A 72,089-nucleotide genomic window follows, 5' to 3' on the forward strand; every position below is an offset into this window, starting at 1 on the left:
TCACTGGGCATTTTGAACGCCCAGCTTTTTCTGTGCAATTCCTCTGCAGTTTGTTCTGAATCTTCAATTCTCTTGTATTATTGACTTGAGAAGACGTAAATTAAAAATATTTTTGGATTTTTAATAATGAAGAATAATCAAAATGCAACTAAAATCAAATAACAATGCATGCAAGACACCAAACTTAGCAGTTTGTATACTACTGACACTAATGAGAATGCATATGAGACACATAAACACTCAAGTCAAGAGAATTCAAAGATCAGAGTAAGAAATCATCAAGAACAACTTGAAGATTAATGAAGACACATGCATGAGTGCAAGAAGAACAAAAACATGCAATTGATACCAAACTTAAAATGAGACTCTAGACTCAAACATGCAATATTTTTTGGTTTTTATAATTTTGTAAATTTTTTTGGATTTTCGAAAATTAAGTGGAAAAAGGTATCAAAATTCTTAATGAGAATTCCAGGAATCATGTAATGTTTAGTCTAAGACTCCGGTCCAGGAATTAGACATGGCTTCACAGCCAGCCAAGCTTTCAAAGAAAGCTTCGGTCCAAAACACTAGACATGGCCAATGGCCAGCCAAGCCTTAGCAGATCACTGCTCTAAAAGCAAGATTGATAGAAATCAACAAGCTTTTGTGATGATAAGTTGAAACCTCGGTCCAATGAAATTAGACATGGCCTCTCAGCCAGCCAGACTTCAACAAATCATCATGAAACTCTAGAATTCATCTTCAAGAATTCCGAAAAAAAAAATACCTAATCTAAGCAACAAGATGAACCGTCAGTTGTCCAAACTCAACAATCCCCGGCAACGGCGCCAAAAACTTGGTGCACGAAATTGTGATCAATACTTTTCACAACTCAAATAATCCCCGGTGATGAAACCAAAAACTTGGTGTTCAATACCATGGCATAAACACAACTTCGCACAACTAACCAGCAAGTGTACTGGGTGTCCAAGTAATAAACCTTACGCGAGTAAGGGTCGATCCCACAGAGATTGTTGGTATGAAGCAAGCTATGGTCACCTTGTAAATCTCAGTCAGGCAAACTCAAATGGATATGGGTGAATAAAACATAAAGATAAAGATAGAGATACTTATGTAATTCATTGGTAGGAATTTCAGATAAGCATATGAAGATGTTGTCCCTTCCGTTTCTCTGCTTTCCTACTGTCTTCATCCAATCCTTCTTACTCCTTTCCATGGCAAGCTTAAGCAAGGGTTTCACCGTTGTCAGTGGCTACCTCCCATCCTCTCAGTGGAAATGTTCAACGCACCCTGTCACGGCACGGCTATCCATCTGTCGGTTCTCGATCAGGCCGGAATAGAATCCAGTGATTCTTTTGCGTCTGTCACTAACGCCCCGCCCTCAGGAGTTTGAAGCACGTCACAGTCATTCAATCATTGAATCCTACTCAGAATACCACAGACAAGGTTAGACCTTCCGGATTCTCTTGAATGCCGCCATCAGTTCTAGCCTATACCACGAAGACTCTGATCTCACGGAATGGCTGGCTCGTTTGTCAGGCGAGCACTCGGTTGTCAGGCGATCAACCATGCATCGTGTATCAGGAATCCAAGAGATATTCACCCAATCGAAGGTAGAACGGAGGTGGTTGTCAGTCACACGTTCATAGGTGAGAATGATGATGAGTATCACGGATCATCACATTCATCAAGTTGAAGAACAAGTGATATCTTAGAACAAGAACAAGCGGAATTGAATAGAAGAACAATAGTAATTGCATTAATACTCGAGGTACAGCAGAGCTCCACACCTTAATCTATGGTGTGTAGAAACTCCACCGTTGAAAATACATAAGAACAAGGTCTAGGCATGGCCGTATGGCCAGCCTCCCAATGATCTAAGATATCATAAGAACAAAGATAGCTACCCCGATCTCTCTGTCAATACAATAGTAAAAGGTCCTACTTATAGAGAACTAGTAACCTAGGGTGTACAGAGATGAGTAAATGACATAAAAATCTACTTCCGGGCCCACTTGGTGTGTGCTTGGGCTGAGCATTGAAGCATTTTCGTGTAGATACTCTCCTTGGAGTTAAACGCCAGCTTTTATGCCAGTTTGGGCGTTTAACTCCCATTTTGGTGCCAGTTCCGGCGTTTAACGCTGGGATTTCTGAGGGTGACTTTGAACGCCGGTTTAGGCCATCAAATCTTGGGCAAAGTATGGACTATCATATATTGCTGGAAAGCCTAGGATGTCTACTTTCCAACGTCATTGAGAGCGCGCCAATTGGGCTTCTGTAGCTCCAGAAAATCCACTTCGAGTGCAGGGAGGTCAGAATCCAACAGCATCTGCAGTCCTTTTCAGTCTCTGAATCAGATTTTTGCTCAGGTCCCTCAATTTCAGCCAGAAAATACCTGAAATCACAGAAAAACACACAAACTCATAGTAAAGTCCAGAAAAGTGAATTTTAACTAAAAACTAATAAAAATATACTAAAAACTAACTAGATCATACTAAAAACATACTAAAAACAATGCCAAAAAGCATACAAATTATCCGCTCATCAAAAAGCAGAAATTCAGAAGACAGAGCATGATGAGCGGATAATTTATATGCTTTTGGCATTGTTTTTAGTATGTTTTAGTTAGTTTTTATTATATTTTTATTAGTTTTTAGTTAAAATTCACTTTTCTGGACTTTACTATGAGTTTGTGTGTTTTTCTGTGATTTCAGGTATTTTCTGGCTGAAATTGAGGGACCTGAGCAAAAATCTAATTCAGAGGCTAAAAAGGACTGCAGATGCTGTTGGATTCTGACCTCCCTGCATTCTAAGTGGATTTTCTGGAGCTACAAAAGCCAATTGGTGCACTCTCAATTGCGTTGGAAAGTAGACATCCTGGGCTTTCCAGCAATATATAATAGTCCACACTTTGCCTGAGATTTGATGGCCGAAACCGGCGTTCCAAATCAGCTCAAGACTGCCCGGCGTTAAACGCCGGAACTGGCACAAGAATGGGAGTTAAACGCCCAAACTGGCACAAAAACTGGCGTTTAACTCCAAGAAAAGTCTCTACACATGAAAGCTTCAATGCTCAGCCCAAGCACACACCAAGTGGGCCCGGAAGTGGATTTTTATGTCATTTACTCATTTTTGTAAACCCTAAGCTACTAGTTATCTACAAATAGGACCTTTTACTATTGTATTTGACATCCTGGAATCTTTTGATCACTTTAGATCTTAGGATCATCTTTGGACGTCTAGTTCTTAGATTATGGGAGGCTGGCCATTCGGCCATGCCTAGACCTTGTTCTTATGTATTTTCAACGGTGGAGTTTCTACACACCATAGATTAAGGTGTGGAGCTCTGCTGTACCTCGAGTGTTAATGCAATTACTATTGTTCTTCTATTCAATTCAGCTCATTCTTGTTCTAAGATATTCATTCGCACCCAAGAACATGATGAATGTGATGATTATGTGACGCTCATCATCATTCTCACTTATGAACGCGTGCCCGACAACCACTTCCGTTCTACAAGCAAACAAGGCTTGAATGTTTATCTCTTGGATTCCTTAATCGGAATCTTCGTGGTATAAGCTAGAATTGATGGTGGAATTCAAGAGAATCTGGAAGGTCTAAACCTTGTCTATGGTATTCTGAGTAGGATTCAAGGATTGAATGACTGTGACGAGCTTCAAACTCACGATTGTGGGGCGTTAGTGACAGACACAAAAGAATCACTGGATTCTATTCCGACATGATTAAGAACCGACAGATGTATAGCCGTGCTGTGACAGAGCGCGTTGAACATTTTCACTGAGAGGATGGGACTGTAGCCATTGACAACCGTGATGCCCAACATACAGCTTGCCATAGAAAGGAGTAAGAAGGATTGGATGAAGACAGTGGGAAAGCAGAGAGACAAAAGGGACAAAGCATCTCCATACACTTATCTGAAATTCTCACCAATGAATTACATAAGTATCTCTATCTTTATTTTATGTTTTATTCATCTTTTAATCATTAATCCTCCATAACCATTTGAATCCGCCTGACTGAGATTTACAAGATGACCATAGCTTGCTTCATACCAACAATCTCCGTGGGATCGACCCTTACTCGCGTAAGGTTTATTACTTGGACGACCCAGTGCACTTGCTGGTTAGTTGTGTGAAGTTGTGATAAAGAGTTGAGATTGAAATTGAGCATACCATGTTGATGGCGCCATTGATGATCACAATTTCGTGCACCAAATTTTTGGCGCCGTTGCCGGGGATTGTTCGAGTTTGGACAACTGCCGGGGATTGTTCGAGTTTGGGTCAATTGCATGTTTCTGTTCTTCTTGCATTTTTCATGTGTCTTCATTGATCTTCAAGTTTTTCTTGATGATTTACTTGCTCTGATCTTGAGATTCTCTTGTTTTGTGTGTTTTGTTGTTTCTCATATGCATTCTCAACTTGTTAGTGTCAGTGGTATACAAACTTCTAAGTTTGGTGTCTTGCATGCATTGTTTATTTGATTTTAGTTGCATTTTGATTATTCCTCATCATTAAAAATCCAAAAAAAATTTTCAAAAGTGTGTCTTTTCTAGTCAATAATACAGAGAATTGAAGATTCAGAACATACAGCAGAGGAATCACACAGAAAAAGCTGGGCGTTCAAAACGCCCAGTGAAGAAGGAAAACTGGCGTTTAAACTCCAGCCAGGGCACCTGGCTGGGTGTTTAACGCCCAAAAAGGTAGCATTTTGGGCGTTAAATGCCAGAATGGATACCATTCTAGGCGTTTAATGCCAGGATGGCACAAGAGGGAAGATTTTGTTTTAATTCAATTTTTTTTCAAGTTTCCATAATTTTTCAAAATCAAATCTTTTTCAAATCATATCTTTTCAATCATATATTTTCAAAATCAATTTCTTTCCATTTTTCAAAAATGCTTGCTAACAATTAATGATTTGATTCAACATTTCAAGTATGTTGCCTTATCTGTTGAGAAAGGTTTAACATTTGAATCATATCTTTTCTTGTTAGCCAAGTCATTAATTTTAAAAATCAAATCTTTTTAAATTATTTTTCAATCATATCTTTTCAATCATATCTTTTTAAAACCATAACTTTTCAATCATATCTTTTTAATCACATCTTTTTCAAAATAGTTTTCAATCATATCTTTTTGATTTCTAATTTCAAAATCTTTTTCAAAAATCACTGAACTTCTTTCCCAATCTTAGTTTTCGAAAATCATCGATCAAATTTTCAAAATTTCTTTTAATTGTTTTAAAATCTTTTACTCTATTTTCAAAAATTCTTCCCCTCTTTTCACATCCTTCTATTTATGGACTAACACTCCTCCTCAATGCACAATTCGAACTCTATCCCACTTGATAAGTTCGAATTCTTCTACCTTCTCCTTCTATTCTTCTTTTCCTCTGACATTTCAAAGAATCTCTATACTGTGACATAGAGGATTCCATATTTTTTTGTTCTCTTCTCTTTCATATGAGCAGGAACAAAGACAAAAGCATTATTATTTTGGCTGACCCTGAACCTGAAAGGACCTTGAAGCAAAAGCTAAGAGAAGCTAAAGCACAATTCTCTGTAGAGGACCTAACAAAAATCTTAAAAGAAGAAGACATGGCAGCCAAAAACAACAACAATGCAAACAATGCAAGGAAGGTGCTGGGTGACTTTACTGCACCTACTCCCGACGTCTATGGGAGAAGCATCTCTATCCCTACCATTGGAACAAACAACTTTGAGCTTAAGCCTCAATTAGTTTCTATAATGCAACAGAATTGCAAGTTCCATGGACTTCCATTGGAAGATCCTCATCAGTTTTTAGCTGAATTCTTGCAATTCTGTGACACTGTCAAGACCAATGGGGTTGACCCTGAGGTCTACAGACTTATGCTATTCCCTTTTGCTGTACGAGACAGAGCTAGGATATGGTTGGACTCACAACCCAAAGAAAGCCTGAACTCTTGGGAAAAGCTAGTCAATGCCTTCTTGGCAAAGTTCTTTCCACCTCAAAAATTGAGTAAGCTTAGAGTGGAAGTCCAAACCTTCAGACATAAGGAAGGTGAATCCCTCTATAAAGCTTGGGAAAGATACAAACAATTGATCAGAAAGTGTCTTTCTGACATGCTTTCTGAATGGAGCATCATAGGTATCTTCTATGATGGTTTGTCTGAACTGTCCAAGATGTCATTGGACAGCTCTGCTGGAGGATCTCTTCATCTGAAGAAGACGCTTGCAGAAGCTCAAGAACGCATTGAAATGGTTGCAAATAACCAATTCATGTACACTTCTGAAGGAATCCTATGAACAATGGGACGAATCAAAAGAAAGGAGTTCTTGAGATTGATACTCTGAATACCATATTGGCTCAAAACAAAATATTGACTCAGTAAGTCAATATGATTTCTCAAAGTCTGTCTGGAATGCAAGCTGCACCAGGCATTACTAATGATGCTTCATCTGAAGAAGAAGCTTATGATCCTGAGAACCCATTAATGGAAGAGGTGAATTACATGGGAGAACCCTATGGAAACACCTATAATCCTTCATGGAGAAATCATCCAAATCTCTCATGGAAGGATCAACAGAGACCTCAACAAGGTTTCAACAACAATAATGGTGGAAGAAACAGGTTTAGCAATAGCAAGCCTTTTCCATCATCTTCTCAGCAACAGACAGAGAATTCTAAGCAGAGCCACTCTGACTTAGCAACCATGGTCTCTTATCTAATCAAAATCACTCAAAGTTTCATGACTGAAACAAGATCCTCCATTAGAAACTTGGAGGCACAAGTGGGTCAGCTGAGTAAGAAAGTTACTGAACTCCCTCCTAGTACCCTTCCAAGCAATACAGAAGAGAATCCAAAAGGAGAGTGCAAGGCCATCAACACGGCCGAATTTGGAGAGGAGAAAGAGGCAGTGAACGCCACTGAGGAAGACCTCAATGGACGTCCACTGGCCTCCAATGAGTTCCCTAATGAGGAACCATGGGAATCTGAGGCTCACACTGAGACCATAGAGATTCCATTGGATTTACTTCTGCCATTCATGAGCTCTGATGAGTATTCTTCCTCTGAAGAGGATGAAGATATCACTGAAGAGTAAGTTGCTAAGTACCTTAGAGCAATCATGAAGCTAAATGACAAGTTATTTGGTAATGAGACTTGGGAGGATGAACCCCCTTTGCTCACCAAAGAATTGGATGACTTGACTAGGCAGAGATTACCTCAAAAGAGACAGGACCTTGGGAAGTTCTTAATACCTTGTACAGTAGGCACCATGACCTTCAAGAAGGCTCTGTGTGACCTAGGGTCAAGCATAAACCTCATGCCTCTCTCTGTAATGGAGAAGCTAGGGATCTTTGAGGTACAAGCTGCAAGAATCTCACTAGAGATGACAGACAATTCAAGAAAACAAGCTTATGGACTTGTAGAGGATGTTCTGGTAAAGATTGAAGACCATTACATCCCTGCTGATTTCATAGTCCTAGAGACTGGGAAGTGCATGGATGAATCCATCATCCTTGGCAAACCCTTCCTAGCCACAGCAAAGGCTGTGATTGATGTTGACAGAGGAGAATTGATCATTCAAGTGAATGAAGAATCCCTTGTGTTTAAGGCTCAAGGATATCCCTCTGTAACCATGGAGAGGAAGCATGAAGAGCTTCTCTCAAAACAGAGTCAAACAGAGCCTTCCACAGTCAAACTCTAAGTTTGGTGTTGGGAGGCCACAACCAAATTCTAAGTTTGGTGTTGAACCGCCACAGTCAAACTCTAAGTTTGGTGTTGGGAGGTTCTAACATTGCTCTGAGTATCTGTGAGGCTCCATGAGGGCCCACTGTCAAGCTACTGACATTAAAGAAGCGCTTGTTGGGAGGCAACCCAATGTTATATTTTATCTATTTTCCTTTTATTATTTTATGTTTCCTGTAGGTTGATGATCATGTGAAGTCACAAAAACAATTGATAAAAGCAAAAACAGAATGAAAAACAAAAAGAAAAACAGCACACCCTGGAGAAAAACTTGCTGGCGTTTAAACGCCAATGAAGACAGCAAATGGGCGTTTAACGCCTAGTCTGGTACCATTCTGGGCGTTTAACGCCAGAAAGGGGCACCAGACTGGCGTTTAACGTCAGGAATGGGCAAGAAGCTGGCGTTAAACGCCAGAAATGGGCACCAACCCGGCGTTTAACGCCAGGATTGGCAGAAGGAGCATTTTTGCTCGCCACTTGGTGCAGGGATGAATTATCCTTGACACCTCAGGATCTGTGGACCCCACAGGATCCCCACCTACCCCACCACTCTCTCTCTTCTTTACCCATTCACCAATCACCTCAACACCTCTTCCCCAAAAACCCCTCACCTATCAAATCCCACCATTCTTTTCACACAACCTAGACACTACTTCTCCCCCTTGGCCAAAAAATAAAGCCACCTCCATCTCCTCTATTTCTTCTTCTTCTACTCTCTTCTTTCTTCTTTTACTTGAGGACGAGCAAACCTTCTAAGTTTGGTGTGGTAAAAGCATTGCTTTTTGTTTTTCCATAACCATTTATGGCATCTAAGGCCGGAGAAACCTCTAGAAAGAGGAAAGGGAAGGCAAAAGCTTCCACCTCCGAGTCATGGAAGATGGAGAGATTCATCTCAAGGGTGCATCAAGACCACTTCTATGAAGTTGTGGCCATGAAGAAGGTGATCCCCGAGGTCCCTTTCAAACTCAAAAAGAGTGAATATCCAGAGATCCGACATGAGATCCGAAGAAGAGGTTGGGAAGTTCTTACTAACCCCATTCAATAAGTCAGAATCTTAATGGTTCAAGAGTTCTATGCCAATGCATGGATCACCAAGAACCATGATCAAAGTGTGAACCCGGACCCAAAGAATTGGCTTACAATGGTTCGGGGGAAATGCTTAGATTTTAGTCCGGAAAATGCAAGGTTGGCATTCAACTTGCCCATGATGCAAGGAGATGAGCACCCTTACACTAGAAGGGTCAACTTTGATCAAAGGTTGGACCAAGTCCTCATAGACATTTGTGAAGAGGGCGCTCAATGGAAGAGAGATTCAAGAGGGAAGCCGGTTCAACTGAGAAGGCATGACCTCAAGCCCGTGGCTAGGGGATGGTTGGAGTTTATCCAACGCTCAATCATTCCCACTAGGAACCGGTCCGAAGTTACTATAGACCGGGCTATCATGATTCATAGCATCATGATTGGAGAGGAAGTAGAAGTTCATGAGGTTATATCCCAAGAACTTTATAAGGTGGCGGACAAGTCCTCTACCTTGGCAAGGTTAGCCTTCCCTCATCTCATTTGTCACCTCTGTAATTCAGTTGGAGTTAACATAGAGGGAGACATCCTCATTGTTGAGGACAAGCCCATCACTAAGAAAAGGATGGAGCAAACAAGAGATCCCATTCATCATGAAATCCCTGAGATGCCTCAAGGGATGCACTTTCCTCCACAAAACTATTGGGATCAAATCAACACCTCCCTAGGAGAATTGAGTTTCAACATGGGACAACTAAGGGTGGAGCACCAAGAACATTCCATCATCCTCCATGAAATTAGAGAAGATCAAAGAATCATGAGAGAGGAGCAACAAAGGCAAGGAAGAGACATTGAGGAGATCAAGCACTCCATAAGATCTTCAAGAGGAAGAACAAGCCGCCATCACTAAGGTGGACCCGTTCTTTAATCTCCTTGTTCTTTATTTTTCTGTTTTTCGAATTTTCATGCTTATGTTTATCTATGTTTGTGTCTTATGATCATTAGTGTCTTAGTGTCTATGCCTTAAAGTTATGAATGTCCTATGAATCCATCACCATTCTTAAATGAAAAAATGTTCTTGAAAAAGAGAAGAATTTCATGAATTTTGAATTTTATAACAGATTAATTATTTTGATGTGGTGACAATACTTTGACTTCTGAATGTATGCTTGAACAGTGTATATGTCTTTTGAATTTGTTGTTCATGAATGTTGGCTCTTGAAAAAATGATGAAAAAAGGAGACATGTTACTGAGGATATAAAAAATCATAAAAATGATTCTTGAAGCAAGAAAAAGCAGTGAATACAATAAAAAAAGAGAGAGAAAGCAAGTTGAAAAAAAAAGCCAAAAGGCAAGGGTAAAAATAAAGTCGTGATCCAAGGCAAAAAGAGTGTGCTTAAGAACCTTGGACACCTCTAATTGGGGACTCTAGCAAAGCTGAGTCACAATCTGAAAAGGTTCACCCAGTTATGTGTCTGTGGCATGTATGTATCCGGTGGTAATACTGGAAGACAGAGTGCTTTGGGCCACGGCCAAGACTCATAAAGTAGCTGTGATCAAGAATCATCATACTTAACTAGGAGAATCAATAACACTATCTAGATTCTGAGTTCCTATAGAAGCCAATCATTCTGAATTTCAAAGGATAGAGTGAGATGCCAAAACTGTTCAGAGGCAAAAAGCTAAAAGCCCCGCTCATCTAATTAATACTGATCTTCATAGATGTTTTTGGAATTCATTGCATATTCTCTTCTTTTTATCTTATTTTATTTTCAGTTGCTTGGGGACAAGCAACAATTTAAGTTTGGTGTTGTGATGAGCGGATAATTTATATGCTTTTTGGCATTGTTTTTAGTATGTTTTAGTTAGTTTTTATTATATTTTTATTAGTTTTTAGTTAAAATTCACTTTTTTGGACTTTACTATGAGTTTGTGTGTTTTTCTGTGATTTTAGGTATTTTCTGGCTGAAATTGAGGGACCTGAGCAAAAATCTGATTCAGAGGCTGAAAAGGATTGCAGATGCTGTTGGATTCTAACCTTCCTGCACTCGAAGTGGATTTTCTGGAGCTACAAAATCTTCATTTCTGCGCACTTAATTGCGTTGGAAAGTAGACATTCTGGGCTTTCCAGCAATATATAATAGTCCACACTTTGCCCGAGATTTGATGGCCCAAACCGGCGTTCCAGATCAGCTCAAGACTGCCTGGCGTTAAACGCCGGAACTGGCACAAGAATGGGAGTTAAACACCCAAACTGGCACAAAAGCTGGCGTTTAACTCCAAGAAAAGTCTCTACACATGAAAGCTTCAATGCTCAGCCCAAGCACACACCAAGTGGGCCCGGAAGTGGATTTTTATGTCATTTACTCATTTTTGTAAACCCTAAGCTACTAGTTATCTACAAATAGGACCTTTTACTATTGTATTTGACATCCTGGAATCTTTTGATCACTTTAGATCTTAGGATCATCTTTGGACGTCTAGTTCTTAGATTATGGGAGGCTGGCCATTCGGCCATGCCTAGACCTTGTTCTTATGTATTTTCAATGGTGGAGTTTCTACACACCATAGATTAAGGTGTGGAGCTCTGTTGTACCTCGAGTGTTAATGCAATTACTATTGTTCTTCTATTCAATTCAGCTCATTCTTGTTCTAAGATATTCATTCGCACCCAAGAACATGATGAATGTGATGATTATGTGACGCTCATCATCATTCTCACTTATGAACGCGTGCCTGACAACCACTTCCGTTCTACAAGCAAACAAGGCTTGAATGTTTATCTCTTGGATTCCTTAATCATAATCTTTGTGGTAAAAGCTAGAATTGATGGCGGCATTCAAGAGAATCCAGAAGGTCTAAACCTTGTCTGTGGTATTCTGAGTAGGATTCAAGGATTGAATGACTGTGACGAGCTTCAAACCCGCGATTGTGGGGCGTTAGTGACAGACGCAAAAGAATTACTAGATTCTATTCCGACATGATCGAGAACCGACAGATAAATAGCCGTGCTATGACAGAGCTCGTTGAACATTTTCACTAAGAGGACGGGACTGTAGCCATTGACAACGGTGATGCCCAACATACAGCTTGCCATGGAAAGGAGTAAGAAGGATTGGATGAAGACAGTGGGAAAGCAGAGAGACGGAAGGGACAAAGCATCTCCATACGCTTATCTGAAATTCTCACCAATGAATTACATAAGTATCTCTATCTTTATTTTATGTTTTATTCATCTTTTAATCATTAATCATCCATAACCATTTGAATCCACCTGACTGAGATTTACAAGATGACCATAGCTTGCTTCATACCAACAATCTCCGTGGGATCGACCCTTACTCGCGTAAGGTTTATTACTTGGACGACCCAGTGCACTTGCTGGTTAGTTGTGCGAAGTTGTGATAAAGAGTTGAGATTGCAATTGAGCGTACCATGTTGATGGCACCATTGATGATCACAATTTCGTGCACCAGAGCATATCTGAACCTCAACCTATTCTCCATTACTGAACAACAAGTATCATTAATTTCATGCTCTTTTACTTTTTAGAAACAAAATCATTTTTATCACTAATATCTTGACTAAGAGTTACAGAATAACCATAGCTTGCTTCAAGCTGGCAATCTCCGTGGGATCGACCCTTACTCACGTAAGGTATCACTTGGACGACCCAGTGCACTTGCTGGTTAATTGTACCAGAGTTGTAAAAAGTGTGAATCACAATTTCATGCACCAAGTTTTTGGCGCCGTTTTCGGGGATTGTTCAAGTTTAGACAGCTGACGGTTCATCTTGTTGCTTAGATTAGGAAAAGATTATCTTTTTTGGTTTAGAGTCACTAAATTTGAGTCTTTTATTTTCTTGTCAAAAATCTTATTTTTCTTTATTAATCTTTAATTTTTCTTTAAGTCTTTTATTATTGTTTTTGTTAAAATTTTAAAATTCTTGTTTTCTTTTTCAAGATTTTTTTTCGAAAATTTTTAATAAATAGATAAAAAACAAATAAACTAATAATTGAGTCTTCTGTTTGAGTTTAGTTTCATGTTTTAAGTTTGGTTTCAATTGCATATTTTTATTTTCATTCAATTTTTCAAATTGCATGTTTTTATTTTTCTTCATATTTTTAATTACATGTTCTTAGTTCTTTCTTGATCTTTAAATTGTTCTTGATAATTTTCTTTATTTGATCTTTAAATTTTCTTGTTTGGTGTCTTTTGTTGTTTATCTTATACATTTTTGAATTATTAGTGTCCTTATTTCCTTAAAAACTTTTAAAATTTGTTCTTGGTGTTCATCTGGACATTCAAAGTTTTCTTGTTTGTTTTCTTTGTTTTGATCTAAAAATTCTAAGTTTGGTGTCATTTTATTGTTTTTCTCTTTCCTCATTAAATTCAAAAAAAATATATATTTTTCTTTATTTACTCATCATTTTCGAATTTCTTAGGTTGACTTAGTCAAAATTTTTAAAATTTGGTAGTTTCTTGTTAGTCAAGTCAAAATTTCAATTTTAAAAATTTATCTTTTTAAATCTTTTTCAAAACAAATTCTTTTTCAATTTTCTTTTTTATATTTTTCGAAAATCTTTTATAAAATTTTTTCAAAATCCTTTTTCTTTTTTTATAATTTTCGAATTACTTGTCCTATTTTATTAGTTTGATTGAAAAATTTTAAGTTTGGTGTTTTCTTGTTAAGAAAGTTTCAATCTTTAAATTTTTAAAATCATATCTTTTTCAAAACTTCCTAACCACTTTCTCTCTCTCCATTTTTTGAAAATCCTCATCCACAATTTTTCAAATCTTTTTAATTAATTAATTATTTTAGTTTTTAATTTTCTTTTATTTATTTTTCTTCTAATTTTTGAACTTATATTCAATTTTTCGTTTATTTTATTTTATTTTTATTTTCTTTTAATTTCGGTTTTCCAAAAAAAAGGAAAAAAAGAGAAAATTGTGTATTTACAATCCACATCATCTCCCTTTCTCCATCATGGACCCAAGTGAAAATGAACAGTCCAGAAGGACTCTGGGGTCATATGCTAACCCCACTACTGCTTCATATGGGAGTAGTATCTGTATACCCCCCATCAGAGTCAGCAATTCTGAGCTAAACCCTCAGCTCATTATTATGGTGCAGCAAAATTGCCAATATTCTAGTCTTCCACAGGAAGAACCTACTGAGTTTCTAGTACAGTTCTTATAAATTGCTGACACAGTACGTGATAAGGAAGTGGATCAGAATATCTACAGATTATTGCTATTTCTATTTGCTATAAAAGACCAAGCTAAGAGGTGGTTAAACAACCAACCCAAAGCCAGTATAAGAACATGAAAATCAGACAAATTCCTGAATCAATATTTCCCTTCAAAAGGATGACATAGCTAAGACTAGACATCCAAGGCTTTAAACAAGAGGATAGTGAATCTCTTTATAATGCCTGGGAGAGGTACAGAGAGATGCTAAGGAAATACCCCTCTGAAATGTTTTCAGAATGGTGCAATTAGACATCTTCTACTACAGGCTTACAGAAAAGAGCCAGATATCTCTAGACCACTCAGCTGGTGGATCGATACACATGAGAAAGACAATTGAAGAGGCTCAAGAGCTCATAGATACGGTTGCTAGAAATCAGCATCTGTACTTAAGTAGTGAGTCCTCCATGAAAGAAGAGGCTAAAGTAGTATCCATTGAACTTAGTCCTCCAAAACAAGTTGCTGAACTCAATCAGCAATTATTTTTTCTGACAAAACAGTTAGCAGAATTTAAAGAGATGCTACAAGACACCAAAATGCTAATTAGATCAGACAAGATAGCAATTATCTAAACAGATAACAGAAGAGTGCTGATGAGCGGATATTTTATACGCTTTTTGGGAGTAATTTCATGTAGATTTTAGTATGTTTTAGTTAGTTTTTAGTAGATTTTTATTAGTTTTTAGGAAAAATTCATATTTCTGGACTTTACTATGAGTTTGTGTGTTTTTCTATAATTTCAGGTATTTTCTGGCTGAAATTGAGGGAGCTGAGCAAAAATCTGATTTAGGCTGAAAAAGGACTGCTGATGCTGTTGGATTCTGACCTCCCTACACTCGGAATGGATTTTTTGGAGCTACAGGAGTCCAATTGGCGCGCTCTTAATTGGGTTGGAAAGTAGACATTCAGGGCTTTCCATCAATATATAATAGTCCATACTTTGCGCGAAGATAGACGATGTAAACTGGCGTTTAACGCCAGCTCCATGTTGTAGTCTGGCGTTCAGCGCCAGAAACAGGTTGCAAGTTAGAGTTCAACACCAGAAACAGGTTACAACCTGGCGTTCAACTTCAGAAACAGCCCAGGCACGTTTGAAGCTTAAGTCTCAGCCCCAGCACACACCAAGTGGGCCCCAAAAATGGATTTCTACACTATTCATCTTAGTTTACTCATTTTCTGTAAACCTAGGCTACTAGTTTAGTATTTAAACAACTTTTAGAGACTTATTTTATATCTCATGACATTTTTAGATTTGAATTTTGTACTTTTTGACGGCATGAGTCTCTAAACTCCATTGTTGGGGGGTGAGGAGCTCTGCAGCGTCTTGATGACTTAATGCAATTATTTCTGTTTTCCATTCAAACACGCTTGTTCCTATCTAAGATGTTCATTTGCGCTTTGGTGCACAAAATTGTGATCACTACTTTTCACAACTCAAATAATCCCCGGTGATGAAACCAAAAACTTGGTGTTCAATACCATGGCATAAACACAACTTCGCACAACTAACCAGCAAGTGTACTGGGTCGTCCAAGTAATAAACCTTACGCGAGTAAGGGTCGATCCCACAGAGATTGTTGGTATGAAGCAAGCTATGGTCACCTTGTAAATATCAGTCAGGCAAACTCAAATGGGTATGGTGATAAACGCATAAAACATAAAGATAAAGATAGAGATACTTATGTAATTCATTGGTAGGAACTTCAGATAAGCGTATGAAGATGCCTTCCCTTCCGTCTCTCTGCTTTCCTACTGTCTTCATCCAATCCTTCTTACTCCTTTCCATGGCAAGCTTAAGCAAGGGTTTCACCGTTGTCAGTGGCTACCTCCCATCCTCTCAGTGGAAATGTTCAACGCACCCTGTCATGGCACGGCTATCCATCTGTCGGTTCTCAATCAGGCCGGAATAGAATCCAGTGATTCTTTTGCGTCTGTCACTAACGCCCCGCCCTCAGGAGTTTGAAGCACGTCACAGTCATTCAATCATTGAATCCTACTCAGAATACCACAGACAACGTTAGACCTTCCGGATTCTCTTGAATGCCGCCATCAGTTCTAGCCTATACCACGAAGACTCTGATCTCACGGAATGGCTGGCTCGTTTGTCAGGCGAGCACTCGGTTGTCAGGCGATCAACCATGCATCGTGTATCAGGAATCCAAGAGATATTCACCCAATCGAAGGTAGAACGGAGGTGGTTGTCAGTCACACGTTCATAGGTGAGAATGATGATGAGTGTCACGGATCATCACATTCATCAAGTTGAAGAACAAGTGATATCTTAGAACAAGAACAAGCGGAATTGAATAGAAGAACAATAGTAATTGCATTAATACTCGAGGTACAGCAGAGCTCCACACCTTAATCTATGGTGTGTAGAAACTCCACCGTTGAAAATACATAAGAACAAGAGTGATCATTGGCTTCGGTCCCAGAGAGGGAACCAGAAGAACCAAGATCTGATCTAAGAACTAGATGTCCGAAGATTAAAAATACAACAGTAAAAGGTCCTACTTATAGAAAACTAGTAGCCTAGGTTGTACAGAGATGAGTAAAAGACATAAAAATCCACTTCCGGGCCCACTTGGTGTGTGCTTGGGCTGAGCAATGAAGCATTTTCGTGTAGAGACTCTTCTTGGAGTTAAACGCCAGCTTTTATGCCAGTTTGGGCGTTTAACTCCCACTTTTGTGCCAGTTCCGGCGTTTAACGCTGGAATTCCTAAGGGTGACTTTGTACGCCGGTTTGGGCCATCAAATCTTGGGCAAAGTATGGACTATCATATATTGCTGGAAAGCCCAGGATGTCTACTTTCCAACGCCATTGAGAGCGCGCCAATTGGGCTTCTGTAGGTCCAGAAAATCCGCTTCGAGTGCAGGGAGGTCAGAATCCAACAGCATCTGCAGTCCTTTTTGGTCTCTGAATCAGATTTTTGCTCAGGTCCCTCAATTTCAGCCAGAAAATACCTGAAATCACAGAAAAACACACAAACTCATAGTAAAGTCCAGAAAAGTGAATTTTAACTAAAAACTAATAAAAATATACTAAAAACCAACTAGATCATACTAAAAACATACTAAAAACAATGCCAAAAAGCGTACAAATTATCCGCTCATCACAACACCAAACTTAAATTGTTGCTTGTCCTCAAGCAACTGAAAATCAAGTGAGATAAAAAGAAGAGAATATGCAATGAATTCCAAAAACATCTATGAAGATCAGTATTAATTAGATGAACGGGGCTTTTAGCTTTTTGCCTCTGAATAGTTTTGGCATCTCACTCTATCCTTTGAAATTCAGAATGATTGGCTTCTTTAGGAACTCAGAATCCAGATGGTGTTATTGATTCTCCTAGTTAAGTATGATGATTCTTGAACATAGCTACTTATTGAGTCTTGGCCGTGGCCCAAAGCACTCTGTCTTCCAGTATTACCACCGGATACATACATGCCACAGACACATAATTGGGTGAACCTTTTTAGATTGTGACTCAGCTTTGCTAGAGTCCCCAACTAGAGGTGTCCAGGGTTCTTAAGCACACTCTTATTGCCTTGGATCACAACTTTATTTCTTTCTTTCTTCTCTCTTTTTTTTTCTTTTCTCCCTTTTTTTTCGAAATTTTCTCCCTTTTTTTTGTATTCACTGCTTTTTCTTGCTTCAAGAATCATTTTTATGATTTTTCAGATCCTCAGTAACATGTCTCCTTTTTCATCATTCTTTCAAGAGCCAACATTCATGAACCACAAATTCAAAAGACATATGCACTGTTTAAGCATACGTTCAAAAAACAAAAATATTACCACCACATCAAAATAATTAAACTGTTATAAAATTCAAAATTCATGCAATTCTTTTCTTTTTCAATTATGCACGTTTTTTTTTTATTCAAGAAAGGTGATGGATTCATAGGACATTCATAACTTTAAGGCATAGACACTAAGACACTAATGATCACAAGACACAAACATAGATAAACATAAGCACTAAAATTCGAAAAACAGGAAAATAAAGAACAAGGAAATTAAGGAACGGGTCCACCTTAGTGATGGCGGCTCTTTCTTCTTCTTGAAGGTCCTATGGAGTGCTTGAGCTCCTCAATGTCTCTTCCTTGTCTTTGTTGCTCCTCTCTCATGATTCTTTGATCTTCTCTAATTTCATGGAGGATGATGGAGTGTTCTTGATGCTCCACCCTTAGTTGTCCCATGTTGGAACTCAATTCTCCTAGGGAGGTGTTTAGTTGCTCCCAATAGTTTTGTGGAGGAAAGTGCATCCCTTGAGGAATCTCAGGGATCTAATGATGAGTGGGGTCTCTTGTGTGCTCCATCCTCTTCTTAGTGATGGGCTTGTCCTCATCAATGGGGATGTCTCCCTCTATGTCAACTCCAACTGAATAACAGAGGTGACAAATGAGATGAGGAAAGGCTAACCTTGCCAAGGTAGAGGACTTGTCCGCCACCTTATAGAGTTCTTGAGCTATAACCTCATGAACTTCTATTTCTTCTTCAATCATGATGCTATGAATCATGATAGCCCGGTCTATGGTAACTTCGGACCGGTTGCTAGTGGGAATGATTGAGCGTTGGATAAACTCCAACCATCCTCTAGCTACGGGCTTGAGGTCATGCCTTCTCAATTGAACCGGCTTCCCTCTTGAATCTCTCTTCCATTGGGCGCCCTCTTCACATATGACTATGAGGACTTGGTCCAACCTTTGATCAAAGTTGACCCTTCTAGTGTAAAGATGTTCATCTCCTTGCATCATGGGCAAATTGAATGCCAACCTTACACTTTCCGGACTAAAATCCAAGTATTTCCCCAGAACCATAGTAAGCCAATTCTTTGGATCCGGGTTCACACTTTGATCATGATTCTTGGTGATCCATGCATTGGCATAGAACTCTTGAACCATTAAGATTCCGACTTGTTGAATGGGGTTGGTAAGAACTTCCCAACCTCTTCTTCGGATCTCATGTCGGATCTCCGGATATTCACTCTTTTTGAGTGAAAAAGGGACCTCGGGGATCACCTTCTTCAAGGCCACAACTTCATAGAAGTGGTCTTGATGCACCCTTGAGATGAATCTTTCCATCTCCCATGACTCGGAGGTGGAAGCTTTTGCCTTCCCTTTCCTCTTTCTAGAGGTTTCTCCGGCCTTGGATGCCATAAATGGTTATGGAAAAACAAAAAGCAATGCTTTTACCACACCAAACTTAAAATTGTTGCTCGTCCTCGAGCAAAAGAAGAAAGAAGAGAGTAGAAGAAGAAGAAATGAAGGGAAAGGGAATGGCTTTGTGGTTCGGCCAAAAAGGGGAAGAAGTGGTGTTTAGGTTGTGTGAAAATGAAGGAGTGAAGATGGGTTTATATAGGAGAGGGGAAGGGTGATTTTCGGCCAAGTGAGGGTGTGTTTGGGTGGGGAAGTGGTTTGAATTTGAATGGTGGGGTAGGTGGGGTTTTATGAAGGATGGATGTGAGTGGTGAAGAGAAAGATGGGATTTGATAGGTGAAGGGTGTTTGGGAAAGAGGTGTTGAGGTGATTGGTGAGTGGGGGAAGAAGAGAGAGAGTGGTGGGGTAGGTGGGGATCCTGTGGGGTCCACAGATCCTGAGGTGTCAAGGAAAAGTCATCCCTGCACCAAATGGCAAGCAAAATTGTGTTTTTAGCCATTTCTGGCGTTAAACGCCGGGCTGGTGCCCATTTCTGGCGTTTAACGCCAGCTTCTTGCCCTTTTCTGGCGTTTAACGCCAGTCTGGTGCCCCTTTCTGGCGTTAAACGCCCAGAATGGTGCCAGACTGGGCGTTAAACGCCCATCTGCTAACCTTACTGGCGTTTAAACGCCAGTAGGTGCGTCCTCCAAGGTGTGCTGTTTTTCTTCCTGTTTTTCATTCTGTTTTTGCTCTTTTCATTGATTTTGTGACTTCTCATGATCATCAACCTACAAAAAACATAAAATAACAAAAGAAAATAGTTAATTATAAAACATTGGGTTGCCTCCCAACAAGCGCTTCTTTAATGTCATTAGCTTGACAGAGGACTCTCATGGAGCCTCAGAAATGCTCAGAGCTATGTTGGAACCTCCCAACACCAAACTTAGAGATTGAATGTGGGGGTTCAACACCAAACTTAGAAGTTGGTTGTGGCCTCCCAACACCAAACTTAGAGTTTGACTGTGGGGGCTCTGTTTGGCTCTGTTTTGAGCGAAGCTCTTCATGCTTCCTCTCCATGTTGGTAGAGGGATATCCTTGAGCCTTAAACACCAAGGATTCTTCATTCACTTGAATGATCAACTCTCCTCTATCAACATCAATCACAGCCTTTGCTGTGGCTAGGAAGGGTCTGCTAAGGATGATGGATTCATCCATGCACTTCCCAGTCTCTAGGACTATGAAATCAGTAGGGATGTAATGGTCTTCAACTTTTACCAAAACATCCTCTACAAGTCCATAGGCTTGTTTTCTTGAGTTGTCTGCCATCTCTAGTGAGATTTTTGCAGCTTGCACCTCAAAGATCCCTAGCTTCTCCATTACAGAGAGAGGCATGAGGTTTACACTTGACCCTAAGTCACACAAGGCCTTCTTGAAGGTCATGGTGCCTATGGTACAAGGTATTGAAAACTTCCCAGGGTCCTGTCTCTTTTGAGGCAGTTTCTGCCTAGACAAGTCATCCAGTTCTTTGGTGAGCAAAGGGGGTTCATCCTCCCAAGTCTCATTTCCAAATAACTTGTCATTCAGCTTCATGATTGCTCCAAGGTATTTAGCAACTTGCTCTTCAGTGACATACTCATCCTCTTCAGAGGAAGAATACTCATCAGAGCTCATGAATGGCAGAAGTAAGTTCAATGGAATCTCTATGGTCTCATTTTGAGCCTCAGATTCCCATGGTTCCTCATTGGGGAACTCATTGGAGGTCAGTGGACGTCCATTGAGGTCTTCCTCAGTGGCGTTCACTGCCTCTTCTTCCTCCCAAAATTCGGCCATGTTGATGGCTTTGCACTCTCCTTTTGGATTTTCTTCTGTATTGCTTGGGAGAGTACTAGGAGGGAGTTCAGAAATTTTCTTGCTCAGCTGACCCACTTGTGCCTCCAAATTTCTAATGGAGGATCTTGTTTCAGTCATGAAACTTTGAGTGGTTTTGATCAGATCAGAGACCATGGTTGCTAAGTCAGAGGTATTCTGCTTAGAACTCTCTGTCTGTTGCTGAGAAGATGATGGAAAAGGCTTGCTATTGCTAAACCTGTTTCTTCCACCATTATTGTTGTTGAAACCTTGTTGAGGTCTCTGTTGATCCTTCCATGAAAAATTTGGATGATTTCTCCATGAAGGATTATAGGTGTTTCCATAGGGTTCTCCCATGTAATTCACCTCTTCCATTGAAGGGTTCTCAGGATCATAAGCTTCTTCCTCAGATGAAGCTTCCTTTTGCATTCCAGACAGACTTTGAGAAATCATATTGACTTGTTGAGTCAATATTTTGTTCTGAGCCAATATGGCATTCAAAGTGTCAATCTCAAGAACTCCTTTCTTCTGACTAGTCCCATTGTTCACAGGATTCCTTTCAGAAGTGTACATGAATTGGTTATTTGCAACCATTTCAATCAGCTCTTGAGCTTCTGTAGGCGTCTTCTTCAGATGAAGAGAGCCTCTAGCAAAGCTATCCAAAGACATTTTGGATAGTTCAGAGAGACCATCATAGAAAATACCTATGATGCTCCATTCAGAAAGCATATCAGAAGGACACTTTCTGATTAATTGTTTGTATCTTTCCCAAGCTTCATAGAGGGATTCTCCTTCCTTCTGTCTGAAGGTTTGGACTTCCACTCTAAGCTTACTCAATTTTTGAGGTGGAAAGAACTTTGCCAAGAAGGCATTGACTAGCTTTTCCCAAGAGTCCAGGCTTTCTTTAGGTTGATAGTCCAACCATGTCCTAGCTCTGTCTCTTACAGCAAAAGGGAATAGCATAAGTCTGTAGACCTCAGGGTCAACCCCATTAGTCTTGACAGTGTCACAGATTTGCAAGAATTCAGCCAAAAACGGATGAGGATCTTCCAATGGAAGTCCATGGAACTTGCAATTCTGTTGCATTAGAGAAGCTAATTGAGGCTTAAGCTCAAAGTTGTTTGCTCCAATGGCAGGAATAGAGATGCTTCTCCCATAGAAGTCGGGAGTAGGTGCAGTAAAGTCACCCAGCACCTTCCTTGCATTGTTAGCATTGTTGTTGTTTTCGGCTGCCATGAGTTCTTCTTCTTTGAAGAATTCGGTTAGGTCCTCTACAGAGAATTGTGCCTTAGCTTCTCTTAGCTTTCGCATCAAGGTCCTTTCAGGTTCAGGGTCAGCCTCAACAAGAATGCTTTTGTCTCTGCTCCTGCTCATAAGAAAGAGAAGAGAACAAGGAAATATGGAATCCTCTATGTCACAGTATAGAGATTCCTTGAGGTGTCAGAGGAAAAGAAAATGGAAGGCAGAAGTAGAAAATTCGAACTTGTCAAAGAAGATGGAGTTCGAATTTTGCATCAAGGAATAGTGTTAGTCCATAAATAGAAGGATGTGAGAAGAAGGGAAGCAATTTTCGAAAATTAAGTAAAAGATTTTGAAAACATTTTGAAAAACACTTAATTGATTTTCGAAAACCAAGAGTGGAAAAGAAATCAAGTGATTTTTGAAAAAGATTTTGAAATTAGAAATCAAAAAGATTTGATTGAAAACTATTTTGAAAAAGATGTGGTTAAGAAGATATGATTAGTTTTTAAAAAAATGTGATTGAGAAGATATGATTTGAAAAACATTTTTAAAAAGATTTGATTTTAAAAATTAATGACTTGGCTATCAAGAAAAGATATGATTCAAACATTAAACCTTCCTCAACAGAAAAGGCAACATGCTTGAAATGTTGAATCAAATCATTAATTGATAGCAAGTATCTTTGAAAAAGGAAAGAAATTGATTTTGAAAAAGATTTGATTGAAAAGATATGATTTGAAAAAGATTTGATTTTGAAAAATTTTGAAAACCTGAAAAAAAATTTGAGTTGAAAACAGAATCTTCCCTCTTGTGCCATCTGCACATTCTGGCGTTTAACGCCCAAAACACTACCTTTTTGGGCGTTAAACACCCAACCAGGTACCCTGGCTGGCGTTTAAACGCCAGTCTGTCCTTCTTCACTGGGCGTTTTGAACGCCCAGCTTTTTCTGTGCAATTCCTCTGCAGTATGTTCTGAATCTTCAATTCTCTATATTATTGACTTGAAAGGACACAAATTAAAAATATTTTTTGATTTTTAATAATGAAGAATAATCAAAATGCAACTAAAATCAAATAACAATGCATGCAAGACACCAAACTTAGCAGTTTGTATACTACTGACACTAATGAGAATGCATATGAGACACATAAACACTCAAGTCAAAAGAATTCAAAGATCAGAGTAAGAAATCATCAAGAATTACTTGAAGATCCTTAAGACACATGAATGAATGTATGCAATTGACACCAAACTTAACATGAGACACTAGACTCAAACAAGAAATATTTTTGGATTTTATGATTTTGTAAATTTTTTTTTGTGCTTTTTTTTTCGAAAATAAAGTGGAAAAAGGTATCAAAATTCTTAATGAGAATTCCAGGAATCATGCAATGTTAGTCTAAAACTTCAGTCTAAAGGAATTAGACATGGTCAGCCAAGTTTCAGCAGAACATTGCATTCAAGAGCTAAATTGATGAAGATCAATCAGCTTTGGTGATGATAAGAACATCACCTTGAAACACTAGAATTCATTCTTAAGAACTCTGAAGAAAAAAAAATACCTAATCTAAGCAATAAGATGAACCGTCAGTTGTCCAAACTCAACAATCCCCGGCAACGGCGCCAAAAACTTGGTGCACGAAATTGTGATCACTACTTTTCACAACTCAAATAATCCCCGGTGATGAAACCAAAAACTTGGTGTTCAATACCATGGCATAAACACAACTTCGCACAACTAACCAGCAAGTGTACTGGGTCGTCCAAGTAATAAACCTTACGCGAGTAAGGGTCGATCCCACAGAGATTGTTGGTATGAAGCAAGCTATGGTCACCTTGTAAATCTCAGTCAGGCAAACTCAAATGGGTATGGTGATAAACGCATAAAACATAAAGATAAAGATAGAGATACTTATGTAATTCATTGGTAGGAACTTCAGATAAGCGTATGAAGATGCCTTCCCTTCCGTCTCTCTGCTTTCCTACTGTCTTCATCCAATCCTTCTTACTCCTTTCCATGGCAAGCTTAAGCAAGGGTTTCACCGTTGTAAGTGGCTACCTCCCATCCTCTCAGTGGAAATGTTCAACGCACCCTGTCACGGCACGACTATCCATCTGTCGGTTCTCAATCAGGCCGGAATAAAATCCAGTGATTCTTTTGCGTCTGTCACTAACGCCCTGCCCTCAGGAGTTTGAAGCACGTCACAGTCATTCAATCATTGAATCCTACTCAGAATACCACAAACAAGGTTAGACCTTCCGGATTCTCTTGAATGCCGCCATCAGTTCTAGCCTATACCACGAAGACTCTGATCTCACGGAATGGCTGGCTCGTTTGTCAGGCGAGCACTCGGTTGTCAGGCGATCAACCATGCATCGTGTATCAGGAATCCAAGAGATATTCACCCAATCGAAGGTAGAACGGAGGTGGTTGTCAGTCACACGTTCATAGGTGAGAATGATGATGAGTGTCACGGATCATCACATTCATCAAGTTGAAGAACAAGTGATATCTTAGAACAAGAACAAGCGGAATTGAATAGAAGAACAATAGTAATTGCATTAATACTCGAGGTACAGCAGAGCTCCACACCTTAATCTATGGTGTGTAGAAACTCCACCGTTGAAAATACATAAGAACAAGAGTGATCATTGGCTTCGGTCCCAGAGAGGGAACCAGAAGAACCAAGATCTGATCTAAGAACTAGATATCCGAAGATTAAAAATACAATAGTAAAAGGTCCTACTTATAGAGAACTAGTAGCCTAGGGTGTACAGAGATGAGTAAAAGACATAAAAATACACTTCCGGGCCCACTTGGTGTGTGCTTGGGCTGAGCAATGAAGCATTTTCGTGTAGAGACTCTTCTTGGAGTTAAACGCCAGCTTTTATGCCAGTTTGGGCGTTTAACTCCCACTTTTGTGCCAGTTCCGGCGTTTAACGCTGGAATTCCTAAGGGTGACTTTGTACGCCGGTTTGGGCCATCAAATCTTGGGCAAAGTATGGACTATCATATATTGCTGGAAAGCCCAGGATGTCTACTTTCCAACGCCATTGAGAGCGCGCCAATTGGGCTTCTTTAGCTCCAGAAAATCCGCTTCGAGTGCAGGGAGGTCAGAATCCAACAGCATCTGCAGTCCTTTTTGGTCTCTGAATCAGATTTTTGCTCAGGTCCCTCAATTTCAGCCAGAAAATACCTGAAATCACAGAAAAATACACAAACTCATAGTAAAGTCCAGAAAAGTGAATTTTAACTAAAAACTAATAAAAATATACTAAAAACCAACTAGATCATACTAAAAACATACTAAAAACAATGCCAAAAAGCGTACAAATTATCCGCTCATCACGCTTCACTATGAAGAAGGTGATGATCCGTGACACTCATCACCTTCCTCAATCCATGAACGTGTGCCTGAAAACCACAGCCGTTCTACATTAGATTGAATGAGTATCTCTTAGATTCCTTAATCAGAATCTTCATGGTATAAGCTAGAATCCAGCAGCATCCTTGAGAATTCGGAAGGTCTAAACCTGTCTGTGGTATTCCGAGTAGGATTCAAGGATTGGATGACTGTGATGAGCTTCAAACTCGCGAGTGTTGGGCGTAGTGACAGACGCAAAAGGATCAATGGATCCTATTCCGATATGATCGAAAACTGACAGATGATTAGTCGAGCTGTGACAGAGCATTTGGACCATTTTCACTGAGAGGATGGGAAGTAGCCATTGACAACGGTGACACCCTACATACAGCTTGCCATAAGAGGAACCTTGTGTGTGCGAAGAGGAGGACAAGGGAAAAGCTGAAATTCAGAGGACAAAGCATCTCCAAAACTCCAACATATTCTCCATTACTGCATAATAAATATTTATTTCATGTTCTTTCGTTTATTTGCAATTCAAACTGATAATAAAAATTAATATCCTGACTAAGAGTTACAAGATAACCATAGATTGCTTCAAACCAACAATCTCTGTGGGATTCGACCCTTACTCACGTAAGGTATTACTTGGACGACCCAGTGCACTTGCTGGTTAGTTGTGCGAAGCTGTGAGAAATAGTCTATTAATATTGGCATACACAATTTTGTGCACCAAGTTTTTGGTCCCGTTGCCGGGGATTGTTTGAGTTTGAACAACTGATGGTGATTCTTGTTACTTAGATTAGGAAAAATTTATCTTTTTGGTTTAGAGTCACTAGGATTGCATCTTCTATTATTCCTTTTAAAAATTTTTCAAAAATATTATTTTTCTTTAATTGAATTTTCGTTTTTTTATGAGTTTAGTGTCATGTTCTAAGTTTGGTGTCAATTGCATGCTTTTCTTTGTCTCTCAATTTTCGAATTGCATGTTCTTTATTTTTTCTTGATCTTCAAATTGTTCTTGTCAATTTTTCTTGTTTGATCTTTGGTTTTTCCTATTCTGTGTGTTTTCGTGTTTTCCTTGTGCTTTTTCAAAATATCAGTTTTCAAAAATATTAATTTTTATACAATATTAAAACATGTTAAATTTATAGCTCAGTTGGCTAGAGCGTTGGCTTATGTTCTTGGCAATTGGGTATCTTCTTTTTAAAACTTTTTCAAAAATAACTTTTTCTTTGATTGAATCTTGTGCCAAACTTTAAGTTTGGTGTTCTCTTGTTAATTTTCTTTAATTTTCGAAAATTTAATTTGGTTTTCAAAAAAATTTTTAAGTTTGGTGTTCTTTCTTTTGTTGTTGTTCTTGTGAATCTTCAAGGTGTTCTTGAGTCTTCTTTGTGTTTTGATCTTAAAATTTTTAAGTTTGGTGTTTTCTCTCCAAAATTTTCGAAAGCAAGGAACATTAGATCTAAAAATTTTAAGTCTTGTGTCTTTTGTGTATTTTTCTCTTTCATCATAAATTTCAAAAATAAAAAAATTATCTTCTCTAACTATTTTCAAGCAAATTTTTCGAAATTTTCTATAAAAATTCATATTTCAATTTCAAAAATTTTCAAAATATTATCCTTTTAAGATTTAAAAAAATCACATCTTTTTCAAAAATATCCTAACCACTTTTTCTCTCCTCATTTTTTTGAAAATTTTTAAAATATATTTTTTAATTTTTATTTTTAATTTTTATTTTAGTTTTTATTTTATTTTATTTTATTATTTCGAAAATTACTTTTTTATAATAAAATAAATAAAATAAATCCACATCATCTCCCTTTCTCCATCATGGACCTAAGTGGAAATGAACAGTCCAGAAGGACTCTGGGGTCATATGCTAATCCCACTACTGCTTCATATGGGAGTAGTATTTGTATACCCTCCATTGGAGTCAGTAGCTTTGAGTTGAACCCTCAGCTCATTATCATGGTGCAGCAAAGTTACCAGTATTCCGGTCTTCCACAGGAAGAACCTACAGAGTTTCTGGCACAGTTTTTACAAATTGCTGACACAGTACATGATAAGGAAGTAGATCAGGATGTCTACAGATTGTTACTATTTCCATTTGCTGTAAAAGACCAAGCTAAGAGGTGGTTAAATAACCAACCTAAGGACAGCATAAAGACATGGAAACAGCTGTCAGAAAAATTTCTGAATCACTATTTTCCTCCAAAACAGATGACACAGCTAAGGCTGAGCATCCAAGGCTTCAAACAAGGAGATAATGAATCCCTTTATGATGCCTGGGAGAGATACAAAGAGATGCTAAGAAAATTCCCCTCTGAAATATTTTCAGAGTGGGTGCAATTAGACATCTTTTATTATGGGCTTACAGAGAAAGCTCAGATTTCTCTAGACCACTCATTTGGTGGATCAATACACATGAGAAAGACAATTGAAGAAGCTCAAGAACTCATTGATACAGTTGCTAGAAATCAGCATCTGTATCTAAGCAGCGAACCTTCCATGAAAGAAGAGGCTAGAACAGTAACTGCTGAACTAAGTCCTACAGAACAAGTTACTGAATTCAATCAGCAATTAGATTTTCTAACAAAACAGCTAGCCAAATTCAAGGAGATATTGCAAGAAACAAGAATAGCTAATATGAATATGAAAGTGCAGTTGAAGCAAACAGAATAGCAGTTATCAAAACAAATAACAGAAGAATGCCAAGCAGTTCAATTAAGAAGTGGAAAAACATTAAATACCTCACTTCAAGGCAGTAGGAAGCCAAGAAATAAATAGACTGCTATCCAAAATCCCTCTGAAGACAGTCAGAGTCCAGAGAGGAATAATCCTAGCGCTCAAACACCAGAAAATGGGTGGAAAGCTGGCGTTGAATGCCTAACCCATGCTCAGTCCTGGCGTTCAACGCCAGAAACAGGTCAAGAGTTGGCGTCTAACGCCACTCCAGCTTCCACCCCTGACATTCAAATGCCAGTGGAAGATCAGACACATACAAGTGCTGATAGCAACCCCTCTAAAAAGGCTTCTCAACCTACATCTACAGGTAATAAACCTGCAGCAACTAAGGTTGAGGAATACAAAGCCAAAATGCCTTATCCTCAGAAACTCCGCCAAGCGGAACAGGATAAGTAATTTGCCCGCTTTGCAAACTATCTCAGGACTCTTGAAATAAAGATTCTGTTTGCAGAGGCACTTGAGCAAATACCCTCTTATGCTAAGTTCATGAAAGAGATCTTAAGTCATAAGAAGGATTGGAGGGGAACTGAAAAATTTTACCTCACTGAAGAATGCATTGCAGTCATTCTGAAAAGCTTACCTGAGAAGCTTAAAGATCCCGAAAGCTTTATGATACCATGCACATTAGAAGGTACTTGTACCAAGCAAGCTCTATGTGATCTTAGGGCAAGTATCAACCTAATATCTGCATCTATTATCAAAAAGCTTGGGTTGACTGATGAAGTCAAACCAACCCAGATATGTCTCCAACTTGCTGATGGTCCCATTAAACACCCATCAGGTGTGATTGAAGACATGATTGTCAAGGTTGGGCCATTTGCCTTTCCCACTGACTTTGTGGTGTTGGAAATGGAGGAGCACAAGAGTGCAAGTCTCATTCTAGGAAGACCTTTCCTAGCAACTGGCCGAACCCTTATTGACGTCCAAAAAGGGGAAGTAACCCTGAGAGTCAACGAGGATGAGTTTAAGTTGAAAGTTTTTCAAGCTATGCAGCATCCAGACACCCCAAATGACTGCATGAGCATTGATATTATTGACTCTTTGGTAAAAGAGGTTAATATGACTGAGAGTCTCGAATCAGAGCTAGAGGATATCTTTAAAGATGTTTATCCTGATCTGGAGAAACCAGAGAGAATAATAGAACCTCTGAAAATCCCTCAGGAAGAGGAGAAACCTCCCAAACCCGAGCTCAAACCATTACCACCATCCCTGAAATATGCATTTCTGGGAGAAGGTAATACCTTTCCTGTAATCATAAGCTCTACCTTAGAGCCACAGGAAGAGGACGCACTAATTCAAGTGCTAAGGACACACAAGATAGCTCTTGGGTGGTCCATCAGTGATCTTAAGGGCATTAGCCCAGCCAGATGCATGAACAAGATCCTATTGGAGGGTGACACTAAGCCACTTTTAGGGATGTTTTCATTAGTTTTTATGTTAAATTCACATTTCTGGACTTTACTATGAGTTTGTGTGTTTTTCTGTGATTTCAGGTAAATTCTGGCTGAAATTGAGGGACTTGAGCAAAACTCTGAAGAAGGCTGACAAAAGGACTGCTGATGCTGTTGGAATCTGACCTCCCTGCACTCGAAATGGATTCTCTGGAGCTACAGAACTCCAATTGGCGCGCTCTTAACGGCGTTGGAAAGTAGACATCCAGGGCTTTCCAGAAATACATAATAGTTCATACTTTATTCGACGATTGACGACGTAACTTGGCGTTGAACGCCAAGTACATGCTGCTGTCTGGAGTTAAACGCCAGAAAAACGTCATGATCCGGAGTTGAACGCCCAAAACACGTCATAACTCGGAGTTCAACTCCAAGAGAAGCCTCCGCTCGTGGATTAATCAAGCTCAGCCCAAGCATACACCAAGTGGGCCCCGGAAGTGGATTTATGCATCAATTACTTACTCATGTAAACCCTAGGAGCTAGTTTATTATAAATAGAACATTTATCTATTGTATTAAAAATCTTTGATCACTTTAAGTATTTTGATCATTCGGTCTTGTGACCACATGGGGGCTGGCCATTCGGCCATGCCTGAACCTTCTACTTATGTATTTTCAACGGTGGAGTTTCTGCACACCATAGATTAAGGGTGTGGAGCTCTGCTGTACCTCAAGTATTAATGCAATTCTATTGTCTTTTATTCAAATCTCTCTTATTCTTATTCCAAGATATTCATTCGTACCCAAGAACATGATGAATGTGATGATAAGTAACCCTCATTATCATTCTCACTTATGAACGCACGTGATTGACAACCACTTCCGTTCTACATGCAACCGAGCTTGAATGTGTATCTCTTAGATTCCCCAACAGAATCTTCGTGGTATAAGCTAGATAGATGGCGGAATTTATGAGGATCCGGAAAGTCTCACCTTGTCTGTGGTATTCCGAGTAGGATCCTGGGAATCCAGAAAGTCTCACCTTGTCTGTGGTATTCCGAGTAGGATTCCGGTAATGAATGACTGTGACGTGCTTCAAACCTGCAAGTGCTGGGCGTTAGTGACAGACGCAAAAGAATCAAGGGGTTCTATTCCAGTAGGCGCAGGAACCAACCAGTGATTAGCCGTGCTGTGACAGAGCGCGTGAGCGTAGTTTTCACTGCGAGGATGGGATGTAGCCATCAACCATGGGTGATGCCTCCAGACGATTAGCCATGCAAGTGACAGCCGCATAGGATCATTTTCCCGAGAGGATTGAAAGTAGCCACCGCTGATGGTGAACCCCTATACACAGCTTGCCATGGAAAGGAGTAAGAAGGATTGAGTTGAAGCAGTGGGAGAGCAGGCGTCCTTGAGCCATACAGTATCTCCATTCGCTTATCTGAAATTCCCACCAATGAATCTGCATGAGTATTCTATCCCTTTTATTATTTATTTTCTTATTTCTATTTTCGAAACCATAAACCAATCTTAATCTGCCTAACTGAGATTTACAAGGTGACCATAGCTTGCTTCATACCAACAATGTCTGTGGGATCGACCCTTACTCACGTAAGGTTTATTACTTGGACGAACCAGTACACTTGCTGGTTAGTTGAACGGAGTTGTGTCCACTCGTGCCAATTTCAAATTCCATAATTTTACAATGAGTGCAACTCAAAGAATAGTGATCACAATTTCGTCAACCAAGTTTTTGGCGCCGTTGCCGGGGATTGTTCGAGTATGGACAACTGACGGTTCATTTTGTTGCTCAGATTAGGTAATTTTCTTTTCAAAAAATCTTTTTCAAAATTTTTCTTTTCTTTTTCGTTTTTTCCAAAAATATTTTTCGAAAAAAAATAATAAAAATCCAAAAAATTCATAAAATCATAAAAATAAAAAATATTTTGTGTTTCTTGTTTGAGTCTTGAGTCATGTTTTAAGTTTGGTGTCAATTGCATGCTTTAAAAAATTTTCTTGCATTTTTCGAAAATTCCATGCATCCATAGTGTTCTTCATGATCTTCAAGTTGTTCTTGACAAGTCTTCTTGTTTGATCTTGATGATTTCTTGTTTTGTGTTGTTTGTTGTTTTTCATGTGCATTTTTCGTTTGTTAGAGTCCATGCATTAAAGATTTCTAAGTTTGGTGTCTTGCATGTTTTCTTTGCATCAAAATTTTTTTTAAAAATTATGTTCTTGATGTTCATCATGATCTTCAAAGTGTTCTTGGTGTTCATCTTGACATTCATAGCATTCTTGCATGCATTCATCGTTTTGATCTAAAAATTTCATGCATTGAGTATTTTTGTTGTTTTTCTCTCTCATAATTAAAAATTCAAAAATAAAACAAAAATATCTTTTCCTTATTTTCCTCCAAATTTTCGAAATTTTGGGTTGACTTGGTCAAAAATTTTTAAAATTAGTTGTTTCTTACAAGTCAAGTCAAAATTTCAATTTTAAAAATCTTATCTTTTCAAAATCTTTTTCAAAAATTATATCTTTTTCATTTTTTTCATTTTTTTCGAAAATTCCAAAAATCTTTTTCAAAATATTTTCAAAATTTTTTTTCCTATTTTTACATCTAATTTTCAAAAATTAGCTAACAATTAATGTGATTGATTCAAAAATTTGAAGTTTGTTACTTTCTTGTTAAGAAAGGTTCAATCTTTAAGTTCTAGAATCTTATCTTGTAGTTTCTTGTTAGTTAAGTCAATTTTAAAATTAAATCTTTTTATCTTTTATCTTATCTTTTTCAAAAATTTTATCTTTTTCAAAATTTGATTTCAAAATATCTTATCTAACTTCTTATCTTCTTATCTTTTTCAAATTTGATTTCAATATCTTTTTCAATCAACTAACTAACTTTTTGTTTGTTTCTTATCTTTTTCAAAACCAACTAACTACCTATCCCTCTCTAATTTTCGAAAATTCTCCCTCTCTTTTTCAAAAATTATTTTTTGTTTTAAATTTTAATTTTAATCACATCTTATCTCTAATTTTCGAACATACTAACCCCTTTTTCAAAATTATTTTCGAAATTTTCCTTCTCTTTTCTTCTTCTATTTAATTATTTAATTACTAACACTTCTCTTCACCTCTCTTCATCCAAAAAATCCGAATCTCCATCTCCATTCTTCTATCCCCTTTCTTCTTCTACTAACATAAAGGAATCTCTATACTGTGACATAGAGGATTCCTCTTTCTTTTCTTGTCTTCTTCTCTTTCATATGAACAGGAACAGGAAAAAAGGCACTCTTGTTGAAATTGATCCAGAACCTGAAAGGACTCTGAAGAGAAAATTAAGAGAAGCTAAATTACAACAATCCAGAAACAACCTTTCAGAAATTTTCGAACAAGAGAAGGAGATGGCAGCCGAAAATAATAATAATGCAAGGAGAATGCTTGGTGACTTCACAAAGCCAACATCCAAGTTTGATGGAAGAAGCATCTCCATTCCTGCCATTGGAGCCAATAACTTTGAGCTGAAACCTCAGCTAGTTGCTTTAATGCAACAAAACTGCAAGTTTTATGGACTTTCATCTGAAGATCCTTATCAGTTTTTAACTGAGTTCTTGCAAATCTGTGAGACTGTAAAGACGAATGAAGTTGATCCTGAAGTCTACAGACTCATGCTTTTCCCTTTTGCTGTAAGAGACAGAGCTAGAATATGGTTGGATTCACAACCTAAGGATAGCCTGGACTCCTGGGATAAGCTGGTCACTGCCTTCTTGGATAAATTCTTTCCTCCTCAAAAGCTGAGCAAGCTGAGAGTGGATGTTCAAACCTTCAAACAAAAAGATGGTGAATCCCTCTGTGAAGCTTGGGAAAGATACAAGCAGCTGACCAAAAGATGTCCATCTGACATGTTTTCAGAATGGACCATATTAGATATATTCTATTATGGTCTATCTGAATTTTCGAAAATGTCATTCGACCATTCTGCAGGTGGATCTATTCACCTGAAGAAAACGCCTGAAGAGGCTCAAGAACTCATTGACATGGTTGCAAACAACCAATTCATGTACACTTCTGAGAGGAATTCCGTGAATAATGGGATACCTCAGAAGAAGGGAGTTCTTGAAATTGATGCTCTGAATGCCATATTGGCTCAGAACAAAGTGTTGACTCAACAGGTCAACATGATCTCTCAAAATCTGAATGGACTGCAACATGCATCCAACAGTACTAGAGAGGCAGCTTCTGAAGAAGCTTATGATCCTAAAAACCCTGCCATGGCAGAGGTTAATTACATGGGTGAACCTTATGGAAACACCTATAACTCATCATGGAGAAATCATCCAAATTTCTCATGGAAGGATCAACAAAAGCCTCAACAAGGCTTTAACAATGGTGGACGCAATAGGCTGGGCAATAGCAAGCCATATCCATCATCTTCTCAGCAATAGACAGAGAATTCTGAACAAAACACTTCTAATCTAGCCAATATAGTCTCTGATCTGTCAAAGGCCACTTTCAGTTTCATGAATGAAATAAGATCCTCCATTAGAAATTTGGAGGCACAAGTGGGCCAGCTGAGTAAGAAAGTCATTGAAACTCCTCCCAGTATTCTCCCAAGCAATATAGAAGAGAATCCAAAAGGAGAGTGTAAGGCCATTGATATACTCAACATGGCCGAATGCACAAGGGAGGAGGAGGACGAAAATCCTAGTGAGGAAGACCTCCTGGGACGTCCCTCAAGCAAGAAGGAGTTTTCTATTAAGGATCCAAAGGAATCTGAGGCCCATATAGAGACCATAGAGATTCCATTAAATCTCCTTCTGCCATTCATGAGCTCTGAAGACTATTCTTCCTCTGAAGAGGATGAAGCTGTGACTGGAGAGCAAGTTGCTCAATATTTAGGAGCTATCATGAAGCTGAATGCCAAGCTGTTTTGGTAATGAAACTTGGGAAATTGAACCTCCCTTGCTCATTAGTGAACTAGATACTTGGATTCAGAAAACTCTACCTCAAAAGAAACAAGATCCTGGCAAGTTCCTAATACCTTGTACCATTGGCACCATGAGCTTTTTCAAAGCTCTATGTGATCTAGGGTCAGGGATAAATCTTATGCCACTCTCTGTAATGGAGAAGTTAGGGATCATTGAGGTACAACCTGCCTTGTTCTCATTACAATTGGCAGACAAGTCATTGAGACAAGCTTATGGAATAGTGGAGGACGTGCTAGTAAAGGTTGAAGGCCTTTACATCCCTGCTGATTTCATAATCTTAGACACTAGGAAGGAAGAGGATGATTGCATCATCCTTGGAAGACCTTTCCTAGCCACAGCAGAAGCTGTGATAGATGTCAACAGAGGTGAGTTAGTCCTTCAATTGAATGGGGACTACCTTGTGTTTAAGGCACATGGCCATCCCTCTGTGACAGAAGAGAGTAAGCATGAAGAGCTTCTCTCAGTTCAGAGTCAAGAAGAACCCACACAGTCAAACTCTAAGTTTGGTGTTGTGAGGCCACAACCAAACTCTAAGTTTGGTGTTAAGACCCCATATCCAAACTCTAAGTTTGGTGTTGGGACTACACTAACATTGACCTGATCACCTTGTGGCTCCATGAGAGCCACTGTCAAGCTATTGACATTAAAGAAGCGCTTGTTGGGAGGCAACCCAATTTTATTTATCTAATTTTTATTTTTTATTGTTATTTTGTGTTTTATTAGGTACATGATCATGAGGAGTCACGAAAAAATCAAAAAAATTAAAAACAGAGTCAAAAACAGAAGAAAAAATTTTTTCACCCTGGAGGTCGTGCAGACTGGCGTTCAACGCCAGTAAGGTGCATCTGGCCGGCGTTCAACGCCAGAACAGAGCACCATTCTGGCGCTGAACGCCAGAAACAAGCAACATCCTGGCGCTGAACGCCAGGAATGTGCCCAGAGAGTAAAAACTGGCGCTGAACGCCAGTAACAAGCATGAAACTGGCGTTCAACGCCAGAAACATGCTTTACATGGGCGTTGAACGCCCAGAACGTGCACCAATGGGCGTTTAAACGCCAGAATGGTGTGCCAAGGCAATTTACATGCCTATTTGGTGCAGGGATGGAATTCCTTGACACCTCAGGACCTGTGGACCCCACAGGATCATCTCAGGATTTGTGGACCTCACAGGATCCCCACCTATCTCGCCCTCTCTCTTTCCATTCATGGTCATTCCTTCTATTTTTCATTCACCACCTATATCTATCCACTCTTCCCCATACACCCCACCTACCTTTACAATTCAACTTCTCTTTCCCACCCAATCCCACCCATATAGCCGAATCCATCTCCCCTCACTCACCTCCATTTTCTTCTTCTTCTTCCTCTCTTCTTTCTTCTCTTGCTCGAGGGCGAGCAATATTTTAAGTTTGGTGTGGTAAAAGCATAGCTTTTTTGCTTTTCCATTACCATTAATGGCACCTAAGGCCAGAGAAACCTCAAAGGGAAGACAAAAGCTTCCACCTCTGAGTCTTGGGAGATGGAAAGACTATAAGCCGTCATAGCTCAGTGGTAGAACATGTGGCTGCAAATCAAGAGATCCCTGAGATACCTCAGGGAATAAGTTATCCTCCACACAAATATTGGAAGCAACTAAGGGTAGAAACACCAAAATTACTAGGAATCATTCAACAGAAGCAAGGAAGAGACATAGAGGAGCTCAAAAAGCACCATTGGACCTTCAAGAAGGCGCCATCCTCACTCAGGTGGATTCATTCCTTGTTCTTTATTTCTTTCTGTTTTTGGTTTTTAATGTTGTGTTTATCTATGTTTTGTGTCTTTATTTCATGATCATTAGTATGTAACCATGCCTTAAAGCTATGAATAAAATCCATTAATCCTTCACCTCTCTTAAATGAAAAATGTTTTAATTCAAAAGAACAAGAAGTACATGAATTTCGAATTTATCCTTGAATTTAATTTAATTATATTGATGTGGTGGCAATACTTTTTGTTTTCTGAATGAATGCTTGAACAGTGCATATTTTTGATCTTGTTGTTTATGAGTGTTAAAATTGTTGGCTCTTGAAAGAATGATGAACAAAGAGAAATGTTATTGATGATCTGAAAAATCATGAAATTGATTCTTGAAGCAAGAAAAAGCAGTGAAAAAGGAAGCTTGCGAAAAAAAAGTGGCGAAAAAAATAGAAAGAAAAAGAAGGAGCAGTAGAAAAAGCCAATAGCCCTTAAAACCAAAAGGCAAGGGTAAAAAGGATCCAAGGCTTTGAGCATCAATGGATAGGAGGGCCCAAGGAAATTAAATCCAGGCCTAAGCGGCTAAATCAAGCTGTCCCTAACCATGTGCTTGTGTCATGAAGGTCCAAGTGAAAAGCTTGAGACTGAGTGGTTAAAGTCGTGATCCAAAGCAAAAGAGTGTGCTTAAGAGCTCTGGACACCACTAACTGGGGACTCTAGCAAAGCTAAGTCACAATCTGAAAAGGTTCACCCAGTTATGTGTCTGTGGCATTTGTGTATCCGGTGGTAATACTGGAAAACAAAGTGCTTAGGGCCACGGCCAAGACTCATAAGTAGCTGTGTTCAAGAATCAACATGCTCAACTAGGAGAGTCAATAACACTATCCGAAATTCTAAGTTCCTAGAGAAGCCAATCACTCTAGACTTCAAAGGAAAAAGTGAGATGCCAAAACTGTTCAGAAGCAAAAAGCTACAAGTCCCGCTCATCTAATTATAATTATTATTCATTGATGTTCTGGAATTTATAGTATATTCTCTTCTTTTATCCTATTTGATTTTCAGTTGCTTAGGGACAAGCAACAATTTAAGTTTGGTGTTGTGATGAGCGGATAATTTATACGCTTTTTGGCATTGTTTTTATATAGTTTTTAGTAAGTTTGAGCCACTTTTAGGGATGTTTTCATTAGTTTTTATGTTAAATTCACATTTCTGGACTTTACTATGAGTTTGTGTGTTTTTCTGTGATTTCAGGTAAATTCTGGCTGAAATTGAGGGACTTGAGCAAAACTCTGAAGAAGGCTGACAAAAGGACTGCTGATGCTGTTGGAATCTGACCTCCCTGCACTCGAAATGGATTCTCTGGAGCTACAGAACTCCAATTGGCGCGCTCTTAACGGCGTTGGAAAGTAGACATCCAGGGCTTTCCAGAAATACATAATAGTTCATACTTTATTCGACGATTGACGACGTAACTTGGCGTTGAATGCCAAGTACATGCTGCTGTCTGGAGTTAAACGCCAGAAAAACGTCATGATCCGGAGTTGAACGCCCAAAACACGTCATAACTCGGAGTTCAACTCCAAGAGAAGCCTCAGCTCGTGGATTAATCAAGCTCAGCCCAAGCATACACCAAGTGGGCCCCGGAAGTGGATTTATGCATCAATTACTTACTCATGTAAACCCTAGGAGCTAGTTTATTATAAATAGAACATTTATCTATTGTATTAAAAATCTTTGATCACTTTAAGTATTTTGATCATTCGGTCTTGTGACCACATGGGGGCTGGCCATTCGGCCATGCCTGAACCTTCTACTTATGTATTTTCAACGGTGGAGTTTCTGCACACCATAGATTAAGGGTGTGGAGCTCTGCTGTACCTCAAGTATTAATGCAATTCTATTGTCTTTTATTCAAATCTCTCTTATTCTTATTCCAAGATATTCATTCGTACCCAAGAACATGATGAATGTGATGATAAGTAACCCTCATTATCATTCTCACTTATGAACGCACGTGATTGACAACCACTTCCGTTCTACATGCAACCGAGCTTGAATGTGTATCTCTTAGATTCCCCAACAGAATCTTCGTGGTATAAGCTAGATAGATGGCAGCATTTATGAGGATCCGGAAAGTCTCACCTTGTCTGTGGTATTCCGAGTAGGATCCTGGGAATCCGGAAAGTCTCACCTTGTCTGTGGTATTCCGAGTAGGATTCCGGTAATGAATGACTGTGACGTGCTTCAAACCTGCAAGTGCTGGGCGTTAGTGACAGACGCAAAAGAATCAAGGGGTTCTATTCCAGTAGGCGCAGGAACCAACCAGTGATTAGCCGTGCTGTGACAGAGCGTGTGAGCGTAGTTTTCACTGCGAGGATGGGATGTAGCCATCAACCATGGGTGATGCCTCCAGACGATTAGCCATGCGAGTGACAGCTGCATAGGATCATTTTCCCGAGAGGATTGAAAGTAGCCACCGCTGATGGTGAACCCCTATACACAGCTTGCCATGGAAAGGAGTAAGAAGGATTGAGTTGAAGCAGTGGGAGAGCAGGCGTCCTTGAGCCATACAGTATCTCCATTCGCTTATCTGAAATTCCCACCAATGAATCTGCATGAGTATTCTATCCCTTTTATTATTTATTTTCTTATTTCTATTTTCGAAACCATAAACCAATCTTAATCTGCCTAACTGAGATTTACAAGGTGACCATAGCTTGCTTCATACCAACAATCTCATTGGGATCGACCCTTACTCACGTAAGGTTTATTACTTGGACGACCCAGTACACTTGCTGGTTAGTTGAACGGAGTTGTGTCCACTCGTGCCAATTTCAAATTCCATAATTTTACAATGAGTGCAACTCAAAGAATAGTGATCACAATTTCGTCCACCAGTCTGTGCAATGCACCTGCAACCTTTCAAAGGTGCATGCTCTCTGTTTTTTCTGATATGGTGGAAAATTTTTTGGAAGTCTTTATGGATGACTTTTCAGTGTTTGGAAACTCATTCAGCTCCTGTCTTGACCATCTAGCACTTGTTTTAAAGAGATGCCAAGAGACTAATCTAGTTTTAAACTGGGAGAAATGTCACTTTATGGTAACTGAAGGAATTGTCCTTGGGCACAAAATTTCGAACAAGGGAATAGAGGTGGATCAAGCTAAGGTGGAGGTAATTGAAAAATTACCACCACCTGCCAATGTTAAGGCAATTAGAAGCTTTCTGGGGCATGCAGCATTCTATAGGAGGTTTATAAAATATTTTTCAAAAATTGCCAAACCCCTGAGTAATTTGCTAGCTACTGACATGCCATTTATCTTTGATAAGGAGTGTCTGCAGGCGTTCGAGACTCTGAAAGTTAAGCTGGTCACAGCACCAGTCATCTCTGCACCAGACTAGACATTACCATTTGAACTAATGTGTGATGCCAGTGACCATGCCATTGGTGCAGTGTTAGGACAAAGGAATGACAAGCTTCTTCACGTCATTTACTATACCAGTCGTGTTTTAAATGACGCACAGAAGAACTACACAACCACAGAAAAAGAGTTACTTGCAGTGGTTTACGCCATTGACAAGTTTAGATCTTATTTAGTAGGATCAAAAGTGATTGTGTATACTGAACATGCTGCTCTTAAATACTTACTCACAAAGCAGGATTCAAAACCCTGACTCATCAGATGGGTGTTGCTTCTGCAAGAGTTTGATATAGAAATAAGAGACAGAAAAGGGATAGAGAATCAAGTAGCAAATCACCTGTCCTGAATAGAACCAGTAGATGGGGCATCCCTCCCTCTTACTGAGATCTCTGAACACTTTTTGGATGAGCAACTCTTTGCCATCCAGGAAGTGCCATGGTTTGCAGACATTGCAAACTACAAGGCAGTGAGATTCATACCCAAAGAGTACAGTAGGCAACAATCAAAGAAATTGATTACTAATGCAAAGTACTATCTTTGGGATGAACCATATCTCTTTAAGAGATGTGCAGACGGAGTAATCCGTAGATATGTGCCTAAAGAAGAAGCACAGAAGATCCTCTGGCACTGCCATGGATCACAGTATGGAGGACATTTTGGAAGTGAGTGAACAGCCACAAGAGTCCTCCAATGTGGCTTCTACTGGCCTACTATCTATAAAGACTCCTGAGTGTTTGTACTTAATTGTGACAATTGCCAAAGATCTGGCAATCTGCCTCACAGTTGTGCCATGCCTCAACAAGGGATCTTGGAGATTGAGTTGTTTGATGTATGGGGTATTGACTTCATAGGGCCTTTCCCACCATCATACTCAAACACTTATATTCTGGTGGCAGTGGATTACGTATCCAAATGGGTTGAAGCTATTGCAACACCCACTAATGATACTAAGACAGTGCTGAAATTCCTCCAAAATACATATTCAGCAAATTTGGTATCCGTAGAGTACTAATTAGTGATGGGGGCACTCATTTCTGCAATAAACAGCTTTACTCTGCTTTGGTTTGGTATGGGGTTAGCCACAGGGTGGCCACTCCATATCATCCACAGACAAATGGGCAAGCTGAAGTCTCTAATAGAGAACTTAAAAGAATCCTGGAACAGACTGTGATTAACCGTAGAAGGGATTGGGCAAGAAGCTTGGATGATGCTCTGTGGGCATATAGAACAGCATTCAAAACTCCTATAGGAACTTCTCCGTACCAACTTGTGTATGGAAAAGCCTGTCACTTGCCAGTGGAACTGGAACATAAGGCCTATTGGGCAACCAGATTCCTAAACCTTGATGCCAAGTTAGCTGGAGAAAAATGATTGCTCCAGTTAAATGAGCTAGAGGAATTCAGACTCAATGCTTTCGAAAATGCAAAAATTTACAAAGAGAAAGCAAAAAGATAGCATGATAAGAATTTGTCATCCAGAGTCTTTGAGCCAGGGCAGAAAGTTCTGCTGTTTAATTCTAGGCTCAGATTATTCCCCGGGAAATTGAAATCCTGGTGGAGAGGTCCATATGTGATTACAAGTGTGTCACCATATGGATATGTGGAGCTTCAGGATAATGATTCTAACAAAAATTTCATTGTTAATGGACAGAGAGTTAAGCATTATCTTGAAAGTAATTTTGAGCAAGAATGCTCAAAACTGAGACTTGATTAAAGCTCAGTAATAGTCCAGCTAAAGACAATAAAGAAGTGCTTGCTGGTAGGCAACCCAGCCATGTACAAAGCTTATTTGTTAATTAATTGATTTTTACAGGTTTATGTCAATTATCTTCAAGGTAAAATAGCAATTGCTTGAGTTCACAAAGTTACACAAGGATTCGGAGGATAAAACAGCAAAAAGGAAGCTCACTGGTGCAAAAAAGCCAATAAGAGCTGTTTTGGGCGTTGAACGCCCAAAAGAAGCATCTACTGGGTGTTCAATGCCAGTAAGGATAGCCATCTGGGCGTTAAACGCCAGAAAGAAGCATCTTCTGGGCGTTGAACGCCAGAAAGAAGCACCTTATGGGCGTTTAACGCCAGATTTATAGCGTTCTGGGCATTCAGAAAAATGCCCAGTGATAAAGGAGTTCCTGGCGTTCAACGCCAGCTAGAAGCAACAGTTGGGCGTTGAACGCCCAGGAGAAGCTGCAAATGGGCGTTAAACGCCCAAAACATGCAGTGTTTGGCCGTTTAATGCCAGGATTATGGGGAGGAGGTGAATTCATTTTCAACTCAATTTTTTTTATTTTTTATGTTTCAATTCATGATTTCTTGCATAAACATGTTACAAATTCTCAACTTTCAACTTCAAAATGCAAAAAAATTCTTAATCCTAAAAATATTTCTTCATTCTTCTTCAATCTCTTTTCAAATCTTTTTCAAAACTCATCTATCTTTTTGAATTCTTGTCAAATCTTTTTAATTTTTTTTCTCTCAAATCTTTTTCAAAATCTCATCATATCTTTTGAATTTTCGAATTTGCCTCTCCTTCTATTCCCCTCATTTCCTTTCTTTTGCTTGAGGACAAGCAAACCTCTAAGTTTGGTGTGTTTTTCCATGATCACTGAGCTAAAACTCATCAAGATCATGGCACCTAAGGAAAAACAAACCACTTCAAGAGGCAAGAAAGAGAATGTTCCAAAACCACTTTGGAATAAAGAAAAGTTCTTAACCAAAGAACATGCAGACCATTACTATAAAATAATGGGTCTGAGATCAGTGATCCCGAAAGTTAAATTCGATTTGAAAGAAGACGAATATCCCGAGATACAGAAGCTGAAGTGCCAGAAGCTATCTCTTGAAGGACCAGACACCCCACAGGTTGAAGGAGCACCCATCATCTTCCAAACTAAAGGTTGTTGAGTTCTAATCTTAGCCTTAACCCTGTGATAATTGTTCTTATTAGGAATTTACCTTAGAAGTTATATATGAGTAGTAGTAATTAGTATATCTATTTTGATTTTATCTCCAATTAAGTTATAATTTATTTTACTCATCATCATCAAACATGAATAAAATAGTAGATTTTTAGAATAAAGAGGTAATATTTTTTTGGAGTTCTTAATAAGGAAAATTCTAATTATTTATATGTGGTGGCAATACTTTTTGTCTTCTGAATGAATGCTTGAACAGTGCATATTTTTTATATTGAATTTTGGGAATGTTAAAATTGTTGGCTCCTGAAAGAATGATGAACAAGAGAAATATTATTGTTAATCTGAAAAATCATAAAATTGAATCTTGAAGCAAGAAAAGCAGTGAAAAAAAAGAAAGAAAAAAAAAGTAGAAGAACAAAAAAAAAAAGCAAAAGAGGTAGAAAAAGCCAATAGCCCTTTAAACCAAAAGGCAAGGGTGAAAAGGATCCAAGGCTTTGAGCATCAATGCATAGGAGGGCCCAAGGAAATAAATCCAGGCCTAAGCAGCTAAATCAAGCTGTCTCTAACTATTTGCTTGTGGCATGCAGGTCCAAGTGAAAAGCTTGAGACTGAGTGGTTAAAGTTGTGATCCAAAGTAAAAAAGTGTGCTTAAGAACTCTGGACACCTCTAATTAGGGACTCTAGCAAAGCTAAGTCACAATCTGAAAAGGTTCACCCAGTTATGTGTCTGTGACATTTATGTATCCGGTGGTAATACTGGAAAACAAAGTGCTTAGGGCCACGGCCAAGACTCATAAAGTAACTGTGTTCAAGAATCAACATACTAAACTAGGAGAATCAATAATACTATCTGAACTCTGAGTTCCTATGGATGCTGATAAACCACTATTTTATGATTTATCTTATGCTCAATTGATTGGTTTTTATCAACTCTTTACCCACTTATTCATACTATTTGCATGAGTTTACGTTTTCCTTCCAGATTTTGTGCTATGATTGAAAACATGCTTCTTTGGTCTTATATTTGTTAATATTAATCCTCTTTTATTACCATTAGATGCTGTGATATGTGTGTTAAGTGATTTTAGGGATTACAGGGCATGAATGGCTCAGAGGATAGAAATGAAGCATGCAAAAGTGGAAGGAATACAAGAAGTTGAAGAAATTGCTAAGCTGTCCAGCCTGACCTCTTTGCACAACGACCATAACTTGAGCTACAAAGATCCAAATGAGATGGTTTTAGTTGCGTTGGAAAGCTAACGTCCGGGGCTTCACAACGATATATAATTTGCCATAGCTGCCCCAATGCCCGATGACGTGAACGCGTGGATCACGCAGCCGCGTGACCTGGCAGGAACACAACCCACGCTAACGCGTGGACGACGCCTCCACGTCACTCTTCCGCGACCTGTACAGACCAGAAAGCGCTGGGAGTGATTTCTGGACTATTTTTGACCCAGTTTTCAGCCCAGAACACACAGATTAGAGGCTATAAAGTGAGGGAATGCATCCATTCATAAGGATGCTTTCATAATTCACTTTCCATGATTTAGATTTAGTTTTGAGAGAGGTTCTCTCCTCTCTCTTAGGATTAGGATTAGGATTCCTCTTAGTGTGTGTGTGGTTGGAGGTAATACAAGTGTATTCCCAGGAATGTTGAGATGGGAATATCTTATTCCCATGTTTGGTTCAAGAGTTAAAAATTTATTCTTGGGTATATTTTATTCCCTGGAATCAAAATTCCACCCATTTCATTCCCATCTTCCCCATGGTTATCTTTAATTCTAATGGGAATGAAATGTATATCACAATGTAAAAAGACTAAAATGCCCTTCAACTCTAACCCTCTTTCTTCAGATCTTTCACTCATTTCACAAAAAACTAAACCCTAGCAGAGCAACTCCTCCATGAAAACGAAACCCTAGCCAAATTTTTCCCCAAATTCATGGAGGCTCCACCGACGTCGGCGCCGCCTCGCCGCTGATCTGGATTCGCACGACTACCGAGCTCCTTATTCTAGAAGGAAGATTCACTATTAACTGTTCGCGTTCGTGTTCATCATCACATCTCACCTCCGTTCGTGTTCGCGTTTGTGTTCGTGCTCGTGCTCGCGTCTGGTCTCTCTCCTTCGTCTGAGCTCGGTTGCTCGCGCATCTCTCGCCTCCGTCTCTGCTCGAGTTGTACTTCCTGTTCGTGTCGTCTCCCTCACCCCTCTCCCTCCTCACATCTTCCTGTTCCTGGTGATCTTTTTCAAGCACAGGTTTGTTCTAGGTTTGAAATATTGAAATTAGAATGTACTTGGAATTGAAATTGTAATGTGTTTTATTGTTTCAATGAAATTGGAATTGAAACAATTTTCTAGATCCATTTCAATTCGTCTAAACAATTGTTCTAGGTTTGTTCTAGATTTTTTCAACCTTATGTATGTACTTGGAATTGGAATGTGATTTCAGTTTTTAATTTGTTTGGAATTGGAATGTGATTTGAGTTTCAGTTCTGACCTCTTTGATTATAGTATCCTTAATTCTCTTGTTACACATTTCATATAAAATACCAGTGATGAATTGTTGATAGATAAAACACAGTTATGAATTGAATTGAAACTTGATATATGCTCTGTGCCTGTTGTTTGGTTGCATTATCTAAGGAATATTTTGTATGACTGCATTATCTAAGGTCTGTGCCTGTTGTTAGTATGCTTTAAAATTTACTTCAATTTATTTATCAAGTTGAAAAGATCTAATGCTGGGGAAGCTAGACTAGATCCTCCTTGTTCTAGCTTTCCAAATGATTAATAGTTGAATTAGTTCGATAATTGGTTAAATACATGTATATGAAGAATCAGTGCACAATGCCTCTATGCAAATATATCATGAATGAATGTGATTTTTACATTCTTTTTCCACCTTGTAATCTTTGTGTCTGGGTTATGTGTATAATAAGAGGCCTATCATTTTCCACCTTATATGGCACCTGCTGCAAGTTCTATCCGAAAGGTTTTTCAAGGCACATGTTTCAAAATTGGATAATAAAATGTGTGTTTAGCTTCAATGAAATTTAATGAAAAGATCGATTTATGATAAAGCCAAAATCTCAGCACCCATCTCATTAGACACTAGTTCACAAAATGATCCTAACCAATCATCTGAGTCAATTCCTCTTTTTATTGTTATTGTTATTATTTTTTTGTTCTATTTTTATTTACATTGTGTTTCATGTCATAAATAGCTTGGTTCTCTCATTTATTTGCATAGCACTTGCTGCTATAGAATTCTTTCTGATGGAATACTTATAATTTAATCCTACAAGAAGGTACAGAATTGGATGTTGAAACTAATTGGGTTATGAGTATGATAAGAGACCTAAAGAAATGATAGGGTTATGGGTTATCAGTACTTTTGTGCTGTTATGCTGCGGGTTGGCATTGGAATTTGTTAATATCTCACTAGTTTACTCTCTTGTGAATGTAGATGGAATGTACTCCCTTTTTGATGCATTCAATGGAATTTTCTTTTCCTAGGTTAAGGCTGTGTATGACTGCATTATCTAAGGAATTTTTTGGATGCTGCAGTAGTGCTTACTAGTTTCTAAAATTTTCCATGGATTGTTAATTATTTTTTGGACTTGGAAAAAGAAAAGTACAAAAAAAAACCTGTTTTATTTCCTTGTTAACCTTTTATGCAATGGGTGTGTTTCTTTTGGGGCTTATGCAATGGCCTTTTATATCACTATGTTCTGATTGCAAATGGGATTGCAGTGATTCTGTGATTGACCTTTAATTATTGTTCTTTTCATACTTGTGTGATTCCTTGCTTCAAGATGATGAAAAATTATCTTGTGTTATTTTCTGCTTATTAGTCTATAGAAAATGGAAGAGAATACTCGACCTAATTCAAAGCAAACTAAGCGTCAATGGACGCCACACGAAGATGCAAAATTAGTTGAGTGTTTGGTGGAGCTTGCAACTACTTCTTGGAAGTGTGACAATGGCACGTTTAAATCCGGTTATGGAAAACATTTGGAAAAAATGCTGCATGAAAAAATCCCTGGATGTGATCTTAAGGTACAATTTTTTTACATAATACTTGTTTTCTTTGTTTACAATTCTATATTTGTGTTATAATTGTATAGCTTACAAAATATTTATGCTTCTATATTGGAATGTTTTACTACTGTGCTCTCATTGATCTGTTCTCTGGGTTGGGTTGTAGTCCAGCCCAAACCGTGACAAAAAAAATGGCATTTTCAACTGGAACTATTGAACTAAGTCCTTCAACAGAAAATTTGTTCATAGACAAGGCTTGAATTTAAAACTATTTAATGAAAATTAATTACATTTCATTTGCGCTAATCATGTTGGTGCTTCAGTATTTTATATTTTTTACTTGGAACAGATTAAAATAGATAAAATAAATAAAATAAAAAATCCCTTGTTATTTAATTAAGAGTATATTTCCAGTTCTCTTGTTGTAATTTTTTTTCTTCTTGAAAATCTGAATGGTGAACCAAGCAACCAGGCCAGACTGTATTCTCTACCTCGTTATCAGTAAGTGGTTAGAAGAGTTTGATTAAACTGTCAAAAAAAATCGAAGAAAAGAGAAAAGTTTAAGACTTTAAGTCATGGTAGACTATTTTATGATTATTTTAGATTCTGTATGCAAAAACTAAATGATTATTACTGCTCCATACATTCACTATATTTAGTTATGCTTGGATGAATTGTGGTGTCATTGTATTAAAATTCAGTTTATTGAATTTAATTTGAGTAGTAATAATTTTAAATTGTTTTGCTATGTTTAGGCTAATCCACACATTGAATCAAGGGTGAAATTGCTAAAAAGACAATATTTTGCAATAGTTGAGATGATGGGCACAGCTGGGAGTGGATTTGGTTGGAACGACAAAGATAAAATGATTGTGGTGGAGCGACAAATTTTCAATGAATGGAAGAGTGTAAATTCTAAATAACTTTCTTAATACAAGTTTATTTATCTTAAGTTTTTTAATATTAATTGCTTATTTATTTTCTTTTAATTTTAGTCCCATCCTAATGCTAATGGCCTCTATAATAAACCATTTCCACATTTTGTGGAGTTGGGAATAGCATTTGGTAGAGATAGGGCTCAAGGAGGTAATGCAGAAAATGTAACTCAAGCAGTTGCTACAATGGAGGCTGAGCGCGAAGCAACCTTGAGTGATCGGCAAGTGAATGAAAACACCCAAGTAAATTTGGAAGAGACCGAAATGGAATATGAAGCTGATTCTCAGGTACGTAAGCAATTGACTCTAATTCATGTACATAAATTCACTTATTGTTGATCCTACTACTGTGTATTTTCTTGGATTTTGGAGTGATTCTTCATTAGTTCATTTACTTTAATCTGTGCCTGTGACTAGCCTTAACTATTCCCATCATGTTGAGCATTTAGATAGAAATACTGATCTTCATTTCTGTGGAGTATAATAACAACGAAAAAAAGGATATGAATGTATTATGCAAACAGAATTAGAATCAGGGTAGTTAATATTCTATTAGGTTCTGTTTAGTTAGTTAATGTATTAGAATCAGAATTAGAATGTATTATGCAAACAGAAAAAAAGCAGAGATAATGCTTATATATACAAGTGTAGAGCATGTATAATCAGTTAGGCTACTTGTTCTTCATTTCTATCAATATTGAATAATCTTCTGATGTTCCTGCTGGTGTTGCTTTCAATTTTTAGGAGCCTCCAACTCCTAGTGTTCCTGTTGCTCCCGGTGCTTCTGCTGCTCCTAGTTCTTCTGCTGCTCCTAGTGCTTCATATATAGAAAGAAATAAAAGAAAAAGAGGGAGCAAAAGTGAGGAAGTGATTGACATAGTAGTAGAATCAATGAGAGATATGAAAGGTGCTTATCAAGAACACACAGCCGTTTTAGTTGATATGGTTTCTTGTTTTAAGCATGAGAAAGAAGGAGCTGAGCGCAGAATGAAGCTAATGGCACTGTTGAGAGATGTTCCTGGTTTGAGCGGTGATGATAGAATGAAGGCTGGCCTTAGCATTCTAAAGGACAATAGTTTGATCGACATGGTGTTCCAACTTCAACCGGAGGAACTTTTGCCATTTTTAAAGAAATTGCTTTAAATATTGCTATTTTTTAATTTTTATTGAACATTATAGTGACTTGATAGGAAGACATTTGTGCCAATTGTTGCTGTTGTTTTGTGAGGAATATAAGCAGCTAAAACCCTAGTTCCTGGTGCCATTATATCAGGTTTTAAGATCCATGGAAACTAGTTAAAGTTCCTCTTGAACTATAATGTGCAGCAACTGGTGATTGCTTGATTCCAAGAAATGTTTGTTGAAAATTGATGGTGACTTTTGGATTTTTGTTGCTTTGTGCATAATTGATCACAGATTTTAAATTTAGAGTTAATAATAATTTAACTAAAGATATTTGTTATTAGGGATATTTTAGTAAATTTAAAAAATTTATAATTAATAATAATTTAACTAAAGATATTTGTTATTAGGGGTATTTTAGTAAATTTAAAAAAATTAGAATCAATAATAATTTTAACTAAAGATATTTGTTATTAGGGGTATTTTAGTAAATTTAAAAAAATTTAGAGTCAATAATAATTTAACTTGACATATTTGTTATTAGGGGTATTTTAGTAAAAAATTTAGAGTCAATAATAATTTAACTAAACATATTTGTTATTAGGGGTATTTTAGTAAATTTAAAAAAATTAGAATCAATAATAATTTTAACTAAAAATATTTATTATTAGAGGTATTTTAGTAAATTTAAAAAATATTTAACTTTTAGTCATTAATATTTTAATTTGAATGATTAAGGGTAATTTTGACATATTACATAATATGACCAAGATATTTAAACTCAACCAAACAAAAATTTAATCATTCCTAGGATTATTATATAATATTCCAATGTATTAAATTTTACAACCAAATATGGGAATCATATATTCCAAGTAATCTCATTCCTAGGAATATAATGCCTAGGAATGAGATTACTTGGTAATAAAGTTTAATCTTTGAACCACACACCCCCTTAAAGGATTTAGGATTTCTTTTAATCACTTCAGGATTATTTCATCTTCATCAGGTTCAATAATTTATGTTTCTCTTCTACTTTTATTTACTATAATATTTTTATTTATGTTTGATTGATGTTGCCCAATTGGCTGATGATATTGTCCATGTTAGAATTGACATTTTTATTTAATATGATTTGAGGTATTTCAGATTTATATGTTATGGATGCTTTGGTTTTATTCAATTTATTATCATTCCAGTAGATTTAATCCCTTTCCTTTTGGTCTTGGTTAAGAAATCAATAACTCAGGAGTTATCTTAGCTCAACATTATTGATAACTGTTATCTTTGCTAATTGAATTGAACTTCAATAATCCTAACCTTTTCTTAGGAAATAAATAGGATTCGAAGGTCAAACTAATTAGTCCCTTGACTTGCCTTTGCTTTAGCAAATGTTAACTAAGTGGAATTAAGATTCAACTTTCATTATTATTGATAAGAATAAGGGTTTTCTTTACAGTATTTATTTATTTTAATTACCATTTAAATTATTTGCCATATTCATTCCTCATTCTTAAAACCCCCAATTTACAAACTCATAACCAACAATAAGAACATACCTCCCTGCAAATCCTTGAGAAGACGACCCGAGGTTTAAATACTTCGGTTATCAATTTATTTAGGGGTTTGTTACTTGTGACAACCAAAACGTTTGCACGAAGGAATTTCTGTTGGTTTAGAATCTATATCTACAACGCGACTATTTTTGTAAAATTCTTTACTAGCAAAAATCCTAACGTCAAAATGGCGCCGTTGCCAGGGAATTGCAAACGTGTGCCTTATTATTGGTTATTGTAAATATTTTTCAAAAAAAATATTTTTCTTTTACTTGTTTATTTGTTTCTCTTTTTTTCCCCTTATTTCTGATAACTACTATGAATTCTCACTCCTCTCGCTTTGAGTTTGGTTCTAACTTTGTTGAAGGAAATAGAAACCACAGCAGGAATATGCATCAAGGTCAGACCAATCAAGGATGGATGGAGCCAAGAGGATCTAATCAACCCTTTAGGCAACAACACCCTCCAAGATATCATGGACAACGACCATTATACATTGCATACCCAACTGAAAGATTTGGTGGACCGTCTTGTAGCTACCAACAAGCCCCACCCTGTGCTCAGAGACCATCCTCTCGACATAACTTCGAACCACCACACTCACAAGCTTCTTTTCACCATTCACTACCACATGATCCTTATCCACCCCAACACCAATCCAATTACTTCCAAGAACCACCACTCCCCCATACACCATGCCCATATCCATCAAAGCCAGCATCACAGGTTCGCCTCAAAGAATCAATAAACCAATTTAATGCAACCCTTCATCAACTGGAGCAAGCAATAAATTAATTATCTTCCAGACGTTTGGATACTCAACAGAATCCCATGGCTTCATGTGGAGAATCTAATGAAGAATGTGTTGTGGAGAAGACACGAAAAGCTCCAGTGGACAACATAAAGCCTAACTTCGTACTGGGACAAGTAGATGATGCTGTCATTATAGAGGAGGAAGAGTTGGTTGAAGATTTAGGAGATGCTAAACCTCCATGGGAACACAGAGTCATGGAAGACTCCGTCGAGGATGCTACAATTGACGTTGAGGAGGATTTTGCACCGCCTCCAATGCAAATATCTTATGAAGAACTGGACGGAATAACCCAGGACACAAATTCCCTTGATGATGATAGTCACAAGTCAAGTTCTCTTAGTAATGAACTTGCATTCGCAAGTGAATTCTCTGAGGTCGAAGAATCTTCCCCAAGTGAACACGAAGAAGATACAGAGGTAGATTTCTCTCAACCTCCAGTTTATGACTTAAGTGATGAGGAAGACATAGAAGACTTTGATCAGGATGATGTTGCATTTGAAGAATCTTGCAAGGAAGTGGAGGAACCCACAGAAGATTACCAGGGAGCGGAACTTACAGAACCACTGGAAACACCTACCCCAAGGCCATTACCACCTAATACAAGCTTCAAGTGGGTAAAATCCTTAGCTTTAATCTTTACTTTTCCACCTGAATATGGTGTGCTTGAAATAGATGGCCAACTTAGAGCTCTCTGCGGCTTTAAGAGTAAGAGGGAAATGGCTCGTACTCAGAGCTGGTGCACAAGGTTCAATAAGTTTCCACGCTTCAACTTGAAGTGCAAGGATTGGTATCATGCTCAATTGAAAGGATCTTGGAAGTTGTTTGGTCACTGCAGTGAGAATTCCGATTACTTATCACCCGACTGGAAAAATGTCGACCGAGATAAAAATGGGTGTAAAAGTAGAGTTTGGGATCCTGGAATCTATTCTACCATTCAATACTCCGGGAGCCTTGAAGCCTTTTTGAACTCACATAAGGGCTTTACATATCTTGTTTGGGACCCCGGAGGATGCTGGCATTCCAAACACTGGTGGAGATTTCTGGATGAATTCAAGCACAAGCCACCATAGCAGGAAGCTCATCAAATGTCCAACTTGAGGACTTTAACTAAAAGTGCTAGGTGGGAGACAACCCACCATGGTATAATCATTCCTTCTCTATTTTACTCTCTTTTTGACTTTTATTTGAACCTGGAATTTTTGCATAACATTCACATTAAGTATTGCATTCTGCATTCAGTTAAAAAAAAAAAGGAAAACACGCACGCGACGCGGCAGCATCGCTGACGCGTCCGCGTCACCAGTGCGTTATGAAGAAAAGAAAGTTGGACAGAGAGTCACGCGAAAGCGTGGCTGGAGGCGTACCTTTGGCATAAATTGACCCACGCAACCGCGTCACTCACGCGACCGCGTCATGTGGAACTTTGGCCACCCACGCGATCGCGTCACTCACGCAATCGCGTGGCCCTGTAAATCAAAGTAAAAGGGTGTATGGCCGAAAGTTGAGCTGGAATTGGGCTGGACTCGCGCTAGCAGCACAAGCCCACTCACGCAAACGCGTGCCCCACGTGTCCGCGTCATATTAGAAATCAGGCCATCCACGCGATCGCGTCACCCACGCGACCGTGTCACCCTGAGATTTGGCAAAATGAGTTTCAAACAGAGAGTTGCGCGAACGCGAGACTGCACTCACGCCAATCGCACAAATCAGGCCACGCGTCCGCGTGTCCTACGCATCCGCATTGCCTGAACTTATTGCGCCCCACGCGGCCACGTCACCCACGCGACCGCGTCGCCCGCGTCGCACAACCTATCCAGATCAGTGCCAATTTTATTATCTTTTCTTCTCTAACCCTAATTTTTCTATCTTTTCTTATTCTATCTTCGTCCTTTCTTACGCCTTCTACCCTTCTTTCCCTTCTCATTCTTCTTATCTTTTATTTTATTTTACTTAATTTATTTGCATATCTCATTCATTGCATCTTAATTTTGTGCATATTTTTATTTTCTTTTCTAACTTTATTATTTTTCCATTGGTGTTAAATTTTCTTATTCAACTGTTATAACTTTTCTGGTATTATCTGGTGCTTAGTGACTTGTTTACACTGTTGGGTCATATTATTTAAATCAATGCTATTCTTTTATGATATTTATATTCCCTTTTTGCATTGACATGAGCTTATACTGTCTTTCATTACCCACACTCTCCTCCCCTATGTTTCAAATCTTGCACCACTGTCATGCCATGGCTTCTATTATTTTCTCACTTGCATTTTGTAGCTACCATATAATTGAGACCCTTATTATCTGGCATTAACACCCATACTTTATTTATTTTCTTCTCTTTATTTCTGGGTTACTTTTTCTTCTTTTTCCTCTTCTTTCAGGATGGCCACCGAGGAAGGGAAAAAGAGAAACTTCTAAAAGGGGAAACAAATAAGTCCATCTGCACAATCTTTGGAGAAAAGCGTCAGTTGGAGAAACCTGTCCACTTGCACATCTCAGCATGCACCGAGGATGGTGCAATCTTTAAGTGTGGGGAGGTCGATACCGATCTCCATGGGTTAGTTACTCTTCTATCTCAACACCAATAGTTTATTTTCCTTGTTTTTCATTGTTGCATTTGCATGTTTGATTGCATGTTTGTTTTTTGTGCATATTTTACCACTTGGTTAAAGTAATATTTTCTTTTTCAAGAAATTTTTATAGTATTTCACTAATTTGAATAAAACTTTTTGAAAAACTTGTTTGAAGATATCTTATTTTGGAACATGATTTAGAGCCCGAACACACAAAACCAGTGAGATTTTGAGCCTATTTGATTGGTTGCATTTTATCAACCAATATTTTATTTTTGGTATGTGTTTCTCTCTCTCAAATTGTGATCTTTGTCTTGCTTAATTTTATATTTCCATTGTTTGATGTATGCATGCACTGATATGATTGAGGCCTTTGTTTCACTAAGCTTACATACCCATATGGCCTTACCCTTTCATTATCCTTTGCAAACCAATTTGAGCCTAATATACCCATTTGTTCTTTACTTTAGCACATTACTAACTCTAAGCGGAAAACAATAATGTCCTTAATTTGAATCCTTGGTTAGCTTAGACTAGTAAAAGTACTCATGATTTAAGTGTGGGGAAGTTGGGTTTGAAAATATTTGGTTTGAATAATTGGGTGTTGTATATTTTAGTGAAAATGTGCAAAATAATAGTTGAGCACATATTATTGCATTCAATACTTTAATCATATGCATTGAGGAAAAAAATAAAAAAAGTGAAAAAAAAGAGCAATTAATAAAAGGGGACAAAATGTCGCAAAATAAATAGTGAAATCAATGCATATGAGCTGCACTCAAAACTTGGAATGCATAAATATGTAGGAAGGCACAGTTAATGGGAAGTTAGATTTTGTATTTTAATTAAATGAATTGTCTTGAGTTAGGTGGAAAGTTTATGTTAATTAAGGATTCAGATTTTTAGTCCACTTGGCCAAATACAATCCTACCTTGACCCTAACCTCGTTACAACCCTTAAAAGACCTCTTGATTTGTGTATTGGTGCATTAAATTTTTGTTGATTGTTAGATGAAGAGCAAGCTATAGAAAGCAAGATTAGCAGAGAATTGAGAGAATTGACCCTAGACACTTGAGAGTTAGAATGATATACACTACTAGTAAGGGTTCAGTGCTTAATTCTATGTTACCTGCTTTTATGAGCTATCTTCTTCTTGCAAGTTACTTATATTGTATTTTGTGATTTGAATTAGTGAAATCCAGTTCATATTTATTCTTGAAAGATTTATTCACTTTTTCACCAAGTAGGTAGAAACATTTTGCATTTAGTTGCATTCATAGGTTGCATCTCATACATTCTATCATTCTTCTTCATATCTTTATAGTTTCTCTTGAGTTTAGCATGAGCACATGCTATTGTTTAAGTGTGGGGAGGTTGATAAACCACTATTTTATGGTTTATCTTATGCTCAATTAAGTGGTTTTTATCAACTCTTTACCCACTTATTCATACTATTTGCATGAGTTTACGTTTTCCTTCCGGATTTTGTGCTATGAATGAAAACATGCTTCTTTGGTCTTATATTTGTTAATATTAATCCTCTTTTATTACCATTAGATGTCGTGATATATGTGTTAAGTGATTTCAGGGATTACAGGACATGAATGGCTCAGAGGATGGAAAGAAAGCATGCAAAAGTGGAAGGAATACAAGAAGTTGAAGAAATTGCTAAGCTGTCCAGCCTGACCTCTTCGCACTCAAACGACCATAACTTGAGCTATAGAGGTCCAAATGAGATGGTTCTAGTTGCGTTGGAAAGCTAACGTCCGGGGCTTCGCAACTATATATAATTTGCCATAGCTTCCCTAACGCCAGGCAATGCGAACGCGTGGATCACGCGGCCACATGACCTGGCAGGAACACAACCCACGCTAACGCGTGGACGACGCCTCCGCGTCACTCTTCCGCAACCTGTACGGACCAGAAAGCACTGAGAGTGATTTCTGGGCTGTTTTTGACCCAGTTTTCAGCCCAGAACACACAGATTAGAGGCTATAAAGTGAGGGAATGCATCCATTCATAAGGATGCTTTCATAATTCACTTTCCATGATTTAGATTTAGTTTTGAGAGAGGTTCTCTCCTCTCTCTTAGGATTAGGATTAGGATTCCTCTTAAAGGATTTAGGATTTCTTTTAATCACTTCAGGATTATTTCATCTTCATCAGGTTTAATAATTTATGTTTCTCTTCTACCTTTATTTACTATAATATTTTTATTTGTGTTTCATTGATGTTGCCCAATTGGCTGATGATATTGTCCACGTTAGAATTGACATTTTTTTTAATATTATTTGAGGTATTTCAGATTTATATGTTATGGATGCTTTGGTTTTATTCAATTTATTTTCATTCCAGTAGATTTAATCCCTTTCCTTTTGGTCTTGGTTAAGAAATCAGTAACTCAGGAGTTATCTTAGCTCAACATAATTGATAACTGTTATCTTTGCTAATTGAATTGAACTTCAATAATCCCAACCTTTTCTTAGGAAATAAATAGGATTCGAAGGTCAAACTAATTAGTCCCTTGACTTGCCCTTGCTTTAGCAAAGGTTAACTAAGTGGAATTAAGATTCAACTTTCATTATTATTGATAAGAATAACTAAGTCTGGACTTCCAATTTCTCAAACCTTGTCAAAGGATTTTCTTTACAGTATTTATTTATTTTAATTGCCATTTAAATTATTTGCCATATTCATTCCTCATTCTTAAAACCCCCAATTTACAAACTCATAACCAATAATAAGAACATACCTCCCTGCAATTCCTTGAGAAGACGACCCGAGGTTTAAATACTTCGGTTATCAATTTATTTAGGGGTTTGTTACTTGTGACAACCAAAACATTTGCACGAAGGGATTTCTGTTGGTTTAGAATCTATATCTACAACGCGACTATTTTTGTAAAAGTCTTTACTAGCAAAAATCCTAACATCAGATGCCAATCATTCTGAATTTCAAAGGATAAAGTGAGATGCCAAAACTGTTCAGAAGCAAAAAGCTACTAGTCCCGCTCATCTAATTGGAATCTGAGCATCACTTAAAACTCTGAGATATAATTGCTTCTTAATTTCTTTTTATCCTATTTTATTTATCTAGATGCCTGGGGAAAAGCAGCAGTTTAAGTTTGGTGTTGTGATGAGCGGATATTTTGTACTCTTTTTGGGGGTAATTTCATGTAGATTTTAGTATGTTTTAGTTAGTTTTTAGTAGATTTTTATTAGTTTTTAGGAAAAGTCATATTTCTGGACTTTATTATGAGTTTGTGTATTTTTCTGTAATTTCATGTATTTTCTGGCTGAAATTGAGGGAGCTGAGCAAAAATCTGATTTAGGCTGAAAAAGGACTGCTGATGCTGTTGGATTCTGACCTCCCTGCACTCGGAATGGATTTTTTGGATCTACAGAAGTCCAATTGGCGCGCTCTTAATTGGGTTGGAAAGTAGACATCCTGGGCTTTCCAGCAGTATATAATAGTCCATACTTTGCGCGAAGATAGACGATGTAAACTGGCGTTTAATGCCAGTTCCATGTTGTAGTCTGGCGTTCAGCGCCAGAAACAGGTTGCAAGTTAGAGTTCAATACCAGAAACAGGTTACAACCTGGCGTTCAACTCCAAAAACAGCCCAAGCATGTGAGAAGCTTAAGTCTCAGCCCCAGCACACACCAAGTGGGCCCCAGAAATGGATTTCTACACTATTCATCTTAGTTTACTCATTTTCTATAAACCTAGGCTACTAGTTTAGTATTTAAACAACTTTTAGAGACTTATTTTATATCTCATGACATTTTTAGATCTGAATTTTGTACTTTTTGATGGCATGAGTCTCTAAACTCCATTGTTGGGGGTGAGGAGCTCTGCAGCGTCTTGATGACTTAATGCAATTATTTCTGTTTTCCATTCAAACATGCTTGTTCCTATCTAAGATGTTCATTCGTGCTTCACTATGAAGAAGGTGATGATCCGTGACACTCATCACCTTTCTCAATCCATGAACATGTGCCTGACAACCACCTCCGTTCTACATTAGATTGAATGAGTATCTCTTAGATTCCTTAATCAGAATCTTTGTGGTATAAGCTAGAATCCAGCAGCATCCTTGAGAATCTGGAAGGTCTAAACCTTGTCTGTGGTATTCCGAGTAGGATTCAAGGATTGGATGGCTGTGATGAGCTTCAAACTCGCGAGTGTTGGGCGTAGTGACAGACGCAAAAGGATCAATGGATCCTATTCCGATATGATCGAGAACCGACAGATGATTAGCCGTACTGTGACAGAGCATTTGGACCATTTTCACTGAGAGGATGCGAAGTAGCCATTGACAACAGTGACACCCTACATACAGCTTGCCATAGGAGGAACCTTGCGTGTGTGAAGAGGAGGACAAGAGAAAAGCTGAAATTCAGAGGACAAAGTATCTCCAAAACTCCAACATATTCTCCATTACTGCATAATAAGTATTTATTTCATGCTCTTTCATTTATTTGCAATTCAAACTGATAATAAAAATTGATATCCTGACTAAGAGTTACAAGATAACCATAGATTGCTTCAAACCAACAATCTCCGTGGGATTCGACCCTTACTTACGTAAGGTATTACTTGGACGACCCAGTGCACTTGCTGGTTAGTTGTGCGAAGCTGTGAGAAATAGTCTATTAATATTGGCATACACAATTTCATGCACCAAGTGCCAAGCTATTCATTTAAGGAGTGGGAAGACATTGAATGTCTCAAGTCAAAGCAACAGAAAGCCAAGAAAGGAACATTTGACAGAGGATGACCAATTCACTATCCAAAATCCCTCTGAGGACGGTAAGAGCCCAGAGAGGAATGATTTTGGCGTTCAAATGCCAGAAAAGAGGCAGAAGTCGGCGTTAAACGCCCATATAGCACCCCATTCTGGCGTTCAAACGCCAATGAGGGATCAAACACCTGCAAGTGCTGATAACAACCCCCTTAAGCATGGTTGTCCAACCACTTCTATAGGAAATAAACCTGCAGCAACTAAGGTTGAAGAATATAAAGCCAAGATGCCTTATCTTCAGAAACTCTGCCAAGCGGAACAGGATAAACAATTTGCCCACTTTGCAGACTATCTCAGGACTCTTGAAACAAAGATTCTGTTTGCAGAGGCACTTGAGCAAATACCCTCTTATGCTAAGTTCATGAAAGAGATCTTAAGTCATAAGAATGATTAGAGGGAGACTGAAAACGTTTTTCTCAATGAAGAATGCAGTGCAGTCATATTAAAGAGCTTACCAGAGAAGCTCAAAGATCCTGGAAGCTTTATGATACCATGCACATTAGAGGATGCTTGTACCAAGACAGCTTTTTGTGATCTTGCTGATGGCTCCATTAAAATTCTATTAGGCGTAATTGAGGACATGATTGTCAAGGTTAGGCCATTTTCCTTTTCCACTGACTTTGTAGTGCTAAAAATGAAGAAGCACATTGGTGGACGAAATTGTGATCACTATTCTTTGAGTTGCACTCATTGTAAAATTATGGAATTTGAAATTGGCACGAGTGGACACAACTCCGTTCAACTAACCAGCAAGTGTACTGGGTCGTCCAAGTAATAAACCTTACGTGAGTAAGGGTCGATCCCACAGAGATTGTTGGTATGAAGCAAGCTATGGTCACCTTGTAAATCTCAGTTAGGCAGATTAAGATTGGTTTATGGTTTCGAAAATAGAAATAAGAAAATAAATAATAAAAGGGATAGAATACTCATGCAGATTCATTGGTGGGAATTTCAGATAAGCGAATGGAGATACTGTATGGCTCAAGGACGCCTGCTCTCCCACTGCTTCAACTCAATCCTTCTTACTCCTTTCCATGGCAAGCTGTGTATAGGGGTTCACCATCAGTGGTGGCTACTTTCAATCCTCTCGGGAAAATGATCCTATGCGGCTGTCACTCGCATGGCTAATCATCTGGAGGCATCACCCATGGTTGATGGCTACATCCCATCCTCGCAGTGAAAACTATGCTCACGCGCTCTGTCACAGCACGGCTAATCACTGGTTGGTTCCTGCGCCTACTGGAATAGAACCCCTTGATTCTTGTGCGTCTGTCACTAACGCCCAGCACTTGCAGGTTTGAAGCACGTCACAGTCATTCATTACCGGAATCCTACTCGGAATACCACAGACAAGGTGAGACTTTCCGAATTCCCAGGATCCTACTCGGAATACCACAGACAAGGTGAGACTTTCTGGATCCTCATAAATGCCGCCATCTATCTAGCTTATACCACGAAGATTCTGTTGGGGAATCTAAGAGATACACATTCAAGCTCGGTTGCATGTAGAACGGAAGTGGTTGTCAATCACGTGCGTTCATAAGTGAGAATGATAATGAGGGTTACTTATCATCACATTCATCATGTTCTTGGGTACGAATGAATATCTTGGAATAAGAATAAGAGAGAATTGAATAAAAGACAATAGAATTGCATTAATACTTGAGGTACAGCAGAGCTCCACACCCTTAATCTATGGTGTGCAGAAACTCCACCGTTGAAAATACATAAGTAGAAGGTTCAGGCATGGCCGAATGGCCAGCCCCCATGTGGTCACAAGACTGAATGATCAAAAGACTTAAAGTGATCAAAGATCCCTAATACAATAGATAAATGTTCTATTTATAATAAACTAGCTCCTAGGGTTTACATGAGTAAGTAATTGATGCATAAATCCACTTCCGGGGCCCACTTGGTGTATGCTTGGGCTGAGCTTGATTAATCCACGAGCTGAGGCTTCTCTTGGAGTTGAACTCCGAGTTATGACGTGTTTTGGGCGTTCAACTCCGGATCATGACGTTTTTCTGGCGTTTAACTCCAGACAGCAACATGTACCTGGCGTTCAATGCCAAGTTACGTCGTCAATCTTCGAATAAAGTATGGACTATTATGTATTGATGGAAAGCCCTGGATGTCTACTTTCCAACGCCGTTGAGAGCGCGCCAATTGGAGTTCTGTTGCTCCAGAAAATCCATTTCGAGTGCAGGGAGGTCAGATTCCAACAGCATCAGCAGTCTTTTTGTCAGCCTTCTTCAGAGTTTTGCTCAAGTCCCTCAATTTCAGCCAGAATTTACCTGAAATCACAGAAAAACACACAAACTCATAGTAAAGTCCAGAAATGTGAATTTAACATAAAAACTAATGAAAACATCCCTAAAATGGTGCTCAGCGCCAGGATGTTGCTTGTTTCTGGCGTTCAGCGCCAGAATGGTGCTCTGTTCTGGTGTTGAACGCCGGCCAGATGCACCTTACTGGCGTTGAACGCCAGTCTGCGCGACCTCCAGGGTGAAAAATTTTTTTCTTCTATTTTTGACCCTGTTTTTAATTTTTTTGATTTTTTCGTGACTCCTCATGATCATGTACCTAATAAAACACAAAATAACAATAAAAAATAAAAATTAGATAAATAAAATTGGGTTGCCTCCCAACAAGCGCTTCTTTAATGTCAATAGCTTGACAGTGGCTCTCATGGAGCCACAAGGTGATCAGGTCAATGTTAGTGTAGTCCCAACACCAAACTTAGAGTTTGGATATGGGGTCTTAACACCAAACTTAGAGTTTGGTTGTGGCCTCACAACACCAAACTTAGAGTTTGACTGTGTGGGTTCTTCTTGACTCTGAACTGAGAGAAGCTCTTCATGCTTACTCTCTTTTGTCACAGAGGGATGGCCATGTGCCTTAAACACAAGGTAGTCCCCATTCAATTGAAGGACTAATTCACCTCTGTTGACATCTATCACAGCTCCTGCTGTGGCTAGGAAAGGTCTTCCAAGGATGATGCAATCATCCTTTTCCTTCCTAGTGTCTAAGATTATGAAATCAGCAGGGATGTAAAGGCCTTCAACCTTTACTAGCACGTCCTCTACTATTCCATAAGCTTGTCTCAATGACTTATCTGCCAATTGCAATGAGAACAAGGCAGGTTGTACCTCAATGATCCCTAACTTCTCCATTACAGAGAGTGGCATAAGATTTATCCCTGACCCTAGATCACATAGAGCTTTGAAAAAGCTCATGGTGCCAATGGTACAAGGTATTAAGAACTTGCCAGGATCTTGTTTCTTTTGAGGTAGAGTTTTCTGAATCCAAGTATCTAGTTCACTAATGAGCAAGGGTGGTTCACTTTCCCAAGTCTCATTACCAAACAGCTTGGCATTCATCTTCATGATAGCTCCTAAATATTGAGCAACTTGCTCTCCAGTCACATCTTCTTCCTCTTCAGAGGAAGAATAGTCTTCAGAGCTCATGAATGGCAGAAGGAGATTTAATAGAATCTCTATGGTCTCTGTATGGGCCTCAGATTCCCTTGGATCCTTAATGGGAAACTCCGTCTTGCTTGAGGGACGTCCCAGGAGGTCTTCCTCACTAGGATTTTCGTCCTCCTCCTCCCTTGTGCATTCGGCCACATTGATCACATCAATGGCCTTGCACTCTCCTTTTGGATTTTCTTCTGTATTGCTTGGGAGAATACTGGGAGGAGTTTCAATGACTTTCTTACTCTGCTGGCCCACTTGTGCCTCCAGATTTCTGATGGAAGATCTTGTTTCATTCATGAAACTGAAAGTGGCCTTTGACAGATCAGAGACTATATTGGCTAGATTAGAAGTGTTTTGTTCAGAATTCTCTATCTGTTGCTGAGAAGATGATGGATATGGCTTACTATTGCTCAGCCTATTGCGTCCACCATTGTTAAAGCCTTGTTGAGGCTTTTGTTGATCCTTCCAGGAGAAATTTGGATGATTTCTCCATGATGGGTTATAGGTGTTTCCATAAGGTTCACCCATGTAATTAACCTCTGCCATGGCAGGGTTCTCAGGATCATATGCTTCTTCAGAAGCTGCCTCTCTAGTACTGTTGGATGCATGTTGCAATCCATTCAGATTTTGAGAGATCATGTTGACCTGTTGAGTCAACATTTTGTTCTGAGCCAATATGGCATTCAGAGCATCAATTTCAAGAACTCCTTTCTTTTGAGGTATCCCATTATTCATAGAATTCCTCTCAGAGGTGTACATGAATTGGTTGTTTGCAACCATGTCAATGAGTTCTTGAGCCTCTTCAAGCGTTTTCTTCAGGTGAATAGATCCACCTGCAGAATGGTCCAATGACATTTTCGAAAATTCAGAGAGACCATAATAGAATATATCTAATAGGGTCCATTCTGAAAACATGTCAGATGGACATCTTTTGGTCAGCTGCTTATATCTTTCCCAAGCTTCATAGAGGGATTCACCATCTTTTTGCTTGAAGGTTTGAACATCCACTCTCAGCTTGCTCAGCTTTTGAGGAGGAAAGAATTTATCCAAGAAGGCAGTGACCAGCTTATCCCAGGAGTCCAGGCTATCCTTAGGTTGTGAATCCAACCATATTCTAGCTCTGTCTCTTACAGCAAAAGGGAAAAGCATGAGTCTGTAGACTTCAGGATCAACTCCATTCGTCTTTACAGTCTCACAGATCTACAAGAACTCAGTTAAAAACTGATAAGGATCTTCAGATGGAAGTCCATAAAACTTGCAGTTTTGTTGCATTAATGCAACTAGTTGAGGCTTAAGCTCAAAGTTATTGGCTCCAATGGCAGGAATGGAGATGCTTCTTCCATCAAACTTGGACGTTGGCTTTGTGAAGTCACCAAGCATTCTCCTTGCATTATTATTATTATTTTCGGCTGCCATCTCCTTCTCTTGTTCGAAAATTTCTGAAAGGTTGTTTCTGGATTGTTGTAATTTAGCTTCTTTTAATTTTCTCTTCAGAGTCCTTTCAGGTTCTGGATCAATTTCAACAAGAGTGCCTTTTTTCCTGTTCCTGCTCGTATGAAAGAGAAGAAAACAAGAAAAGAAAGAGGAATCCTCTATGTCACAGTATAGAGATTCCTTTATGTTAGTAGAAGAAGAAAGGGGTAGAAGAATCCAAATACAAGGGATATAAGAAGTTCGGATTCTTAGTTGAAGAGAGGTGAAGAGAAGTGTTAGTAATTAATTAATTAAATAGAATAAGAGAAGAGAAGAGAGATTTCGAAAATAGTTTTTGAAAAAGAGGTTAGTAATTTTCGAAAATTAGAGATAAGATAAGATTAAAATTAAAATTTAAAACAAAAAGAATTTTTGAAAAAGAGATGAGATATTTTCGAAAATTAGAGAGGGAAAAGTAGTTAGTTGGTTTTGAAAAAGATAAGAAATAAACAAAAAGTTGGTTAGTTGATTGAAAAAGATTTGAAATCAAATTTTGAAAAAGATAAGAAGATAAGAAGTTAGATAAGATATTTTGAAATCAAATTTTGAAAAAAATCAAATTTTTGAAAAAGATAAGATAAAAGATAAAAAGATATATTTGAAAAAGATATTTTGAAAAGATTTAATTTTAAAAATAATTTCACTAACAATAAGCTACAAGATAAGATTCTAGAACTTAAAGATTGAACCTTTCTTAACAAGAAAGTAACAAACTTCAAATTTTTGAATCAATCACATTACTTGTTAGCTAATTTTTGAAAATTTGATATAAAGATAAGAAAAAGATTTTGAAAATTAATTTTTAAAATTTTTGAAAATAATAAAAAAATGAAAAAGATATGATTTTTGAAAAAGATTTTGAAAAGATAAGATTTTTAAAAATTGAAATTTTGACTTGACTTGTAAGAAACAACTAATTTTTAAAAATTTTTGACCAAGTCAACCCAAAATTTCGAAAATTTGGAGGGAAATAAGGAAAAGATATTTTTTTGATTTTTGAATTTTTAATGAAAAACACAAAAATGACCCAAAACATGAAAATTTTGGATCAAGACACAAGATGCATGCAAGAACACTATGAATGTCAAGATGAACACCAAGAACACTTTGAAGATCATGATGAACATCAAGAACATAATTTTGAAAAAATTTTGATGCAAAGAAAACATGCAAGACACCAAACTTAGAAATCTTTAATGCATGGACTCTAACAAACAAAAAATGCACATGAAAAACAACAAACAACACAAAATAAGAAATCATCAAGATCAAACAAGAAGACTTGTCAAGAACAACTTGAAGATCATGAAGAACACTATGAATGCATGAGATTTCCGAAAAATGCAAGAAAAAATTTTTAAAGCATGCAATTGACACCAAACTTAAAAATTGACTCAAGACTTAAACAAGACAACAAAATATTTTTGAATTTTTTATGATTTTATGATTTTTTTGAATTTTTATTATTTTTTTTTCGAAAAATATTTTTGGAAAAAACGAAAAAGAAAAGATAAATTTTGAAAAAGATTTTTGAAAAGAAAATTACCTAATCTGAGCAACAAGATGAACTGTCAGTTGTCCATACTCGAACAATCCCCGGCAACGGCGCCAAAAACTTGGTGGACGAAATTGTGATCACTATTCTTTGAGTTGCACTCATTGTAAAATTATGGAATTTGAAATTGGCACGAGTGGACACAACTCCGTTCAACTAACCAGCAAGTGTACTGGGTCGTCCAAGTAATAAACCTTACGTGAGTAAGGGTCGATCCCACAGAGATTGTTGGTATGAAGCAAGCTATGGTCACCTTGTAAATCTCAGTTAGGCAGATTAAGATTGGTTTATGGTTTCGAAAATAGAAATAAGAAAATAAATAATAAAAGGGATAGAATACGCATGCAGATTCATTGGTGGGAATTTCAGATAAGCGAATGGAGATACTGTATGGCTCAAGGACGCCTGCTCTCCCACTGCTTCAACTCAATCCTTCTTACTCCTTTCCATGGCAAGCTGTGTATAGGGGTTCACCATCAGCGGTGGCTACTTTCAATCCTCTCGGGAAAATGATCCTATGCGGCTGTCACTCGCATGGCTAATCGTCTGGAAGCATCACCCATGGTTGATGGCTACATCCCATCCTCGCAGTGAAAACTACGCTCACGCGCTCTGTCACAGCACGGCTAATCACTGGTTGGTTCCTGCGCCTACTGGAATAGAACCCCTTGATTCTTTTGCGTCTGTCACTAACACCCAGCACTTGCAGGTTTGAAGCACGTCACAGTCATTCATTACCGGAATCCTACTCGGAATACCACAGACAAGGTGAGACTTTCCGGATTCCCAGGATCCTACTCGGAATACCACAGACAAGGTGAGACTTTCCGGATCCTCATAAATGCCGCCATCTATCTAGCTTATACCACGAAGATTCTGTTGGGGAATCTAAGAGATACATATTCAAGCTCGGTTGCATGTAGAACGGAAGTGGTTGTCAATCACGTGCGTTCATAAGTGAGAATGATAATGAGGGTTACTTATCATCACATTCATCATGTTCTTGGGTACGAATGAATATCTTGGAATAAGAATAAGAGAGATTTGAATAAAAGACAATAGAATTGCATTAATACTTGAGGTACAGCAGAGCTCCACACCCTTAATCTATGGTGTGCAGAAACTCCACCGTTGAAAATACATAAGTAGAAGGTTCAGGCATGGCCGAATGGCCAGCCCCCATGTGGTCACAAGACCGAATGATCAAAAGACTTAAAGTGATCAAAGATTTTTAATACAATAGATAAATGTTCTATTTATAATAAACTAGCTCCTAGGGTTTACATGAGTAAGTAATTGATGCATAAATCCACTTCCGGGGCCCACTTGGTGTATGCTTGGGCTGAGCTTGATTAATCCACGAGCTGAGGCTTCTCTTGGAGTTGAACTCCGAGTTATGACGTGTTTTGGGCGTTCAACTCCGGATCATGACGTTTTTCTGGCGTTTAACTCCAGACAGCAGCATGTACTTGGCGTTCAACGCCAAGTTACGTCGTCAATCTTCGAATAAAGTATGGACTATTATGTATTGCTGGAAAGCCCTGGATGTCTACTTTCCAACGCCGTTGAGAGCGCGCCAATTGGAGTTCTGTAGCTCCAGAAAATCCATTTCGAGTGCAGGGAGGTCAGATTCCAATAGCATCAGCAGTCCTTTTGTCAGCCTTCTTCAGAGTTTTGCTCAAGTCCCTCAATTTCAGCCAGAATTTACCTGAAATCACAGAAAAACACACAAACTCATAGTAAAGTCCAGAAATGTGAATTTAACATAAAAACTAATGAAAACATCCCTAAAAGTGGCTCAAACTTACTAAAAACTATATAAAAACAATGCCAAAAAGCGTATAAATTATCCGCTCATCACACATGAGTGCCACTCTCATTCTAGGAAGACCTTTCCTAGCAACTGGACGAACTCTCATTGACGTCCAAAAATGGGAGGTGACCCTGAGAGTTAATGAGGATGAGTTTAAGTTGAATGCTGTCAAAGCTATGTAGCATCCAGACACATCTAAAGATTGCATGAGCGTTGATATTATTGACTCCCTGGTGGAAGAAGTCAATATGACTGAGAGTCTCGAATCAGAGCTAGAGGACATTTTTAAAGATGTTCAGCCTGATTTGGAGGAACCAAATAAAATAGAAGAATCTCTAAAAACTCCTTAGGAAGAGGAGAAGCCTCCTAAATCCGAGCTCAAACCACTACCACCATCCCTGAAATATACATTTCTGGGAGAAGATGACAATTTTCCAGTAATCATAACCTTTGCTTTAGAGCCATAGGAAGAGAAAGCACTAATTCAAGTGCTAAGGACGCACAAGACAGCTCTTGGATGGTCTATAAGTGATCTTAAGGGCATTAGCCCAGCCAGATGCATGCACAAGATCCTATTAGAGGATGATACTAAGCCAGTGGTTCAACCACAAAGGCGGATGAATCCAGCCATGAAGGAGGTGGTGCAAAAAGAGGTCACTAAGTTACTAGAGGCTGGAATTATTTATCCCATTTCTGATAATCCCTGGGTGAGCCCTGTTCAAGTTGTCCCCAAAAAGGGAGGCATGACAGTGGTTCATAATGAAAAGAATGAACTGGTTCTTACAAGAACAGTTACATGGTGGCGTATGTGTATTGACTACAGAAGGCTTAATACAACCACCAAAAAGGATCATTTTCCTTTACCATTCATAGACCAGATACTGGAGAGACTTGCAGGTCATGAATACTACTGCTTTTTGGATGGCTATTCAGGTTACAACCAAATTGCAGTAGATCCTCAGGACCAAGAGAAAATAGCATTCACATGTCCATCTGGAGTATTCGCTTACAGAAGGATGCCATTTAGTTTGTGGAATGCACCTGCAACCTTTTAGAGATGCATTCTCTCTATCTTCTCTGATATGGTAGAGAAATTTCTGGAAGTCTTCATGGATGACTTCTCAGTATTTGGAGACTCATTCAGCTCCTGTCTTGACCATCTAGCACTTGTTCTAAAAATGTGCCAAGATACTAACCTGGTTTTAAACTGGGAGAAATGTCACTTTATGGTGATTGAAGGAATTGTCCTTGGGCACAAATTTCGAACAAGGAAATAGAGGTGGATCAAGCTAAGGTAGAAGTAATTGAAAAATTACCACCACCTGCCAATGTTAAGGCAATCAGAAGCTTTCTGGGGCATGCAGGGTTCTATAGGAGGTTTATAAAAGATTTTTCAAAAATTGCAAAACCTCTGAGTAATCTGCTAGCCACTGATACACCATTTATCTTTGACACAGAGTGTCTGTAGGCCTTTGAGACTCTAAAAGCTAAACTGGTCACAGCACCAATCATTTCTGCACCAGACTGGACATTACCATTCGAACTAATGTGTGATGCCAGTGACCATGCCATTGGTGCAGTATTAGGACAGACAAGCTTCTGCATGTCATTTATTATGCTAGCCATGTTTTAAATGACACACAGAAGAATTACACAACCACAGAAAAGGAGTTGCTTGCAGTGGTTTATGCCATTGACAAGTTCAGATCTTACTTAGTAGGATCAAAAGTGATTCTGTACACTGACCATGCTGCTCTAAAATATCTCCTTACAAAGTAGGATTCAAAACCCAGACTCATAAGATGGGTGTTGCTTCTGCAAGAATTTGATATAGAAATAAGAGACAGAAAAGGGACAGAGAACCAAGTAGCTAATCACCTGTCCCGGATAGAACCAGTAGCAGGAGCGTCCCTCCCTCCTACTGAGATCTCTGAAACCTTTTTGGATGAGCAACTCTTTGTCATTCAAGAAGCACCGTGGTTTGTGGACATTGCAAAATATAAAGCTGTGAGATTCATACCCAAAGAGTACAGTAGGCAGCAAATAAAAAAATTGGTTTTTGATGCAAAGTACTACTTATGGGATGAACCATATCTCTTTAAGAGATGTGCAGATGGAATAATCCGTAGATGTGTGCCTAGAGAATAAGTACAAAAGATCCTATGGCATTTCTATAGATCACAATATGGAGGACATTTCGGAGGTGAGCGAACAACCACAAAGGTTCTCCAATATGGCTTCTACTGGCCTACTTTCTATAGAGATTCCAGAGAGTTTGTACGTAACTGTGACAGTTGCCAGAGGGCTGGTAATCTACCTCACAGTTATGCCATGTCTCAGCAAGGGATCTTGGAGATTGAGTTGTTTGATGTATGGGTATTGACTTCATGGGGCCTTTCCCACCATCATATTCAAACACTTATATTCTGGTAGTAGTAGACTATATATCTAAATGGGTAGAGGCAATTGCAACACCCACTAATGATACTAAGATAGTGATGAAGTTCCTCTAGAAGCATATCTTTAGCCGATTCGGTGTCCCTAGGGTATTGATCAGTGATGGAGGCACTCATTTTTGTAATAAACAACTTGACTCTGCTCTGATCCGATATGGAATTAACCACAAAGTGGCAACTCCATATCATCCACAGACAAATGGGTAGGCTGAAGTCTCAAATAGAGAACTAAAACAAATCCTAGAACAGACTGTAAGTACCCATAGAAGGGATTGGGCAAGAAGTTTGGATGATGCTCTGTGGGCATACAGAACCGCATTCAAGACTCCTATAGGGACTTCTCCATACCAGCTTGTGTATAGAAAAGCCGGTCATATGCCAGTGGAACTAGAACACAAGGCCTACTGGGCAACCAGGTTCCTAAACCTTGATGCTAAGGTAGCCGGAAAGAAAAGATTACTCCAGTTGAATGAGCTAGAGGAGTTAAAACTCAATGCTTTCGAAAATGCTAAAATTTACAAGGAGAAAGCAAAAAGGTGGCATGATAGAAAGCTGTCATCTAGAGTCTTTGAGCCAGGATAGAAGGTTCTGCTGTTTAACTCTAGGCTCAGATTGTTCCCTAGGAAATTGAAATACCGGTGGAAGGGACCATATGTGATTACAAGTGTGTTACCATATGGATATGTAGAGCTTAAGGATATTGACTCTGACAAAAAGTTCATTATTAATGGACAGATAGTCAAGTGTTATCTTGAAGGCAATGTTGAGCAAGAATGCTCAAGACTAAGACTAGATTAAAGCTTAGTAAAGTCCAGCTAAAGACAGTAAAGAAGCGCTTGCTGGGAGGCAACCCAGCCATTAGCAAAAATTAGATGTTTATAACAATTATATGAGTTTATTTAATTTTGTTATTCATGTTTATTAATACATTTCAGTAAATAATTAAGAGAAATGAAGGTTCAGAACATAAAGTGGAGGAATCACAGAGAAACAAAGCTCACTGGCGTTAAAACGCTAGTAAAGAGGCATTTTGGGCGTTAAACGCCAGAATGGCTATCATTCTGGGCGTTTAACGCCAATAAAGGTATCATTCTGGGTGTTAAATTCCAGAATGGGCAGCATTTTGGGCGTTTAACGCCAGAAACAGCAGCATCCTGGGCGTTCAGAAAAATGCCCAGTGGCAAAGGATTTCTGGCGTTTAACGCCAGCCAGGGTACTTGGCTGGGTGTTAAACGCCCAAAATGGCCACCAGATGGGCGTTAAACGCCAGAATAGCAAGGGGGAGGTAATTTCATTTCCAATTCAACTTTTTTTTCGAATTTTCATGTTTTAATTCATAATTTTCTGCATAAAAATGTTACAAATATTCATCATTCAATTTCCATTTCAAAAAATTAATAATCTTATAAATTCTTTTTCAATTATTTTTCAAATGTTTTTAAAACTCATTTTTTCTTTCCAATTTCTTTCCAAATCTTTTTCATTCATCCATATTATCTTTTATTTCTTAGATGCATTAACAAAAATTCAGAGTTAACTTCCTCTTATCTTTTTCATCTCTTTAAAATTTAAAAATATTATCTTTTTCATATCATGTTTATCTTTTATCAATCATATCTTTCTATCTTATCTTTTTCTAAAAATTCGAAACCCACCCCTCCTCCCCTTTAAATTTACATTCGGCCAACATCCTTGACCCATTATTTGAATCCTTCTCTCCCTCTATTCCTCTTCTTTCTTTTCTTTTGCTTGAGGACAAGCAAACCTCTAAGTTTGGTGTGATTTTCCATGATCAGTGAGCTAAAACAGACTGAATTCATGGCCCCCATAGGAAAACAACCCACTTCAAGAGGCAAGAAAGAAAACAATCCAAAACTACCTTGGATACATAAGAGGTTCTGCACCAAAGAATATGCAAATCATTACTTCAAAATTGTGTGCAAAAGATCAGTGATCCCAGAAGTTAAGTTCAATCTGAAAGAAGACGAATGCCCGGAGATCCAAGAGCAGATCCAAAACAGGGGCTGGGAAATCCTGGCTAATCTTGAGATACATGTTGGAAGAAACATGATCCAGGAATTCTATGAAATCTGTGGATGACGGATAAGCATAGAATAGAGGGAACTGCTTTATACTCTTTTCGGACTATGGTCAGAGGGAAGGTTATTTACTTCCACCTTGACAAAGTGAGAGAAGTCCTTAAACTTCCTCAACTATAAAATGATCCAGAATCCTTTAATAGGAGAATGGCTAAAGATAAAAATCCGGATCAAGTTCTAGAGGACATATGTCTCCCTGGAACCAAGTGGATAACCAATTCAAAAGGTGTTCCAAACCAACTAAAGAGAGGAGATCTCAAACCAGTTGCTAGGGGCTGGCTGGATTTCATTGGGTGTTCTATACTTCCCACCAGTAACCGCTCTAAAGTTACTATCAAAAGAGCAGTGATGATTCACTGTATTATGCTGGAAAAAGAAATGGAGGTTCATCAGCTGATTCCTTGTGAAGTTTACATATTTGCAAAAAAGGAATCCACTGAGGCCAAATTGGCTTACCTAAGCTTGATTAGTCTGTTATGTAAAGATGCGGGAATACATCAAGAGGAGGGTGCATGAGCTCCTCCCAGAAATCCCTCAATTTGACTATTAGG

General features: G+C 38.4%; 1 long non-coding RNA gene and 1 other non-coding gene across 2 annotated transcripts; both read left to right on the forward strand.

The window, feature by feature from the left end:
* The first annotated feature begins 21,731 nt into the window (after positions 1-21,731).
* On the forward strand, positions 21,732-21,839 carry LOC112719286 (small nucleolar RNA R71). Its single transcript, XR_003161593.1, has one exon. It is a non-coding gene; the product is annotated as a small nucleolar RNA R71 (small nucleolar RNA).
* Positions 21,840-44,652: 22,813 nt separating this feature from the next.
* On the forward strand, positions 44,653-47,707 carry LOC112717694 (uncharacterized). The gene is made up of 3 exons (XR_011866323.1): positions 44,653-45,072; positions 46,671-46,875; positions 47,613-47,707. It is a non-coding gene; the product is annotated as an uncharacterized lncRNA (long non-coding RNA).
* The last annotated feature ends 24,382 nt before the right edge of the window (positions 47,708-72,089 follow it).

Source organism: Arachis hypogaea, chromosome 10, assembly GCF_003086295.3.
Source record: "Arachis hypogaea cultivar Tifrunner chromosome 10, arahy.Tifrunner.gnm2.J5K5, whole genome shotgun sequence".
NCBI lineage: Eukaryota > Viridiplantae > Streptophyta > Magnoliopsida > Fabales > Fabaceae > Arachis > Arachis hypogaea.